This window comes from Salvia miltiorrhiza, chromosome 7, assembly GCF_028751815.1.
Source record: "Salvia miltiorrhiza cultivar Shanhuang (shh) chromosome 7, IMPLAD_Smil_shh, whole genome shotgun sequence".
Classification (NCBI taxonomy): Eukaryota; Viridiplantae; Streptophyta; class Magnoliopsida; order Lamiales; family Lamiaceae; genus Salvia; species Salvia miltiorrhiza.
Window position 1 is genome coordinate 45,662,064 of NC_080393.1, and position 71,899 is coordinate 45,733,962.

Below are 71,899 nucleotides of genomic sequence, written 5' to 3' on the forward strand. Positions count from 1 at the left end.
TTAGGTTTAATTTCTTGTTATCTGTATACAACATGAGCGAACGCCCTGCAATTGAGAGTACGACTTAGGTTAGCTTATTCCACTGCAGTTGACCTCGTACGATTGCGAGTCAATTCATTAGGTGTTTTGAGTTGAGTCAAATTTTGGTGTCGTTGCCGGGGAAGGCTTTAATCGTTTAATTGTGTTGCGTTATTTTCTGTGTTTCTTTTATTTATTTCTTTTGATTCGGCTATTTTTGTCCCTCTGGTGCATTTGATCTGTTTGTTAGTGTTGTGTATGCAGGATCATCGAAGTCTGAAAAGAAAATTGGTGCCTACGTCCACAACATCAATCATGCAGTACATGGAAGATTTGGCCCGACCTGTCATTGAGGCCACGAGTTCAACTATAGTTCTTCCTACTGCAATCAGGAACTATAACTTGAAGCCAATGATTCAAGCAACTTCCCAGCTTTTATGGGCTGCCTAATGAAGATGCCCTGAAGTTCATCTAGGATTTCTGCACCCAGGTACAGACATTTCCGCTTTTGGAGATCACAGAAGATCAGCTGAAGCTTAAGTGCTTCCAGTATGGACTGAAGAATAGGGCAAGGACATGGTTTTTATCTCTGCTGCCAAACTCCATCACTACTTGGGGAGAGGCATGTGAGAAATTTATGTTGAAGTATTATCACATTCATAAGACGCAGGAGATTCGTGCACAGAATATGAATTTCATCCAAGGAGCTGATGAGCCTTTCCATGGTGCGTGGGAAATATTTCAAGAGCTGCTCCAACAATGCCCACAGTATCAGCTGCCTCCTGTCATGTTGAGCCAGTTGTTCTATGACGGACTAGTTCAGACAGCTCAATTTATGGTGGACACCATAAATTGAGTTGTCTGCCCGTCGTAGAACGGGCTGCCTAATGAAGATGCCCTGAAGTTCATCTAGGATTTTTGCACCCAGGTACAGACATTTCCGCTTTTGGAGATCACAGAAGATCAGCTAAAGCTTAAGTGCTTCCAGTATGGACTGAAGGATAGGGCAAGGACATGGTTTTTATATCTGCTGCCAAACTCCATCACTACTTGGGGAGAGGCATGTGAGAAATTTATGTTGAAGTATTATCACATTCATAAGACGCGGCAGATTCGTGCACAGAATATGAATTTCATCTAAGGAGCTGATGAGTCTTTCCTTGATGCGTGGGAAAGATTTCAAGAGCTGCTCCAACAATGCCCACAGTATCAGCTGCCTCCTGTCATGTTGAGCCAGTTGTTCTATGACGGACTAGTTCAGACAGCTCAATTTATGGTGGACACCACTGCAGGCGGAAACATAGCCAAGAAGACAGCTGTAGAGCTTAACCAGATTTTTCGGGCTCTAGCTGAGAGTTCCCAACAGAAGTCTACCGGTGTACGACGGGTAGAGGCAAGTGTAGTAGCACCTAATTATGAGCTATAAAAGTAGATGGTCGAGATGATGAGAGAGCTGCAGCAGCTCAAGATGAGCAAGGTGGAAACTTCTCCTATCCGAGAGCAGAATACAGTAAGTTGTGGGATCTGTGGTGATTTTGGCCATGGAGCCAACAAAAGTCATAAGATGGGAGAGCGTACTTATGAAAGAGGAGTAAAAGTTTGTGTTGCACAAGGTTAATCAGGGTGGCAGCACCAAAATCATAGGCAAGGATATGGGCAGAATTCTCATTTCCGCTAATTCTAGCAGCTGATGGGATTTCAGAACCAGCAGCAGCTCCCCATATCTCCTCAGCTGTACAATCAGGGCTTCATGCAGCAGAATAAATTTGAGCCTCAACAGCAGCAGTACCAACACTCGGGACCCTCATTGGATGATACAATGCAGACATTTATGCAAGCTAGCAACCAGGCGATGGAGGCTCAAAGTGCTATCATCAAGCACCTCGAGACCACAATCTGTCAACTATCGGGGGCTTTAAATCAGCTGCAACAACAGCAACCCACTGGGAAGTCCCCCGCTCAGGGTCAATAGCTACATCAAGCTCATGTTGTAGAAATTATCAAAGAAGATGCCCCAGGAACCAAAGCAGTTGATGCTCTACCTCACAGAGTGGAGCGTGAAGTCGACAAGCTTATTTCCTTTCGTAGTAGGATCAGAGAAGGTTTTAAGTAGAGGAACTCAAGGAAAGACACCATTAGAAAATGGAAAAGAAAAATTGTGGATGCAATCAAGGCTCTCCAATGCTCCAGTGAGCCTCTGCTGATGAACATGCATTTTTTACCTCTTGGTATGTCATATTTGATGGTTAGTTATGAGGTTTTTGTGTGTTTGATGGTTTATTTTGAACTTATATTGGTTTTTGGTCAAGAACTTGTCACTCGCTTGTGTTTGAACGTATTTTCAGAAATAAAGAAGAAGAACATGGAAGATTTGGCTGAAATACAAGTTGTAGTTCATCTCGAGAGATGTTCGTGAGCGCAAACGGTTCGTAAATCAGAGTTCGGACGAGGGAGAACGAGCCAAAACAAAATCACTGCGCAAGGCCGCGCGAGGTCGCGCGGTCCAGCGCGCGGCCGCGCGACCCAGCCGCGCGACGAAGGCAGAAACTCTGGACAGCGCGCGCGGGCGCGCGAGCAGGCTGCGCTAGGTCATGCGGTCTCGGCGCGCGGCCGCGCGAGACGCCATTTTCTCGCCCAGTTTCCGAATTTTTCACTTAAAGCGCAATTTTGGAGTATTTTTGGAGCTGGAAGACCTAGGGCATATAAATACCATCCAATAACTTATTCCCCAATGATCTTTTATCATATTTTACTTTTCCTGAGAGCTGAGAGAGACGTAGAACGGAGCGAGAGCAAGAACTGAAGATTCTCAATTCTACTGCGGTTTTTCTTGTGGATGTTTATTTGTTTTATTGAGAATTGTATTCTAGTTCATATGTCTATGTGTGGCTAGAATCCCTTTCTTTCCCAGGGTTTAGGGAGTAAACATGGTTTGAATTTCTGACTGTTTGATTCAATTAATTGGATTGTTATTCTTTTCTATGTTCTTGTTTTAATTGTTTGATTTATTGATTGGCCACCAATTTAGCATAATCATAGGTTTTAATTTGAGATCGGGAGATGATAATTATTACCTGAACTAAGAACATAGAACACATTTATTTTAATTCTAAAGGGAATTGATAACTGTGAGGGCGTTAATCCTATGAACTTTTAGGAGTTACATGTTAGAAGTGCGATCCAGGGATGGTAGCCTTGCATGTAATCAACGGTTTGTATGCCACGGGAGTGGGTATGGACTAGCTTAGAGATTGCCTTAGGAATCGTCTTATTAATTGAATTGAACATGTTAGTTAGGAGAATCTGTTGAAACCTTTGCCTTGGGAAATCTTGTCTTATTTGTTTCTCTGTTTCACAGCTTGATTTATTTTCTTTCCAGTGTTTATTTATTTATTTAGTTTAAAAACAAAATTCTCAATTTCGTTTGTCCAGATAGAGTAGAATAATTTAGGATAGGAATTGATAATAATTAGTCTCTGTGGAATACGACCTTGCTTGCTACTGTACACAATTGCACCCGTACAATTGCGACGTGTTAAAATAAAATAGCGAACATCTGCCACCCGTCATTGTTGATCCAACCCAACCATCACTGAAGCAAGAAGATCCAGGTAGCTTTATTTTTTGTATTGGTTTGGGTGGGCTTGAAGATGTCTCAGGTTAACTTGATTTGGGTGCGGCTGTCAATTTGATGCCGCTAGGTATTTTTGAGAAGTTGGGCAGGAAAGAAAAAAGAGTTGAACTGCACTGATATGAAAATAGAGCTAGTTGACAGCTCTATTAGCAGCCCACAAGGACTTGTGGAGGATGTTGAAGTCACAGTGAGAGGAATTAGAGTATTAGTGGACTTTGTGGTGCTTGATGCGGGCAAAGGGATTAGAGGAGAGAATGGACATCTCGTTTTGCTTGGCCGACCTTCTATGGCCACCACACATACTCGCATTGACGTGGGAACTGGAACATTGAGTATGATCGGTAACATTCTCAGTTTTTGATGATAAATCTACTACTCATAATCTTTCATTGTAGAATTGTTCCCATGTTGAGATTTTGATGTTGTGGATGAGGATCGTATTGTGAAGGAATTTCTTAATAAGTTGTAAGATGAGGACGACATTGTGCAAGAATTCATTGCTAACTTGCAAGATGAGAAGGAAATTGAACAAGAGTTTCTGAACATGCTGCAACATGAGGATGATTTAATGCAAGATTTGCAGTGTGCACTACATATAGAGAAGAAAGAAGATAGAAGTTTTGAACATGATCTCCAGCGATATGTTGAAGGGAGATCATTTAATGCTATGAGCATTGGATGCTTATCAAGAAGACCTACAGCTGTAACTCGAGAAGATGTGTTTACACAAGCTCTAAGGCAGCTGAAGCTTCAATCGGACTTTGGTTAAGGATTTCTTTTAGTCGGGCAGGAGACACTAAAACTAGCGCTGCATGGGACGCAACCCATGTTCTTATTAGTTTCATTTTGTTTCTGTGTTCCTTTTGCTTTGTTTGAGTTTGTTTTGGTTGTGCCCTTGGTGTTTGGTGCAGGTTCTGTGCTTTTGGAATTAACATTTTGTGTGGATATAAGGCATGCATGGCATTGTGGGACTCCACGGGCTCACCACCTTGATTGATATTTCAGGGAAGTCCTTATCTTACGCTCTTACTTTTGTGAGCACTATGGGCGAGTTATTTGTATGCTTATTTGGTAGGACGAATAATCCCCTTGCACTAGGTCAATGCTTGAAATTGAGCTTTTCTGTATTAATCTTTTGAAGATGTGGTTTCTCAATGTGATATTCGGGTTTGTGCCGTTGGTGGTCATTCTTGTTTTTCTCTTATGCATATCTCTTGTTTGGTGTGATGGATTATAAGTTTTTATTGCAACACATTTGTAAGCAATTGAGATGTGATTTGTCCGGTAAATGCTAGAGGGAGTATTTTCAGTGTGATTGCCTACGATCTTATCTCGATGTTATGAAGTTGTTGTTATTGTTGAAACGTTTGACAGCTCTGAGTCTCTGCTCCTCTAGTATTACTATGAGCATGAGAAACCACATGAGAAGACTTTGGATTACCTCCAAAAGGTTTGATCTCACGAGTGTCAGACCCAATAATTGTTTAGAGTGTTTAGGTTTAATTTCTTGTTATCAATGTGCAACACGAGCGAACGCCCTGCTTAGCCTTTCTTGAGAGTACGACTTGGGCTAGCTTATTCCACCTGTAATTGACCTCGTACGATTACGAGTCAATTCATTAAGTGTTTTGAGTTGAGTCAAATTTTGAAAAAAAAAATCTTCTGTGATCTCCAAAGTAGAAATAATCACTCAACTCAAAGTGAAAGAAGAAGAAATGCTATGAAGATCGAAGCAGCCAAAAGTCTTGAGAGGTAATCTCAGCTGAAGAAGAAGTCCATGCTTAAAGAAGAAGTCTAAGCTGAAGAAGAAGTCCCAGCTGAAGAGAAAGTCTCAGCTAATGCTGAGCCCTAGCTTAAGAGGAGAACCAACTAATTCAAGATATCCAATTGAAGAAGAAGATTCAGTAGAAGAAAATATCCAACAGATATAGGAATATTTAAGTTAATTAACATTCAATTTGCCCAAGGATTGTGTCTTGAACTATGTAAATTCACCAATCATTGATAAAATCATAGCATGCTTTTATTAATTTAAATACTACACAGAAGGGATTTAGAAATGCTTAAAGAATTTGCAGGAATTCATTAATTAATCACTGAACAGGGCATCAAACTTTGGCGCTCTATTTGATGGCACAAACGATCTCTTATCGTATTCTGCCCATAAATATAACTTCCTTTTTTTTTAAAAGAGCTTTATGTTGTTGTTTGTGTTGCTTCAATCAGAGTTCTATAGAAGAAGTTATGTTCATTCTATGGAGACTGCCAGAAATTAATTTCCTGCGAAAAATCAGACTCTAGCTCTGATCTTCTGGACTGTTATCCCGCTCAATCTCCAACATTGGATGGACGAAGATCTTCAAAGATTCCTCGGAGAAAAGTCCCACTCAACAAGTGCCGCTCATCTATCACAGAAATTACGTATTCTGAGAGCATATATGTACTTATAATTATAAATAATACAGTCGATTAGGCAGAAGCAATCCAAACCATAAATTTTAGGAAGTTGAACCATGTGCACAATCTTAAGGAATACAAAACTCTCATTGAGTGGTATTTTAGTAAATATGGTCAACTGACTGATGAACAAAGAGAAGTTAAGAATGCTTCCCAACGACAAGAGAGACTGATGAAGGCAAATAATTGAGAGCCCAAAAATTTTTTAGGCCCATAACTTTTACTGTTTTGCAAATGTAGGACAAATTTTTTCGGGCTTGCAATTATAAGACAAATTTTCAAACATTGAGCATAAGTAGGACAAATTGAGCCCGAAAAATCAATTTGTCCTGTAATTGCAAGCCCAAAAATTTTTGTCCTACATTTGCAAAATGACCAACAGGCCTAAAAAAATGAAAGAGAAGATAGAATTTTATTTTTAAATTTTTATCTTTAAATAAATATAAGTTTTACAATTCAAATCAAATATTTACATAAAATATGTCAAATTAAAGTTCTTATTATGATCATTAATTTGATATGCATATTACATATTTTATAATTAGTCGAATTTTACAATTTTAGAAAGAAATAAAATAAAATAATTAAAAGATAAAAAAAATTACTCCCTCCATCCCAAGAATAATGGTTTGTTTTCTTTTTTGGGTTCTCCCAAAAATTACTCACCGCTCCTCCACTATTTCTCGGCGACAGAGGGAGGCATAGGTCGGAATCGCCTTTATCTCCTTAATTCAACACTTCTTAATCTCCGTGCCCAAAAGAAACAAACCATTATTTATGGGACGGAGGGAGTAAAAAATATAGTTTATAAATAAACCTTAAATTTTATTATAAGTCCAAATTTCCCACTCAAATTGAAATCTTGTCTTTTTAAGGGTTATTTTATTTCCTATTTTGTTCCACTATATTTTCTTTTCTTGCGTGGCAAAAAATTTAATATCTTGCCACTTTAAAATTGCCGCTCAAAATATTTAATATGCATATCAAATTAAATATCACAATAAGAGCTTTAATTTGATATATTTTACGTAAATATTTGATTTGAAATGTAAAAGTTATATTTGTTTAAAGATTAAAATTTTTAAAAAATTCTTTCTTCTCTCCTTTTTTTTTAGGACCGTAACTTTGGTCATTTTGCAAATGTAGGAGAAAAATTTTTGGACTTGCAATTGCAGGACAAATTGATTTTTCGTGCTCAATTTGTCCTACTTATGCTCAATTTTTGAAAATTTGTCCTACATTTGCAAAACAGTCAAAGTTATGGCCTAAAAAAACTTTGGGCTCAATAATTGAAGCTTTTCATTTCTTTTGTTTTTGTAATACACTTATATATATTTTGTTGGTTTGTATATTGTAGTATAAAAAGTATTAAGTCATTTTTTTATTCACCCTGAAGATATTCACTTTTTTTATCCAAGATCTATCTTTTTCAATTTATCTTTCCAGGTGATCGCACTAACCACTTTATTGGTCGAGCTAACTTGTTTAACTTGAAAAAAGTATCCAGCAAATGGGGATGCCGGCTTCTGTGAAAGCCAACTTATCCATAGTACGTCTTTGTAATAGAGTGATTAGATAATGTCGGTACTGATAGCATGTTCTAATATCTTAGTACATATTGTGCTTAGTTATAATGCTTTGATACGTTTGTTGTTGGGAAATAAATGAAATATCCTTGTCCTAGTTTTGATGATACCAAAATCATTTCAAAAGCTTATCTTGTTTACAATTCTCTTGGACTAAAGTCTTTCAGTCCTCACAAGCCTTGACTGAAACTGCAAAGACTGAAGATCAGCAGGACAAAGAACAAAAGACTGAAGGTCGAAGATAGCACAACTGAAGCATACTTTGCTGGCAAACAAAAGGAGGCATCCTGACTAAAGTCATCAGTCACCAATCGAAGATATTCATGTAAAGCAACATCAGCATTGAACTGAAGACTAAGTCAAGTACCAGTCAACATTCTGTATCTGACTGAAGAAAAGAGTACCAGACATGCCGCATTAAATGCTCAAGTACAACAGCACTAAATGCCGAAGATTTGAAGATCGTCCTTGCAAGTGCCAGAACTTCCCTTTGCGTGTAAAGATGCAGAAACATCATACTCCGAGGATAAGAAAATTCAACTATCTGTCAAATAGAGTATCCGAAGATTGTCACCTCAGCCCAAGAAGCGACATCCTCTCACAACGGCAGAAATCCTGAAGACCATCTCTCCAACAGATCTATTCAAGACTTCGCCTATATATAGAGCTCGAGGAACAACTGCAATATTCACCAATTCGAAGACATACGCTGAAGCTCTGTCGAATTAGAGAGCCAACATTTCCTTAGATAAATATATTTCAAATCGAAGAAGAGAGTAATCATCGTTGTAAAATCAGTCTAGCTGATTACCTAAACTCTCATAATAGACTAGGCACTTCCTGTTTTATCATAAGCCTTAGAATGGATTACTTGAGAGCCTGTTCTCAGTAGTCTTAGTTGGAAGAGTCCAAACCCCTTTTCAACCGAGAGAAAAGTGAGTTTTAGTGGTTGTTGTTTAGTGCCAGTAAACTAAACAATTAGGTCCCTTGGCACCCGGTAAGCCAAGTGGTTGTTGTTTAGTATCAGAAAACTAAACAAGACGGTTACCTTGGCACCAGTTAAGCCAAGAAGGAGTTCAGATTAAAAGTTATGTTTTCAATTACCTTAGCATTAGCTGATAGGACACGACAGTGTCAGGGCGTGCTAAGTGTTAAATCCAATTCAGAGTGGATTGGTAGGTTTGCTGTGCACCATTAAGCATAAGCCCAGAGTGTTTGTCAGACAAATAATCTGGATGTGGATGTAGGAAAGATGTTTCCAAACCACGTTAAAATCCTTGTGTTCTTTATCTGCTTTCAGTTATTCCTTTGTTTGTACTAAACTATTTTCAACTGAACTGGATTAACTGAATAGTGTAACTAAGGATTTTATAAGTGACGAACCTTTCTAAAGGCTATTCGCATTAAGTTTGAATTCCGTTGCTGAGTTATTAATCCTACTGACGACTCATCAGATAGTCAGAGAGATTAATAACTCTACTCTGTTTTACAAACTAGACTGAAGTCTTACTTGGATATCAGTTAAGTCCAGTGCTCGATTGATGTCACTTTACTGAAGTATTTTCAATATCAGTCTACAACCTATTTTCGAACTGAAATTTGGTTAAGTTTGTTTTGTTTGCGAAAAATAGCCCACAGGTGAATTCCCCCCCCCTCCCCATCCATACACCTGTCAGGCAACCCTCTGGGACCCCAACATTTGTATCTGTCAACATTTTTACTCTAATACTTAGTATCTCTTATTTTTCAGTTTGTTTAAATTGCTCTGGTACTTTGAATAGTTTGCATAGTCGTTTTGACATCATCCAAAAGTGGGAAAATATTGAAGATTTTTCATATTTTGATTACATACCATAACCCCCTAATGATGATGGTCTACTAATGTAACCTTGTAGAAAGCAACTAACATGTAAGGGAGTGTGAATCTTTTCTTTATAGGATATTAGTTGATAAATGAGCAGTAGTTAGAGTCTACACGAGTGAAGGACTCAAACAAAATACCTCATACAGTTCTCCTGGTTTGTTCGATCACTATTGTGACACCGCCAACGTCGTCTATCAAAATATTTATTTTTCACCCTAGCCAATTTTTAAATTCGAAATCCGCCCTTGGTCGTCGACTGGTGGACGATTTCTCATAGATTCTACGTGTTCTTCATTGAAAAAATTCTCAAACTTAGAAATCGAATAGCCTGATCTCCAGACTATGTTCTTCATTATAACAGGCTACTCATAGTTGGAACCAATCTTGTATAGCTCCCTTTACCCTAGACATTTGGAGTTGCTGTAAGAAATATAAGCAAGTAAGGTGCAAAAAAGGAATCCTAAGGTTAAGTAGATTCACATTTTTATTAAGTCGTGGACGTAGAAGGGTTTCTTCAAAATGTGTAAAACTTCATGTGTTCTTTCAGTTACATTTTTTTGAACTGTCATCACCAAGCACACGACACATCAACTGACACGTGAATCACATTCAGCATAACTTTATCAGTTGATTTGAATTAACCTGACTAATTACAAGCTGACAGATATGATCTTAATTAGCTTCTTAAAATGCGAGTAACTTAAGACCATAAATTTTCGCACGTGCATCATTGATCAGTCCAACAGATAAGCTCCCAAGTTATCAATAGGTTTGCTAACTCATCACACTATGTAGAATACCTATCTGGACAAAGTTATCTCACTTTCATGTGTGTTGATCTAGTCATCTAAAAGCATACTTCTTCAGCAGTAAGTTCAGTTGTACGTAGTTAAGTTTACAAGCAAGCAAAAGTTTGCAAACGATCCATTTCAAAGAAAATGTTTGCAACTGGTCTATTCTCCTTCCCCTACACTTGTACATACTAGCCTAGGACCAACAATGGTTGAAGGAGAAGTACGTTACCTGCAACCATCTCTTGCGAGTATAGAAAAAAATGAATAATTAGATAAGTTCATTTTCAATATAGTTTGTCCTATTGCTAGTTACTTGAGCATAGAATGCATGGGTTTATGAAAAATGGGCATGTTTCATATAAATTTAATGAAAACGAGCATTCTTAATGTTCATTCATTTTTTTATTACACCTACGTATTATATTAAGCCCATTCAAAATTAGTCAAATTCGAAATGATTTAAAAATTAAAATATAGTTATTATGCATGTAAAGGATTTGTTTAGTAAGCAAGATAAGGCCATGATAGGGAACACATCAATGCTTAACCAAGTGTTTGATATCCTAGATGGGTAATAAGATGGCCAAGAGAAGTGTTCCGCCCAAGGTAAAATTATTTTTCTCAACACATAAGAAATCAGACGTAAGGGGTCCAATAGCTAACAAGTGTTTGAACAGTAACTCAAATAGAGAATTTGATGACCATTTTACCCTCTTACTTCTTTTTCTTCATCGTGAATTCGACATTTTTTATTTTTGTGTGCGTCTCTATTTTGCGATTGTTTGTGTATTAGGTGAGGGAATGGGGTCGGGTGTTAATTCAGTGTAGGGGGAAAAAAAAGTGGGAAAATGGTTGGGTTTTGATTCAGTGAAAGGAGAAAACGATGTTGGGTTTTTATCTAGGCGTGCGGCACCACGATTGGAGGGATCTAGGTTGCGGCGTAGGGAAAAAGTGCGCGTGGGCACGAGGGGAGGGGGTGGTGGTGGCGGTGCAACATCGCGTCATATGGAGGGGGCATGCGGGTTGCGGCTTTGGTCGGGAGGAGTGGGCCATCTAGATTGCGTCTTTGGTCGTGCAGGTCCCCGAGAGAGGGGGGTTCGGGTACTTTCACTCTCTCCAATAAAAGATTAATCGATTGGTCAATCAAAAATAAGGATCGGAAGAAGAAAAACCCCACTAATTTCCTAAGATTACTCAATTATACAACCACTTTCTCCAGTAAAAGATTAATCAATTGTTCAAGCACTTAGGTTAGAATATAAGTGTTCTAATTAATTTAATATAAAAGGTTAGAACGACAATTTACTTAATCTAAATTTTAATTTTAGCTTGAGTGAAAAAAAATAGCTACCAAATAACTAATTCGCAGTATTCTATATTTTACATCTTATCTACCAAACACTATGTTATGTTCCTAATCTCACCTATATATGATACATATCTTGAATTTTATTTTTCTTAGCTTATCACAATATAGCTACCAAACATGTTCAAAGTGTAGGACACGAGTGAAGGAGTCAAGCAAAATACCTCATACAATTCTCCTAGTTCGTTCAATCACTACTGTAACACTGACAGCGTCGTCTATCAAAATATTTATTTTTCACCCTATCCGATTTTCAAATTCAGGAATCCGCCCTTGGTCGTGGACCGGTGGGCGAACTAAGAACATGGGTTCCTGGGCGACCATTGAAGGCTCAACCCAAAATTGGCAGAAACAGGGGAATTCGATTGTTTAATCAAAATAAAGCATCGAGAAAGTATAGACTAGTTGTATGGGATTAAAAAAAATAGAATTATCCAGACCACTTCCAACTAGCTTCAACGGATCTGTGATTTGCAAACAACATCAACATGTAATCATGACTATTACTGCATAAACAAATATATAAACTTCAATCATCACGCAAGAAACAGACAAATCTTGCATGGGGCGCTGTAATCGGGTGGACTTATTAATCATAAACAAATGGGATTATCACTGTAGATGTCAATGCATTAAATTTTGTACTAAACCAGTCGGATTTCAAATTGACAAAGACATTCTTATATTTTTGGGGCCCCAATTTGTAATGGGGTTGGTGTTCTCTTGAGTTTTCAATGGAAATCATGCCTTTTGAATTTCAACATGAAAACGACCCCATATATCTCTGGACCATCAAAGAAAAAGAAAAAAAAAAAAGAAGAAATTATTATGCAAGTTGTGGCAGTGGATGCCTCTTGAGCTTGACCATTACTTTATTGTTTTCCCTTTCTCATCTGTCATCACTCGTTTGGTACAAGCTATAAAGCACGAATCTTCCTTGAATTTGGCATCAAACGAGGAGGTGGCCTAACAAATGTGGGCGTATATATATCTGCCAAGTCATTGGATTCGTTGCAGCATTTGTGGATTCCTTTTGATCCCAGCATGAAGAGTAGAAGAGGAAAGCGGTCTGAGGTAAGAGATGAGAAGCCTTCAACGTGTTTGTGGGATTGTCTAATAGAAATGAATGCAGCTGTTGTTTGATGATGAACTTTTTCTTTTTTTTTATCTCAGCCGTTTTGGCCCTCCATTATGATGAAAAAATGGCTGAATATAAAGCCGAAGGTTTATGATTTCAGTGAAGATGAAGTTGACACAGAGAGCGAAGATGATGGTATGGGATCACCTTCATATCTATCAATCATGTTTCTTGCTTCGTCAGACTCCTTTTGGTATCTAATATGTATGGCTGTTGTTTTGCCAGCTTGCTCGTGTAAAGATGAAGCTATTATGCTCGATGATCATGTCGATACGACGAGGGGATGTCAATCTGCTTGCTCAACCAAAACTACAGGAGGTATAAGTGAATCTTTTATGCTCTGGTTATCCATCATGGTGATTGGAGCTACCTGGTTCTGTTTCTGCTTAAAGAGTAGTCATAAATTTAATCCGAGCGTTTACTTTGTGTGCTAGGATGGATTGATTGATAAAACATAAGATTGAGTATTTGAAGAATAAGATGGTCAAACAAGCTCAAAATTAATGAATCCATCAAAGTAAATGGTAGATTAGCTCGGATCATTTTTATCTATCCATCTTATCACTGAAAGTAAACGCCCCCCCTTTGTGTTTCCCAGGGTCAGTTTACGGTGGACATAGCTGAGTTTGAGATAATTTTTGAAGACTATATGTTGTTTCGAAGTATGATCTTAGTTATTCATCGTGTTAGGTCTTGAAAACACTGGGAAACTTATCGTTTTCAAAAGTATAGCATTTGCTTGATCAAGTATTGGACTAATATCTTATTTCTGTTACCAACCATTCCAATTTCTGGGATGTGAAAATTTCTCAAAGAATATCCTGCCTTCTTGATATAATCCAGGTAAACCACCAACAGGATTCTCAATGAAACACCGGAGAGGAAAATCAGAAACTCTGCGGCTTCAGTATATAAATACAAAAGATGTGAGGTTTGGCTCAGTAAGAAATCATAAATTTCTAGCTTTGCCTGTGGCAATTTACTTCTCCATCTACAACTCCACTGTTTTATTTGTTCCATCTCTGTGGTAAGAAAATGATTCCACATGTGCAGGGTAAATATAGGTACTTGGAATGTTGCTGGAAGAATTCCAGATGATGATCTTGATATTGATGAATGGCTTTGTATGCAAGAGCCAGCTGACATGTACATTTTCGGGTAAGCCTAGCAGCAAAGTTTTGAAATCTTTTGGAAGATTGATAGCTATACGTGCATCGTGTTCGTATAAACTGCTAATGGAACTTGTTGAGTTAGTGCATCAATTTTGAACTATACTTTGTTTCAGAAAGGAAGATTGGTGCAAAGTTTGAAACAAGTACTATAGAAATTACTCGAAGCAGTTAATATTTTTCACCATGTTATAACTTCATACACATAAAACTAAACTTTAAATGATTTAGACATTCTGGTGATAATATATATCAAGTTTAGATTTGTTTGCAAAGTAACTTAATTGCTTCTGATTCCTAAACTTTTATATTTTCTGAGGAAATTTGTCATATGGATAGCCGTGCCATGTTTGTTATTGCTCTCCATTTTCCAGACTTTAAGGCGTACAATTCAACTGCAATATTCCTTCATCTGGAGAAAATCTTCTCTGAATTTCACTCTGTGACTTGACCAAAATACTTAAGATTCCCAGTAATATATACGAAGGAAACTGTGACTTTCTCCTATGTTTCTATTCTAGAAATCAATAAAGACACAGCTTTATGTTGTGATTTAAGGAAATTGAGTTTCCAGTTACAGAGCCCAAATTCTGAAGCTTTTCTTCTTTTTCTAAATGGAGTGTTTATGTATCACTCAATAATCCTTTTCTCCTGTTATGGTTATGGATCATCAAGAATTTGCGTTTACATGTGCCAATTGCTTTTGTATCTCTTCTGAATTTAGGATAAGATTTTCTTATGATAGTTCCTAATTATCATGCATCACAGCTTCCAGGAAGTGGTTCCCTTAAGTGCAGGCAATGTACTTGTTGCCGAAAGTAGAAGGCCGATCTCCAAATGGGAGGCTATCATCCGCAGAACATTGAACAGGTCAGTGGAACCCGAAACCAAGCATAAAAGCTACAGCGCACCGCCCTCTCCTGTTTTCAGGACTTCCTCTGCTTCTGATACATTGGCTGAGGAGGAAGATGCTCCTACACTTGACATATTTGTGGATAATTCTGGAGGCGCCACCATGGACAGTGACTCGAAGGTCAGCGGGAAGAACATTCAGTCGAAGAGAATCTCTGATATTATCTGGGACAACAGATTGGACTGGCCAGAACAATCACTTGATGCTACATCTCATCAAGCTTTATCTTCTAGCTCTCATTTACGAAGGGTGCTCAGTAGTTCAGCAAGAATAGGATGGATGAATAATGGTCTTACCTCCAGCCCTCAAAGATTAAAGAGAATGCACCGGAGCTTTGGAAATCTACAGACGATCCACATGGATCAACAAGATGAGTTCGATGAAGTTGTGGATTATCTGTCAGAAGAGTTGGATGAAATTCCTGGAGAGGAAGAAGATTGTTTTGCAGAAATGTCAGATTTCAGAAATGAGAATGCAATGTCAAGCACTCCAAGAAAGTCACAGTCAGTGTATGTACGGATCGTGAGTAAACAGATGGTTGGAATATATGTGTCAGTGTGGGTGCGGAGAAGGCTAAGGCGACACATAAACCACTTGAAGGTCTCCCCAGTTGGAGTGGGGCTTATGGGCTACATGGGCAACAAGGTTTGCTCATTCCTCTGTTTTAACTTCTTATATCTTTTCTTCCCTCGTTTTTTTTTTTTTTTTTAAGTTTTGTCTCACAAAATAAGCACGATGCAGAACTGTCTGCATTGTTTAAACAACTCCATCCCCTAAAATGTGAAAATTATACCTCAGATATAACATATCAGTTATTGTTATATGGAGAATTCTGACCGCACTGTTTCCTTTTCGCCTTTCACAGGGATCCGTTTCGATAAGTATGTCACTCTTCCATAGTCGTCTATGCTTCGTCTGCTCTCATCTAACCTCTGGTGAAAAGTATGGCGCTGAGCAAAGGCGTAACTCTGATGTTCTTGAAATCATAAGGCGGACTCATTTCTCAACCCTCTTCGACATTGATCAGCCACAGACAATCCCGTCTCATGAGTAAGAGCATTGTCTACTTAGAGATTCTGTTGCAGTTTTTTAGGTTTATAATCTTCTTCTGTATATTTATACTCATGCAAATTCGTTTCATATATTGGAATATGTTTATGTTGATACTTTTGGTCAATAGAAAGCTCAACATTGCTTCCATAAAATGATCCTTGTATTTTATGTGCTCTTCATTATGAATTAGTGACTAATTACCCAATCCCTCAATGAACAGCAAGATATTCTGGTTTGGGGACTTGAATTATCGGATCAATATGTCGGATTCAGAAGTGAGAAAGCTTGTCGAAAAAAAGCAGTGGGCTGTGCTTCTCAACCACGATCAGGTATAGATAGTAGGCCTACACTATCATTATTATTAGAACTTTATGTTTCAACTGGTAATAATAAATGGAAATTAAGCACAGTAATAATCTTAATATGTTTGCAGTTAAGCAAGGAACTTCGAAATGGACATGTGTTTGATGGGTGGAAAGAGGGGATCATCAACTTTGCCCCAACTTACAAGTATGAGATCAACTCTGATAGATATGTTGGTCAAAATCCTAAAGCAGAAAAGAAGAGATCTCCAGCATGGTAAGTGATGCTTTCTTCAAGCCAAACATTTTTGAAACTTTGAAACTCAAGATAATATTAATGAAATCTAAATAATTAATCAGTCAGTATTCAGATTTGCTTTGAAGGTTGAATCATTTCCTTTAATGAAAGAAAATTGTCTAAGGTACAAGAAATCTACAAAGCATGGAACCTTGCAGGAATCATAAAAGAATGTGGTTAGATTCAGCTCTCTATATGACCAAACGTTTAGGAGATGATAGTTACGCCAACCTACTCGATTCTAGGCTAGAATTTTTCAGTCCTAACCTTCCTTTTCTTGCGGATATCCGGACCAACACTAATGTGTTGGCGAGCTATTTGGTTTGGACCGATCGGGCTATTTTATTCAGACAGAAAAGTTATATGCAGCATGTAACATGTTAACAAGAAAGTTGATATGTAATTTGCAGGTGCGACCGTATACTTTGGTTTGGTAAAGGCATTAAGCAGCTGTGTTACGAGCGATCAGAGATGAGGCTATCAGATCATCCGAGCTGTGAGTTCTTCGTTCTTGGTCGAAGTTGAGATATTTGATCAGCGGAAGCTCAAAAAGGCACTCAACTATTCAAGTGCAGTGGTACATCCAGAGTTTTTCCTCAGCCAAGCTCAAGAATATTAACCTTGAGATTCATAGCTAGCTCTACAAGTGTTTGTGATGTTTTTCAGTTGTTCTGATTTGGCTCTACTTGAGCATCTATGCCTTGTTTAAAGACATTATATCATATACCAATTTTCCCTGACCAATTACAACATGCACTATGTATTTAACTTCTTCTATGACTTGAACATTTTCTTTTATTATTTTGGCAGTTTTATTCTATTTTGGTAGATAACTAATTTTAAGTGATAAGTGATAACACGTACTAGAAATAGGTATTTGATCAGTTTATTATGTCTATCTTTTTTTTCTTTTCTTTTTGAGTAATTTTCTTTTTTTCAAAAGATATATGAGGGGTGCAACTCAAAAACAAGATGCAAGATTCAAAAGTTATAAAACAAACATTATCAGGTTTCATATAAATAAATTAAAAAATTAAATAAAATAAGACACAAAGAAACATTTTCACAACAAATCATGACAATGAGATGAATTACAAATTCAATCTCCCAAACAAGAGTAAGAAGTGAAATAAATTTGGAATTCAAAAATCAAAACTTGCTTTGATTATCTCCACTAAATTTCCATCACTTGCCAACAAAACTCAATTCTGTGATTTCAAATATTCCAAACAACACAAATCCATAAAGCTTTCTATCTGAAATTATTTTCTTCCTTGCAAATGGCATCACCAAAAATTCAAATGAACCATACCTCTCTCGCCGCAATGCGAACTTGCCAATATCCAAATTTCAAGTCAATCTCGATGTATAGACTCGCCCTGGACAACTTGTCAAATAGATCAAAGACATTTGGAATAGGGTACTTGTTTTTTATAGTAACCTTATTCAATGCTCGATAATCTATGCAAAATCTCAATGACTCATCCTGCTTTCATTGGAAATAACACTAGCGACCCAGTACGATGCTTTGGACGAGACCCGCTAGCAACAAATCATCCAACTAATTCCTCAACTCTGCCAACTCAAAGAGCGGCATACAGTATGGGGCTTCTGCGGGACCGATCTCGTGCCCGTCTACAACTCAATCTGGTGATATGTTGCCCTCTCCGGTGGCACTTTTTTAGGTAATTCAGGGGCATCACGTCATTGAATTCTTGCAACAAATCTGCAACAACATCATAGACTTCATTGGACACTCTGCATCACATATCGTTATTTAGTTACAATTATATATTAGTTTCTTTAATTTATTTAGTTATTTATGCTTAAGTTATTTAGGGCTAGAATAAAGTGATGGGTCATGCTTTTGTGTGGGCTCCAAGATATTTCTTGGGCCTCAGGTCTTTAAATAAGTTAATAGTGAGTTATGGTTAGGATTATCGTTGCAGTATTATTCTGGACAGCTTCTACTGAAGACCTCGCAAGAGGAATTTAGGACAGCGTTCTCACTATAGGCCTTGCAGGACAAGGGTTACTCTCTGTTTTTCCCTGTTCAATATTTATTTCAATTTATTTCTTCCAATTCTCTTGTTCCTTGTTTATCTCAATCCCTTCACTCTATTAATTGGTCTGACATGCCATGGTTACTACAATGTGCTGCACCGAGTCTCGACTGGAATATTTAGAGAAGGTGGTGGTAGAGTTGCAGACATCGCTGAACTCCCTCACCAAAGTCCGTCAACACTAATTGTTCTGTCGTGGAAGCCCAACTTGCAGCCATCTTGGACATCGTCTCTTCCACTAGAAAATAACCCCTCGTTGCATATGAAACCAGCGACTCTTCTCTGGAAAAAAGTCATTCGTTGCCAACAACACCAACCCCGACACCGTTGTCGAAGACGCACCTACCCCTTACTGGTTCACAAAGCACACTATTCCGCTTCAAAAATCTGACTTACCCATGTTCGATGGATCTGATCCGGTGGGCTGGATCGCTCAAGCCAACCAATATTTTTCTCGTCCATCGCATTCCTCCGGCCACGAAGCTACAACTTGCCTATTATCGGCATGTCTGGAGTAGTTATATCCTGGTTACAACTACTCTTGCGTTGTAACCACAACCCGGCGTGGCCACAATTCACCCAAGCATTATTGGCGCGTTTCGGCAATGCCTCCACACTCAACACCTAGGAGGCCTTGTTTTCATTACGTCAAGCAGGATATCTGAAGGATCCCATTGTTGTTTTCGAAAGCCGCATGGCCCAACTTTGCTCATCGAGATTGGAAGGAATTGAGTCACTTGATTAAGGAGTTTCTCAATACCAAAAACTTATACAGAATATATACAGCCTCTCTAGGGATCACAGTGCAACAATGGGATTACGAATTTCCTAATCACAATAGCTTGAAGATAGGACAAATTTGGGATGTCTTTTGAAGTACTTACAGCCTTGAGCACAATGTTGTTTTGAAGAGCGAACGAATTGATACAGATCATTATTTAGTTATAATTATATATTATTTCTTTAATTTTATTTTTTTTAAGAAGTCCTTAATTTATTTCGTTATGTATGCTTAAGTTATTTAGGGCTAGAATAAAGTAATGAGTCAGGCTTTTGTGTGGGCTCCAAGATATTTCTTGGGCCTCAAGTTTCTGTAGGTCTTTAAATAAGTTAATAGTGAGTTAGGGTTAGTTAGGATTATTGTTGTAGTATTATTCTAGATAGCTTCTGTTGTAGGCCTCACAAGTACTCTCTGTTTTTTCCTTGTTCAATATTTATTCAATTCTCTTATTCCCTGTTTATCTGAATCCCTTCACTCTATCACTCTGGGCTTGATCACGATTCTCGACCACCGCGGCAAGGTAAGTAGGCATACCATGCTTCAAGGTAAGAAGGGCTAAGATCAACCCAAAGGACTTTCTTTCGGCTAAGTACTCGCCTTTCACAAACATAGGACAATGTTCGCCAAGGATCACAACAACCGTTGTCATCAACGAGTACGATCCCTTCTAAGTGGAATCACAAGGATAATATCGAAATCGTCTAAAGAAACTGCCATCAACGAGTACGATCCCTTCTAAGTGTTAATTTGTAAATCCACATCTAACATACCTTGAATTGTGGGCGCTAGACTCGCTCTCTTTCTAGTTCTCAACAACAAAAGTATTCAACTTTCCTTTATTTGGGCAATTTCGCATCTGGTAGTCGTTGTTGCAAAGAAAGAAACTGTGCTTCTTCTCTCTACCCACTTGTTGGTTAGAATCTTTCGAGCCACCATAGCGTATCCTCGAACTTCTTCTTCCCTTATTAGTCGGGTTTGCCCTTCTTTTCCTTGCTTTTTCCTTACTGACATCCTTTTTTTATTATCCGGACTTGGTAGATCCAACGGTCTTATAGTCCACCAAAGTATCAGTCGTTGCAATCTCGATTTGTAAATCAACTGCGCTTGAGCCCAAGATTGTAAACCAAGGAAGTTGAATAACTTGTCTTCCTCAAACATATCACGCACGTCCGACATCAAGGAACTAAATTCCTTCAAATAATCATATATGAATTGTCCCATTATGCTTGAGTTTTCGTAAAGCATCCCTTGTAATCTATGAAGTATTGCAAGGCAGACTTTGATCCTTCAACTCCTTCTTCAAGGCATCCTACTTTTCAATAGCATTACGATTTGAACTCGCATCATCGGACAATCGGGACCTTCAACATCGGAGACATGGGCCGCCTTGAAATGTGTCTCCATGTCCCATAAAAAGTTTTCGAGTTCCTTGGCACTCTGGGCACCATCAAACGGCTTCGGGTTAGGCACTTTAACCTTGGATGCATGTCTTTCATCCACGGACCGCAGTGCCCACTTCACAACCATCAATTTATCAAGAAGGTTCTCAATCTTTATGTCAATAACATCCGTCAAATTAGAGATTTCTTCCTTACATGAAACAATACGAGAATCTACAAAGGAAGAAGTTCCCTCAGTGGACTTTCGGACCTTTTCCATTGTGAACGGTTTCAATCACCATCTCAGCATCACGTATGCATTTATACATGACCACTTGGGATGATATCTCTGGGGACGACCCCAACAAGCTTTCCAGCCTTGCTATCCGTTCTTCTAGAGCCAAATATTCAAGAGTTTGAACCATCTTTCGCAGCAAGAATGGCATCGAACCAATGTAACTTGACTGTGATACCAAATATCGCACAATCATTGAATTTCGGTGAGTATCAGTGAATTCGTACAAACCAATAAGATCACAAACATTCACGGCGAAAAATCAAAGTAATAATCATAATTCACTCCCAACCTTCGTGTTAATCACAATTCGTACAAAGGAATAACTTAGCTTGCACACACGAATCTCTTGTGTGAATCTCAGCCAAAATTATTCTATGTGGTGGACAATCCTCCATCACTAGGATAACCGAATAAACTGTCAGACATGGACAACGAGCTAATCAGGAGCATCCAAGACGTGGGCGGCTATCCCAGCCAAAACCGTCCACTAACTTAGCCACAGCCCACTAGCAACGTGCACAACCGCTCGGAACTCAACTCATCACGTGGCTGTTAGGTGGCGCTTCGCACCAAACTGACGTGTCGGGTAGGAACTCGCGCGCTTGCCGTGTACGCCCATCGCTCGGCGCATGCTTCAATTTCTTTTATAAGTATTTCAGTTTTATGCAAATTTCCAATTGAGCTTTGCCACGTTTAATAGGCTGCCAGTTTTCTTGCACCAATTGATGAAAGTTAGGGTGATACATCCAAAAATTAAAGAATTTAAATAGACGGGGGAAGTTTTGAGTTTGATTAAATATATAAATTATGGCGGTTGAATGATCTGAGTTCCCTTGTGAGGAAGTTTATTCTGCTTAATAGTCCTTCTGCTTAATTTTTTAGTAGCATTTTGTGTTGGTAGAAGCACCCTGTCGAAGGAGTGTCACTAAGGCCCCCCGGGTGCACAAGCTGATAGCAAAGTCATGGTATTCTCTTTTGGTTGGTATTGTTCTCTGCCAGCCATTTCCGAAGGCTCTTTGATGCTATTGAAATCTTCTGCAACTAAGAGAGGATTTCCCTACAAACTTAAAGTGACAGTTTTCCACGACTTCCAATATACAAAATGCAATGCAGAATTCTTGTTTTGTTTTCATGCAAGTGAATTTCATAGCCATTTGATGATGCAATAACAACTAAAGGGTTTCAAATGACCCCTATTCACAAAATTATGCTCATAATTCATTAATTTATCAAGTTTGGTAGAATTCACTTTAGTTTCCAAAATTCCTAAAATGTCAATTTTTTGGTTGCATATCAACTCTAGAACAGCTGCATGTTTATGGGGTTTACGCAGTCCCCTAATGACACTTATTTAAATAAACTTATTATCTCATCCCTTACCACCTTTTTTGGGTGAAGGTCGTTTTTTCTTGTTCTTCAATGATTCAGTAGATCAATCTTCTTTGAGTTTTAAATATCAAATACGCCCATAACATAGAGGCTCTTATCACGTCTAGCACCTTATGGTCGAGATCGGTTCAACTAAACCCCCGAACTCCTTAATTTTGTGCAATTAGCCCCTCCGACTTAACGGTCATTTAACACTGTTAATTATTTTAATTTTTTTTCGTTGGTGATGGGACCCACGACTTCTTCTTCACCAAGCTCATCAAAAACACGCTTGGCGGCCGTCGACGGAGCTGCTCGATTTATCGCTCGGATTCCATGGATCATTATTATTCAAGCAGAAGCAACAGCATCAGCAACACCAGCACCGCCACATCCTCCTCCGCCAGATATAAGCCCTAATTGTCGTCGTGCATCCAGTTCCACTTCCCACCCTAGCCCCTCGTCGCGCTTGCATTTCCGCAGCAACCGCTGCCGATCACAAGAATTCTGCCAAAAAATCATCGATTTGGAACGTCCTCCGCCACTAGAGATCGTTTTCCACAATCTCAAAGCCCGCAACAGAAACTCTGGTAGTCGACGCAGCACTAGCAACAACTCCAGCGGCGAGGGGGGGCTGGAAAGAGTGAGAGAGAGAGAGAGAGAGGGAGGGCTGGAGATGCCTCAATCCGTCGCCAAGCTTGTTTCCAGCGAGTTTCCGACAAGCTTGGCGAAGAAGAAGGCGTGGGTCTCACTACCAACAAAATAAAAAAAATTAAAATAGCTAACGGAGGTTTGAACCGACCTCGGCCACAGGGTGTTAGACGTGATAAGGATGTCCATCTTCTGGTAGAGCAAGACTATATTGATTAGATCCTAAAACAAATTGGTAAATTAAGCTTGAGAACAAATTGGTAAATTCCAGCAAGACTGTTGATTAGATCCACTTCAAATAGTTCATCCTCTTCAATGCGGCCTGCTGAGTCCATTTTCAAGGGGCCCAAAAGTTGAATAGCACAGTTTGATTTATAAGAGATCTAAGAGCATCCAAAATGAAGAGTTAAACGTGGACTCTTAAATGTGACCCTCCACAACCTTTGGCTCTTAAAATTGTATTTTTATTTTGTATTTAATTTTAATGTTGTTTTTAATTAAAATTAACATTAAATCTAACAACTCGAATTTCATTAAATTTAAAAATTAACCCTACATTGATTGACAATTAAAATTGCAATACAATTAAATAAACTCTTAGATTATTTAATTTTTTTTATTAAAAAAAACATAAAATAAACCTAGAATCTATGGGAGATTATTGCATTTCCTGATTTCTTCCACCTTCCTCAAGGAAACATCAACTCGAATTCCTACTCATCAAGATGTTGTCGACGATGTTGCGTTGAGTTTGGTCCCATGACTTTTGACTTTCTCTCTCTTCGCCGCCTTTTGGCCTTGGGGCCTTGTGGATGTGGCTAAAAGTCGTTGTACCACGACCGTCCGAGCCCTTGGAGCGTTTGTCGCAGTATATATGGATTAAATGATTGACGATGCTCGGCAATGAACATTTTTTCTGCTTGATCGATGATTTGCTCATTACTCATGATGATTTGCTCATCACTTCATGTCCTTTAGGACGCGTTGAAAGTGTGACTTGATTTACTTGATGTCGCGTGAAATGATGGTGCCTTTGCGCCATTGAGAATTTTATTTTTTTGAGAATGGCACCTTAATACAGCTCCTCTCTGATCGACCCTTATTACGGACGTTTTGTGTACTCGATATACAAACGATATATGAGTATCATTTCTGCCAGAGTAATATGCCTCTTTGTTTGGTGGTCATTGACATAGATAGATGTTATCTCCTCCACCTCAGGCTCGTCCTCCGCCGCAAATTAGGTATTCAAATTGATTTGTTCAATGTCCATCGTTTGAAAATGCATTTGATTCTTGAGTGAATGACGAGAATGCATTTGATTCACCGGGAGATGGAATGGATTTTAGGGGTGTTGATTCCAATATTTCTCCAATCTCTCTTGTTTGAGCCCGGAGCGCTGCAGCTGAGAGGGCTCACGAGCCCCTGGTGCGGCAACGGGAGAGGGCGCAGATTCAAAGGGCTCAAGCCAATTTTCGAGCATCTGTACTGATAGTAGCACACACATCCAGACAATATCAAGATGTTCGAAACCCATTTTAAATCAAGATGTTCCAATTCTTATCCAGACAACATCCAATCTCACTTCGAAAAAAGCATTTGCACCAGAAATACAATGGAACTCGAAACCCATCTTCCTCAGAACACCGTCGTAATCTTTCCAGAAATGCCAATCCAAAATCCATCCAATCAAGATGGAACATTGATGTTGAATCATACAATCTTGCTCTTCCAACAATAACACGTTCGATCACAAACATAAATTGATTGATAGTACTGCAAAACTGATATTGGGCCTTCTGGTGGTCGTAGATTCTAACATAACTCGACAGAAACTCATAAAAATCTTTTTTGTAGCAATTTATCAGAAATCTATATAAAAAGTAAAAAAAAAAAAAGAGTTTATTCCCTCTCTTTTTCTCTCTTCTTCCACCAAAATTTTCACTATTTTTTTCTTTTTACTTTTTTATATCGTAACTTTTTTCTAAATGTCACCAAATTTGATCATAAAAAAATAATTGATGTGCATCAATATAGTATAAAAATAATCAAAAATAAATTTAAAATGGATAAATTATGAAAAGTTTTAAATATATTTTCTTTCTCTTCATTAAAAATATATAACTTTTAATTTATGTTAAAAATATTTATTATGATGAATTGGTGCAAATTTTCATTATCGACTAATTTTTAAATTTATTTAATAATTATAATTATCATTATAATTATATTTAAATTTAAATTGTATACATATTTTGTGTTTATTTAAATTATTATTAAAACATATTTTGTGTTTATTTATATTTTGATTTTTTTATTATTTATATCTATTTATTTCAATTTATTTTTTTTCTATTTATTTCAATATTCATCGTGCATCGCACTAATAGGCGTATACTAGTGTTATATAAAAGAGGCGTTTATCTACCTACAATTTTTCTCTCCTCTCAAATTTTCCCTTGAAAATTTCTCTCTTTTTTTCATTTTTCTATTTTAATTATTTTTCAAAAAATTATTAATTCATGAAAAAATATTCAATATTCAATTAAAAACTATGAAAATATCTTTAATTCGATATAATAATAATAAAAATATATATATTTAAAATGAATAAGCTATGATTATTTAAATTATCAAAAATAATTTTTGTTTACTCTCATTTATTTTTGATATTTAACATCATTCTTGATGAGTACAAAAATAAACTAGAAATTCTAACAGTGCTAGATTGCATTTGGTTCACCTATGTTCCCATTGAATCGAGAGAAATATAACGAGTGACACAATTAGTTGTATTGACCAACATAATTAAATTATCAACGAGCATTTATAATTTCGTGCACAGATCAAAACTAATTCAGAAAAACAAACACAATAAGTTGCACGGTAGCTTTAAATTTTTAAAATGAATCTAAATCACTTACTTTTGTGTTTTGAAAAAAAAATCATTATTAACAAACGGACCGAATTTCAACATTTGGAAATAATTGTTTCTTAGCTTGGTTCTGAATCAAAATAGAGATGTGTGCATTTGTGTCGTGGGGGATTCCAATTCGATGAGAATGAGCTCGGAAAGGGAGGGAAGGGGCAGCTTTTACTCAGCAAGGGATATTCAGAATTTCGATATAACTTCATTTAGAGGCAAGGTCGAAAGTTTACTTGGTACCAACAACCTCAGGGGCAATGCAAAACCAAATTGATCAGATTTTTGGTGAACGAGGAATGGTTTCCATCATAATCGAATTGTTCGATTATGATGGAAACAAAAGAAGTGGACTGCGGTCCAAAACCATTCCGCTTCATCAATACTTGGACAAACCACCATGAGTTTGAGAAAGTTGTAGAAAACTCTTGGTACAAGAGCGGGCTGTCGGGATGAAGGAAAATTTGAAAAGATTGACGGAAGATCTTAAAAGGTGGAACAAATCCAATTTTGGGGTGATCGAGGAGAATATCAACAATCTGAAATCTGAAGAAATTAATAAATGGGACGCCGTTGATGATACGTTGGGTCTGGATGAAGAAGAAGTGGTGAAGAGGAATGAGGCAGCGTCAAATTTGTTTCTCCAACTAAAGAACAGAGATTGCCTTTTGTCTTAGAAAGCAAGAAACAACTAGTTGAAGGATGGAGATCTAAATAGCGGTTTTTTCCACAAGGTGATCAAAGGTCGAAGGCTCAAAAATATCTCCGATTTATTAGTTAATGAGAGATGGATCGAAGAGCCTGTTGAAGTGAAAAGAGCTGTCAGAGCACACTTTATTGCACAATTCTCTAGCAGACTTCGAGAAAGACCAAGCCTCCTGGAAGACTTCTCTCCGAAAAAATACCCCAGGAATTGCGAGTTCAACTTGACTCTCAGTTCGGGATGAAATCAAGGCTGCTGTTTAGAATGAAATCAGTTTACCAGGTGGTTTAATTTTCTCTTTATGAAGAAGTGTTGGAATATCATCAAGGGTTGTGTGAAGTTTTGAAAGATTTCCATGCCAATAGTAAGATGGCGAGAGGTTGCAATCCCTCATTTATTGTGTAAGAAAGAGACGGCTTCGGAGATGAAAGATTACAGACCAATATCTCTTATCAATTGTCTCTATAAAGTGATTGCCAAAGTCCTTGCCTCGAGACTTAAACAAGTGATGCATCTCATCATTTCCGAATGTCAAAGCGCGTTTGTGGAGGGTATGTATATTCTTGATGGTGTTATCGCGATGAATGAGATTATCGAGGATGCCAAAAAAAAGAAAGAAGGGAATCACCCTGTTTAAAGTTGATTTTGCAAAAGCTTATGTTAGAGAATATGAACTTCAGCCCAAAATCAAGACTTTGCAAAAACTTATGTTAGTTCAGGTACTGCCAACGTTTTGGTGAATCCCATGTCGCCCTTCCTTTTCCTCATTGTGGCTGAGGGCTTGAACCTGCTGATCGAAAGAGCAATCCTTAAGAATCTCCTCGAACCGGCTACAATTGGAAGGGCATCTATCCAAAAATCTCACCTACAATTGGAAGAGCATCTATGCTTGTGACCTCGGAAAAGAAAGAAAATGTTTGGGCATTCAAATGCATCCTCAAACTTTTTGAGTTGTTATCAGGACTAAAGGTAAATTTCGATAAAAGCATTTTATTTGGTATGGGGATCGCAAGAACTGATGTTGATAATTGGGCGTTGCTTCTTAATTGCCAAGCCAGCGAACTACCAAATAATTGGGATTAAAAACGGCACACGCTTGTCCAGGGTGGCAGACTGGAATTACATTGTGGAAAAAATTACAAGAAAAATAGATTCGTGGAAAAATAAGAAAATGTCTTTTGTCGGGAGGGTCACGTTAATTCGATCAGTCCTTACTTCAATTCCAATCTGCCAACTTTCCTACTCCATCTTCTTACCCAAGAGTACTCTTTCCAAAGTTCGAAAGGTGATGTGTAATTTTCTTTGGGGAAGAGGGGCAGAGGCAAGAAAAATCCATTGGCTAAAGTGGGAAAGTTGTGTGCCGATCAGAGTGCCGGGGGACTCGGCTTCAAAGATCTACAAAAGTTTAATAAGGCGTTAATGGCAAAGTGGATATGGCGTTATCTTACAGAGAAAGAAAGCTTCTGGGCCCATGGTTTGGGCTGTTAAAAGAGACATTGTTTGGGGCGATGATGGTTTTTGTTTAAAAGGGGGAAGGGGTCAGGAACCGAGCTGGTGGAATAAGGTGTTAGGGTTGAGTCGAGGGGAGAATGGGACATGGTTAAAGATAATATCCAAGCTCAGATTGGCAAGGGAGATTATTTTTCTTTCTGGCACCATCGTTGTTTGAAGGAGGAGGGGCGAAGGATCAGGTGGCTAGCCTCATGTCCCTTATCAATAATCACAATTTAGTGGAAGGGAAACCGGACGGATGGAGATGGAAATCAATGCCGGATGGAAAGTTCACAGTCAAAGCAGCGTACAAAGCCATTAACAGTGCTACAAGTGTCTATCAAAGCAAACAATTGGGAGTACTCCATTATTTGGAAAGCCCCAGCAACGCATAAGTCAAAAACTACCGCTTGGAGAATCATGAATGGAAGATTTGCTACGTGGGAAAACCTTTTGAAGAGACAGGTTCCAATCCCGATCACAGAGAGAAACTGCACCCTTTGCAGATTGAAAATCAAACACATCAATTACTTCTCTTGTCAAAAGGCCACCAAAATCTGGTACAAGTTACTTCTTTGGATCAACAAGCAATCCCAGCCAATGCAAAAGACCACCTTTTTGCCTTCACAAATCTTGGGGGTAAGAAGGAGGTTAACTTCCTCTCTGGCGTGTGGACTTGTGCTACTTGGTGCATTCGGAAAGGTAGGAATGAAATCAAGTTTAGCCATGGGTGGGTTAAAGAGAAGTTAGTGGCAGAGATCAAATCTAGTTTGTGGGGATGGCAGCAGGTTCAAGCCGAACTCTCTTCCTCCTAATTTTTAACTTGGATAGCAGATGCAAGTGGCATTATCAAATTTACTCTTGACTTGACTGGCTAATTACTAAATTCTGCTCAGGAATCATGAAATACTCTTCTCATAGATTATAAATAATCTCTGAAGTCTGACATGTGAATTTATTTCATAAATCATCACAGCAAAATGAAAGAATTGAAAAATACAAAAATAAGAAAACCATGTAAAAAAGGAGCAGCTCTCATAATAGAAAAAGATTATCCACATGATAATTATCAGAATAGCGTATATCGCCTAATAATTAGGCAGATAATCACAGAGCCAGTGAAAAAATCAACAATTTTGTAAAAATAAAAATAAAAATTTTATGTAACAATAAGATCTGTAACGATAAGATAAAAGAGGAGATCAGAGGTTTGGAAAGGGTATCAGTCAGGGTTAGTTCAGAAACACGGACCAAATAATATATTCATCATATCTCCTCCACAATTTCGAAAAAAGGGAAGAAAAAGAACAAAGTAGAAAAATAGGGAAATATATCCAAGTGAATTAGGGTAAGAGAAATCATCAGAGACTTAAATACTAGGAATCATGGGAAACATTCCGATCATATTGTTGCAGTTATTTTGCTCATCATATGATTTTGACAATGAAAAAAATCAAATATTAGGCGGCAGCTGGAAGCAACGAAGAAGATGAGGGTATAATGAGAGGGACAGAGGGAGAGTTGTTTCAAACCCTAGATAGATTTTTAATCTGTAAAGCTGCATAAATGTTAATTGGAAAAAAAATTTAAAAAAAATTAAAACGCTTTGAAAAAAAATTAAACTCTAAACCCATAGCAAATGGTCACTGTTCAAAATAAGCTGCCAAAGCTTATACGAATAGTTTCCAATACACCATGCAGAAAATCTGAAGAATATACTATGACTTGTTAAAAGAAAATGTCTCTTCAAAAGAATCTTGTTCACAATCCAGGCAATCCAAAAGAAATTCTAGCATACAGATAATGATTTTACTGAGAGTCCATTTTTAAAAGAAATGTCATGTGAATAGACAAAAGAATCAGATTGAAATAGAGTGACTAGATGATTAAGCACACTTTGGTTTAAACAAGTTAATAGGTTGTCACCTCATAATTCTTGCAACAATACAAAGCAGAAAATACACATATTCATAAATATAGTGGTAGAACCTTCCAGTATACCAACTACTATTGCTTTGCATCAAACTTTCAAAAAACTGGTTTTATTTTGTATTACAAGCATAAATAAATGCTTTTTGTATTCCAGTTCAAGCCTATAATCATATATCTAGATGCTAATGTTGACCCAATTAGATAAGATATCACACAGTTGCAAAATTCTTGGAGATTAGCAACGGCCACCTCTAATACTCTGCTTGCTGCCTCATTTCCTATGACTGATGAATCAATGCCTAGCGTTTGTTAACTATTAAGTTCATAACTAAACAGGCGTAATATTTTGTTAACTATTAAGTTCATAACTAAACAGGCGTAATATTACAAATTCACATACCGCACCGCACCAACAAAGGATATTTACCACAACACTAGAATTAATTGTAATTAGTTTTTGAGGGGCACGAAATCTTCACATTTGTTCTTGAAATTTTATTCGAAACAACTTTTTATTTATTAGAGATAAAATCTCTCTAATAAAGATCAGAGCATGCAAGTTGTTTCGCACTAAGTTCTAAAATTACAATTTAAAGATAATGTAAAAAGTGAAAAATATCTTCATAACGTAAAAAAGGAAGCAATAATCCATATACATATAAATGAAAAAAAGTAATTTAAAATAATTTCAAAATTTCTGATGGGCATCAGTTCTCCAAGGTGAGTTTAGCATCACAACGAAGTATCAGTCGCAAATTACCCATTTGACAATAAATTCATCCTCTGCCCCGCAAATAACAAAAAAAAAATTATAAATTACAATTACAATAATAGAATTTGAAATCTAAACAAATTTTTAGAAGCGATCAGAACCTGTCGGGATTCACTTCTAACATCACAAAAATCAGTGGATTGACAGACATGAATTTCATCGTCATCTCGCTAAAATCACCGTAAATTTGAGAAGAAGATTTAAAACAATAAACAAATATATAAGTCAAGAATAGAAAAATGGGAGGAGAGCTCAGAACTTCTTAGAGGGTTGTGCACCGTCACTGACGACAAGCGCCTCCGGTCACAAATTTTGGATTCATCACTGCTACGAAAACAAAATTGGTTGAAATTGAAAAACAAAACATGAATATAAGAAAAAATTAAAAGTAGAAAGTGGGAGGTAAAAGATGGAGTGCAGAAGGAATGGGGGAAGATATATTTATAGTGTTTTGGGGTTGAAGAGGAGAAACCCTAGAGGCATTGAAAAGCGGCTGCATTGCATTTGTGATGACGCCGTCACTCAACCCTAACAATACTCGATTTCCATGTGATCCATTAGATTTATTAGATCATACGGTCAATATCAATTCCTTTTAATGTCATCCGTTTTTTTTATTAAGGCTATTTGTGTAATTTTATTTTTTTTAATTCACCGTCTCTCATAGTTTTAGGTTGACCGAATCTCATTGTTTTTTGGATTTAATTATGAAGATATTCATCATTAATTTTATAGTATTATTTATTAATTATATATATTAAATTTTTTTTCTGTTTTTGATATATTTATTGATTTTTTTTGAACTTGTAGTATGTTTCGAATTGAATTTTTTTATATGATTTTATTGTATGTGTTTAACGAGTTGCAGTGTTTGTTTCTGTTTTCTCGTTTTGGTAGATTCCCATATTCACAGTTTATTTTATTTGGTTTGTTATTGTGTTTATTTATTTATTTTTATTTTTTATTCGACAGAAATTGATTATGGTATTTGAAAGATATGTTTAGTGCTAGCGGCTAGGGTTTACTGGCGGCTAGTTGACCCATTAGGTTCAGAATTGTTTTGTTATTACATATATGTTTAAATTGGAATTTTTGTATTACTGTTTTATTAAATTTTGTGCATTTTTAACTACCTATCTTACACATTTTCTTACACAATTGTACTTGTGTAAGAACTTTTACAAAAAACCAAGCATGTCTATCATGCCTATCACCATCACTTTTTGCTTTTGGGTAGTGTGGGTAGTTTTGTAAGATAGATTATAAGAGTGGGTAGATTCTCATATTCACAGTTTATTTTATTTGGTTTGTTATTGTGTTTATTTATTTATTTTTATTTTTTATTCGACAGAAATTGATTATGGTATTTGAAAGATATGTTTCATATTATGATTTTCACAATATAATATTTTTTTCATTAAACTACTTCACTTTTGAAATTTGAATTAAAGAGTATTAAATGAATTAATTTTCTGAATTAATTTATAATTCTTCTATTTATTTTTTTACGGAATTAATTTCATAAAATTAACATATCTTTCAAATGACATTCATTAAAAAAATCATTTACTTCGTTATTTTTGTATATTTATTCAAAATGTTTCATATTAATTATTTTACTTTATATATTAGTAACCTATGTTGCACAGGTGCGAGGGGGCGGGTGTGGGAGCGATACGATTCCGGCGCGGGGATACGGATTTTTAAAAATTATAGGGTGCGATTCGTGAAGGATACGTCTATTATATTTATATATTTTATTATATATAACTAATCAAATACCATATATATTTATATATTTTAGTATATATAACCAATCAAATTTATAGGGTGGAAATTTAGGATAGTTAAATTATAGAGTATAATGTATTAGTCCATCATAAAAGATTCAACACTAAAAACACAATTTTGCAGCCCATCATAAAGAATTCAACACTATGAAAACCCAGCCCATTTCAATAAAAGAAGGGGCCCAAAGCCCATTTTAATACTTAACCTAAAATAACACACACTTAAACACATTCCATCACACACACACTCAACACACATACCCGCGGCACCCTCTCATCTCATCCCTCTCTCGGCCTCCCTCTGTCTCCGCCGCCGCCGTTCAACGGCGTCGCTTTCGCCGCCGGCGAGCGGCGACTCCTTCTCTCTCTCCCTCCCTGAAGTCTCCTACTCTCTGACCCTCTCTTGTCTCTTCTCTAAACCTCTCTCTCTCTCTCTCGGAAACATGGCACATCAGCCACCACCGCGATACGCCGTTAATGCCTTCGTCCTCGCCGATGGAAACAGGACGGCAGAGCCGCCATAGCCACCGGCCACCACCGCCATGTCTGCTATGTGAAGAGAGAGAGAGAATCCCGATTCGCGAATCCGATTTTTTTTTTTAAATTTTGGGGGGATTCAACAGGTGGCGAATCCCGTGCGAATCCCACACGAATCACGCCCGCACCCGTCCCCCGCGCGAATCGGATACTGCACGGTGTTGTTTTTGCATGAATCCGTGCATCGTAGTTAGTAACAAAGATTTATTTAGATGTTCGGAATTTTTATGTAGTCTATTCGAAAAATTTTGGTTTTATTCAAAATATTTCATGTTAATTATTCTACTTTATATCAGTAAGAAAGATTCTAATATTTTATTCAGATGTTCGGAATTTTTATGTAGCTTATTCGAAAATTTTTAATGTTAAATATTTTTATGATTCTCAATCAGATAATTGTATTATTAAGAAATATAATATGAAACGAATAATCTCAATTTTTAAATGAATAGGTCATAATTTTAGATGAACATAATCTCAAATCACTCATCTTCTTCAATTTCAATTCCTTCAACACCAACAACACCACCCTTAATTCCTTCAAGAACTTATTACCGAAACTAAAAAATGACTTCAAGGAACAAATACAGATTTTATATACAAATTAACACCAAGACAAGGACTTCAATATTCATACAAAAGAATAACTAGAAATTGAAACTAAAGCATTAACACACATATATCTTTATGCAAATTGTGATTAAATAAAGAAGATCTTTATTCAAAAGAAAGAGGACTGGCAACAGAGCGGCTCGCCGTGGCAGACAGCGTCAGCTCTCAGTCCTCGACCGAGAGAGTAGCAGCGGCGGCCCGAACCCAATAATTGTGCGACTGGCGGCGCTGAGGCGAGGCGAAAGGGCGGCGGCGGTGGTTTTTAATGAACATAACACAATATTTTGATGAACAAACACAATTCTTTAATGAACAAAAACCATACAAAAAATAAAATATTTGAATCTTAGCATCCAAAAGTTCAACAAATTTGTAAACTGAGATTCTAGCCTTGAGCAGCGAGATGGGCAGCAGGCGTGGGGCTCACGCTCGGACCAGCAGCAGTGCTCAGTTAACATAGAACTATCTCACCCTAACAAGATGCAAAAGGAACAGATTAAATGGCTCATTCTCAAACACGACAAACGCTTCATCACATTTAATTCAATGTAATGAACATAGTCAATAATTCAATGAGTAAACTATAATCAATTCATTTCCTAAAAAAAAAAGCTATAATCAATTCATGATGATCACTAAAATTTTCAAATAAGCACCAATTTTCAGAAATCAGTACAGAGCTCCAATATTTAAACCCAAACAAAAAACAAAACAATGAATACATAGAAATTTAATTTTAGTGCATCATGGCTTGACCTTTTTTTAGCTTACCATATATGTCATGTTTCGAAGTTTGAGTTTTTCGTGGGGATTATTAGAAATCTCAGCAACAGAAATCTAATAAAGTATTCATCAAACAATATGGTATATAGGTGGGTAGGGGATCATTAGAAAGCAAAGAAACACCGAAAAAGCATGGATTTAATACCAAAAACTCGGGAACCATAAAAAAATTAATGTATTATTTATAAAAAAAAACTCGGGGACCATAAAAAAAATAACAAAATTTTCACAAAATTCAAAACCCAAAATTAATGAAACGAATGAAAGTTCTTACTTGTTCTAAAGCTTCACCCGAATATTTGTTGTTCAAAAAAATCGACCTTCAAAGGACCGAGAGATGCAGCAGTTTATCCGAAAGTGCAAATCGAACTATCTGCAAAAAAATGAACAATCAACAATCTCTATTAATAAGATATGTAATTACATTAGAACCCTAAGATTTACAGTTCGAAAAAAAAAAAAAAGTTTCGAACTCACCTATCCAGTTGTCGCCCTCAATTCTTCAAATCGCTTTGAATTTCTTATCGGAAACTGCAAGATTTTTTATAATGTCGTCTTTGAACCTATTGAACCGCGGCGGAGAGGAAGATGGAAGATTTGTGAGTTTGATTCGAAAACCCTATTCGATATTTCTGTAATCGTCTACAAGGTGGAGTAAAAATCGGAACAACCCGATTCACCTTATTCATGATTTTCCCAAAAACCCCTCCGTAATCTGAATTGGCCAATTTGTATATTTAAAGTGTTTTTCTATTTATTTATTTTTGTTTGGTTCGAATTTTTGCTGACCGTCGGATGTCTTAGATCTAGCGTCTTAGAATAATTCTCTATTCTTTCTTAAGGGGGGATTCTCCATGGATCCCTCACTTATATATATATATATATATATATATATATATATATATATATATATAGGGGAGGGCTAGAATAAAAACACTCTTAAGTGTATAAAATATAAATGATTTTCAGCCTTTAGATCATCAAGATCTACGGTTGATTCGTAACCCTTTTGGATGAATTCGTGGTCCTGGGTTCGAATCCCAAAGGTAGCAAAAATTTATTTTTCACAATTCGTAACCATGTTGGATGAATTCGTAACCCTGTTGGATAAAATTCGTACATTAAAAAACGTTTATATTTATATTTTAAGAAGTGTTTTTACTGTAGCCCTCCCCTATATATATATATATATATATATATATATATATATATATATATATATATAGAGAGAGAGAGAGAGAGAGAAAGGTTAAACAGAGAATGATAAATATGTAGAGAATAGAGAATTAATCTGGAGCATCCAAATCTGTCAATCCAAGGGTTCAAATTTTATGCTGATTTTATTCCATAATTATAGCGAAAAGGATATATTTGTAATTGGACAATTATATTAATATCATGAATTAAGATTAACATATCCTAAATTATCTCTTTAATTTTTGGTAATATCTTATACTGCCATATCTTCTTATTTTTATTTTAATTTCGTCCATATCTGATATTTTCAATATACCATTCACGCTAATCTCTGCAAATTATATGAAACTTTCACATTTCTTTCTCTCTCCAATTTATTCAGCCCCCTCCCCCATTCGAATATATTATTAATGTGTTCGTAATTGTTTTCGGCCTGTTCAAAAAGTTCAAATGTTAAATATTTTATATCAGTAAAAAATATTCGAATATTTTTGTTTAGATGTTCGTAATTTTATTAAGCTTGTTCGAAATGCTTTATGTTAAATATTTTATGTTAGTAAGAGAAATTCAAATAGTTTATTTAGATGTTCGTAAATTTTTAAAGCATGTTCAAACAGTTTATTTAGCCAGCGCCGCACTAATCTGTAAATGTGTAACATAATATTATTAATACATTTCGAACAGACCTTACAAATATTTGAACAGACTAACTAGCTTAAAGAACACAACAACACCTGTGAAATGAAACTCCATTTGATAACAGCATTAGTACATTTCGAACAGAAATCACAACTATTTGAACAGACACATTTATACAAAGAACACAACAACTATAAACAGCAAAATTCCCCAGACGAAAAAATGCACACCAAAAGGATTCTCCCAAAATTCCCAAATTCCAGATCTGAAAGTTTAAGGCTTGAGTTGATGGGGAAGAATCGAGGGAGTCAGGGATTGAGGGCGGCGGTTCTAATTGATGCTGCTCGGCGGATTAGGCTCGAAGAAGGAGGCGGCGATGGTGTGGCTGGTTGGGGGCTCTGGCGAGTAGTCGGGCAGGACGTCTGGGACAGCGGCGATGCTTCAAGATCTGGGTCGTTTGGTCTATTCAGGAGGAGAAGAGAGAGCGTCTCAGGGAGAATCAGAGGCGGTGGTGATGGTGGTTCATCGCGGCGGCGATGATAGTTGATGGTCGCTACTGCCAGACCGAAGGAGAAGGGGGCAGCGACGATTCTCGCCGCTCGCCGTTGAAATAGAGAGAGAGATCGGAGACGCTGCGCCCCTACAGATGCATGATTCGGAGGAAGAAATTGGAGCAAATTGAGAAATGGGAGAAATTGGAGAATAATGGAAGAAATGGGTTATTGGTGAGCGATAAATTAGGAGGAAAGTTAGGAAAGATAAGTTTTACTCAATCCCATATTACCCTTTCGTGATTGAAAAAACAAGGGAGCAATAAATTCAATTATTAAACAATTTAAAACTTCTCAAATAGGAACCGTTAGATTTGATAAAATGGAGGGACATGATTTATTCTCTATACATAGGGTCATTCTTTGTTTAACTTGACCCTATATATATATATGTATGTATGTATTGTTCAAATAAGAATGTATGTATTGTTCAAATAAGAACCACTAAATAAATTAAGGATGAGAACTATTTTAAGTCATTTGATCATCAAGATCTACGGTGAATGCATTTTGCAGTAAATTTAATAGCAAATGCATTAATTTGTATATATAGTAGATGTTCTGAATCTTCTATTCTCTGTACTTTTGGTATTGCTTAATCAATGAGATATTATAACACGTTATCAACACGAGTCTCCATCCCAATTGAATGAACACGGAAATGGACCATAAGAAAAAATTGTGTTTTTCTTGCAAGGTAATCTTACATCATGTTTCTATGAAATTTAGAAAAGAATTCGAATTCTTGAAACTTAAATTCTAATTGAAGTTCGATTGCAATTATGTTGAAAAGTCCGATTGTTGATTGATTTGTTATAGTACTCTCTCCGTCTCACTCCAATAGGCTCACTTCTTTTGAGCACGGAGATTAAGAAAATTTACTCCACACCAATTAAGTACAATTTTTTTACCCAAAAAGAAAAATGAGCCTATTAAAGTGGGACATCCCAAAAAGGAAAATATTGAAGTGGGACGAAGGGAGTATTAAATAAGTTTCCAGTTTTTTTTACTCACGGACCTCGAATCGTCTACGTAAAATATATAGGCTGCAGCAAAACAATGAAATTACCTAACTTGATAGTCGATAGATTTTAAATTATAATCCAATTTAGTTGATAGTTACATAAGATTTTAGCTGCTACGAATAACCCTGCAATTCTATTTCACTAAATTGTAGTAGTTGGTTTGTTTATCAATAATGCAAAGATTTGTTTATCAATGAATCTGTTTATCAATAATGTTCATCAAAAAAAGAATTTTGTTATGTAATATCGCGTCATTTCACGTGATTGAAAGTTCCAAGTCTTCTAAATTCAGAGTTTAATTGAAAATTTTGTTTGAATTATTTGAGTTTATTTCGGTAAATTATATATATATATATATATATATATATATATATATATATATATATATATATATATATATATATATATATATATAGTATCCAAGCTTATGGTAGTACCGTAGGATCAATTCTTGATCACACATTTATGACATGTGGCGCGTCAAGATGGTGACACGTGGCAAGGAGCTTCCAAGCATTCCAAGGCAAAATCTGAAAAGGGGTAAAATTGGAATATAATTTTTGGAATTAAAAATTAAAAAAATATACTCCCTCCGTCCACGATTTAATGCCCCACTTTGGTGTGGACACGGAGACTAAGAAAGCTGAAAAAGATGGCGTGGTTGAAATATAAAGGTAATTAACTAAAGTGATAAAGATAATTGACTAAAGTGATAAAGTTGTTGTGAGTGGGTCCACTAGTGATAAAGTGTAGTAAATATAGAATATGTAAATGATAAAGGTGTTTTAAAGTGGGTCCATTAGTGGCAAAGGGTAGTAAATATAGGGTAGTGGCAAGTAGGGCATTAAATTGTGGACGGTGGGAGTATATTTTTTTAGATTTTCTCAAAATAGATATATTTTTTATATATAAAGTCTTACACAAAGATGCATAAAATTTTCACATGAAATGCATAACTTTGAACAGAAAAATGCATTTGATTTTTACAGTTTTGGGATTTTCACCACCCCACCCCATACCAACCCCTCAACCACCCCCCAACCCTCCCCATTACCACCCCTCAAAAATAGGCATGTTTCACATGCATATAAAATCAAACAAAAATGCATAAAGTTTTCACATAAAAATGCATTAAATTATACAAAAAATGCATTTCATTTTAATAAATCTGGTATTTTTGCCACCCCAGCCCTGCCCCACCCCCACACCCCCACCCCCACCCCCAATTTTTTTTTTCAAAAACTGATTTTCTGACTGTTGACCCACCCTACCCAAGCCAATTTTTTTTTTCAAAAACTGATTTTCTGACCGCTGACCCCCCCTCCGCACCCCCAACCCCCACCCACACATGCCCTCCCCCAATTTTTTTTTTAATTTTTTTAAAAACTGATTTTCTGATTGCTGAGCTGCTAACCCACCCACACCCTCTCCCCCCCATTTTTTTTTAATTTTTTCAAAAACTGATTTTCTGACGCTGACCCCACCCCCCCCACCCATTCTCCAGCCAAAAAAAATTATTTTTTTTTCAAAAAATGTAATGCATTTTTGTGTGAAAGTATATGCCATTTTTGTGTGAAAGTATATGCATTTCAAAAATTCAGCTTTTGAAAAAAAAAATTGGGGGGGCGGGGTGGGTGGGTGGGGGGTGGGTCAGTGGTCAGAAAATTAGTTTTTTAAAAAATTAAAAATAAAAAAAATTTTGGGGTAGGGGAGGGTGGGTGGGGGTGGGGGTGGGTTAGTGGTCAGAAAATCAGTTTTTGAAAAAATTAAAAATAAAAAAAATTGGGGGGGAGGGGGTGGGGTTGGGTTCAGGGGTGGGGTGGGGTGGGGTTGGGGGTGTGGTGAAATCTTATGCTTTTTTATATGAAACCGTATGCATCTTAATTTGAACATTTTTGCATCTAAAATATGAATATTTTGATAATATAAAAAATATATATTTTTTTAATATACGAAAATATTTTTCGATTTTACCCTTGCCCAGATTTTTGTCTTGAATTGCCTTGGAAGCTTCTTGCCACGTGTCACATTCTCAATGCACCTCTTATCCAAATCGTGTGGTCAAGAATTGATCCTACGGATCTACCATAAGGGTTAATTGCATCAAAATACCTGACCTTATTCCAAAATTTAATTTTTTGACAATCTTTTTAATTGTTGCAAAAATTTCAACGAGCTTTCAATTTATTGCAATGTCCGTCCGGAGTAATTTTCAGCCAAATTAATTAAATCCGAGTTGGCAGCCGGAATGCCAACGTGGCATCAAAAATGCCAAATCACACCCCCCTTCCCCTCCCACGTCACCCTCTCTCTCTTCCCCCTCTTCCCCTCCCAAATGAACGACCGCCTGACCGACCAGATGAACAGCCGCCGGTTGTCCTCCAGCTCCGCTATCAGCGCCATCATCTTCGCCGTCCCTGGATTCCCCAACTCCCGCCCCTTTCGCGTCTCTGAGATTTCCCCAACGAGTGGTCGAGATTCCTCACTCTCCCCAAAATCTACCCCATTTTCCCCTCCCCCTTTCCCTCTCCCCATAAAGAAATCCGCCCAGAGGAACGGCCGCCGGCTGTCCTCCAGACCCGCCAACAGCGCCATCAGCTTCGCCCTCCCCGGATTCCCCACCTCCTGCCCCTTCTGCGTCTCTGTGATTCCCCTTCGAGTGGTTGTGCGCCACCGCGGCAGAGATCGAGCCGCTAGGGTTGGAAATCTTCTCCAATTACACCAAACGCCCCGTCTAGATTTGCAGCTGGAATTTCAGGCGGCGGCGGCGAGTTCGCCTCAGCCAAGAGAACTAGAGCGCCACTACCTAAAATTTGGTGAGAGAGAGAGAAAGAGAAAGGGGGAATCGAGTGGAGTAGAGAAAGATAGGGGAGGGGGGGCTGCTGCTACCAGCTCCGCCATCGCCGGTAAATGAGATAGAGATGGGGAAGGTTGTAAGCAGTGGCTTCGCCGCTGTAAATCGAAGCAGAGGGCGGCGGTTGACCTTGGCGGTTGATGCGGTCGCCGGAGGGAGTCCTGGTGCCGCAGAGGTTCAGAGATCGAGGGTGTGGGTCCAGTGTGTGTATTCGAGAGGGTGGCGTGGGAGGGGGAGGGAGGGGTGTGATTTGGCATTACTGATGCGACGTTTGCATTCCGACTGCCAACTCAGATTTAATTTGACCAAAAAATTACTCCGGACGGACATTACAACAAACTGAAAGCTCAATGAAATTTTTGCAACAATTAAAAAGATTGTCAAAAAACCAAATTTTGGAATAAGATAAGGCATTTTGATGCAATTAAGCCTTACTAAAATCTAGATCAATTTTCGACATAGCATGTAGGGTTTTCATCATTTAAAGATAAAATTATTCTTCTAAATATTTTGGAATGTTATCCATTCCGACTTAGAAGTTGGTTGAGCCTAAAAGTCAAAACCTCCTCATTAAACAATCACTCCATTAACTAAACCAGCCCCATAATAAAGGCTTGAGCTGTAATTTACTACCAAAAGTCTGAACACTAAAAATGGAATTTACTCTAGCCACAAAAAATGTCACTCAAACTCATTTTTCCATTTATGAATTTACAAGTATAAATACCAACAAGTTGCTGAATATTTTTACCAAATTTCGAATAATATAAAGAGCAACTCCACGATAAAAAATTACTCATAAATTCGAGATTCATCAATCAAATATTGATGTTCCTAAACCTGTAGACAGCTAAGAAAAAAGAAACAAAAAAAGGAAAAAATCAGTCTGCATGTTACTAACAACTGATTTTGTATCAGAAAATTAAATAAAGAAATGCAAAGACCTGTAGATGAGGAGCATAAGCCTACACGAATTTCAATTTTGCTATCGCATGAATCATAAGCTATTCTGAGAGACATCTAAGACTGGCATTATTGCTTAAACTTCTATGAATGTTAAATGTCGTCTTGTGGAGTTAAGGTGCGGGCGAACTGGTAAAGAATGTTTGTTCAATGGAAAGGGTTCGTCACCATCAGGAAGTAAATAGATATTTTATCACTGGAAAATGCTACTCACAGAGCAATCGTCATGAACTCGCCATATTGTTTCACCCAAGAGGTTAGCAACTGAAAGAACTGTCAATTGAGGGAAATAGTTTTTTTCCAACACTGGAACCGTATTTGTAATAATAACCTCTTGGAACAGGCCACTCGACAACCTCTCAATTGCAGGGGGGCTGTAAGAGAACATCAGTAAATATATGGTTAAAGAGTTTAATCAAATCCGTACATGGAAAGAAGGCAGCAAATGACACATGAACTGGAAATGCCTCCTGTTATCGAAACAAAACTCTGATAACCGTTTAAACATTATCATCATAGAGACAACATTTCCTTATAACGAAACCTTGAACCTTAGAAGTCACACTTTGAAATCCAGAAATGTGTTTTTGAGAAATTCCATCTTCTTTAGGACACACAGTGACACAGCATCACATTTTGAGTCAAGTTACACCAATACTTATTATTAGGCAATATAGAAAAAATGAAGTATTACGAAGCATTATTTCTCACTTCTAAGATGAAAGTTGTGAACAATTCAAAATTACGTTACAGATTAAGGAGGGGTTACAATTTCTAGATTGTATCACTGCATGAAGATCCCAACGTATTATTGGATGTCACCATCATACAGTGACATTGGCAGGATGTACTAAACACATCATGTATGACAGATTTAAGAGTACAAATTGCATACTAAAAGAGGCAATTTCTTCCAATACAGTTTATGAACTCTAGATCGAGATAATTTTTGTTCAAACAACTAAAAGTTGTTTTACTGTTTCTGATTCAGAAAGTGTTCAGTTCAAAGGAGTACTAAGGTAAGGAAAAGAAACCTCAAAATTTTCACAAAAAGAAACCTCATAATTTTCTGAAAACCTGTCAAGTCTGTTTAAGTGTGAGCAATTTTTCCCTCATGTACTTTTCCTCCCAATGATATGACGCGAGAATACATTTTCGAAATATTTTTTAGCTTGAGAAACGGGATTGAAAGCCCATAACTATATAAAGTGACTTCGTTATAGGTTAATACATACAAAGTTTTAATTCTTGTGATAGTTCAAAAAATAAAAGGTTATGCAGATTTGGAAAAACAGGGTCTATTTACCACCCATAACATAATGACAAAAATCTTTTTTCATGTGAAAGCATGCAAAAACTTCGATTAGTTGATAGTTTTCTGATTGTACTGTTGCTACATTGTTTAAAGGTATGCATTTAAAAGTGGGGTTGCCTGCTCCTCAAAGGAAAAAGGACTTCAGGGTTGAAGGATAAACAGCACTATAATAGCTGCAGCTGGAGTATCAAAGGGTTCATTACCCTGCATGAATTTGTTTACACTAAGAACAAATAAACTACTTTCTAGAATGAACTATGTTTTGTTTAATTTGCTAAATAAACAACTATATACCAGATTATCAAATCTACACAGCACTCTCTACTAAGATGATTAAAAATCACCATTATTAATTATTGACACAAGTTGCTCCATTATAAGGAAATTATTAATTTATATACTAGAGCAGTACAAGCAAATTTCTTTTGTGTCATCAAAGGATCCACGATATTACATAAAATGGTGAAAAGAGAGGCACAGAGAACAAATGCTTATACCTGAAAACCGCATGAGTGCTACATGCATAGACTTCCCGAGCACCTACCTCATGCAGCAACTCTGCACCTTTGGCAATAGTTCCTTAAGAGCCACAGAATACAAAGAAAATTAAAAAATTAGCTTTTGTGTATTGAAGAGAGAGAGAGAGAGAGAGAGTATCAGAAGCTGAATATTACAAGTCCAGCTGCATCAGCAAACAAAATTACTTAACAAAGAGAGTGCTAACTAAAAGAAGACAGACACTTGTAAGATAGAACTAGGTCACCCAACTTTTTAAACTTATTTCAGTTATGAATTGTAGGCAACGCAGCAATCAGTCAGCAATGTGAAGACAAGAGGTCACCGACAAGATATATGATATCCTTTTCGCTTGAACAATTCATGGTCTGCTCAGGATTGAAGTTCTAAATGGTCTTGTTACGTTTCATGATAAATTATGATGGAATGAATGCCTCCAGTATCACTTAGTTAATATTTATCAGGGTTGACGCAGATCCATTATCATTGTTTCAATAAAAGAGAAGTTTCGTCGACAGGTGTGGCTTGATATCGAATACCATCATCATTTGATGTTTTTATTCGTAGTTATCTTTTATTTCCTCATTCATTTAGTTGATGTTTTTATTCTTAGTTATCTTTTAATTCCTCATTCATTTAGTTATTTAGGGTTAAGTTATTTACATTGGAATAAATAGATGGATCGGGCTCCAAGTTATTTACTTGGCTTCAAATTTTAGGTCTTCAATTATATTTTTGAGATAGGGTTTATTCATTGAGGATTTTACGTTGTTTTGGGGAAAATTTCTGTTGTAGGGCCTCATTTGAGGATTTATTCAATTACATTAACAGCCCAAGTGCTGGGGTTAGGTTTGCCTGCAATTCTTGTAATTGTTTTCTGCTACTTTAGTCTCTGGCCCCAAGTGCTTGAGCAGAACGGAATAACGTAATTGAATAAATCCTCAAACGAGGCCCTATAGTAGAAGATGTCCCCAAAACAACGTAATACCCTAAATGAATAAACCCTAACTCACAAAACCCTATTAAAGACCTAAAAATTGAAGCTCAAGTAAATAACTCGGAGCAAACGCAAAAGCTTCATCCATCTCTTTATTCTAACCCAAAATATAAGGAATTAAAAGATAACTAAGAATAAAAACATCAAATAATGAACGGTATCCATAACAATTGACAAAGTTTGTTTGAGAATTTACAGTGTTTGAATCCTAGTCCTAAACAAGAAGGGTCAAGCAAAATGATGTCAAGGGATACACTTCAAACCAAGTCTCCCAAAGTAGGCAAGACCAGGGTTCAACAAGACCTTAATTGTGCTCAATCATTTTTAGTATTTAAAGATTGTTTTAAATGGTTTAGACTCCCAAAACTTTAATAGCCACCCAATAATACTAGTCTAGCTCCGCTTTGATTCAGCTCAATTCTTACTCTTTAGGAATTAGGACCAAGATAATGTGCAAAGAACAATAAAAGCATCAACCTTCTGTCCACTCAAATTTTCTTCAAAGCAAGTTTGAACCAAAGAATGTTGTTGGAAAACCAAAACACCGATAAAATTAAAGCTCATTTGCTTTCTCTCTTCCCAAACCAGTCTAGTACTCAAGTGTTCCATAATGTACTACATTAGTTGAAAAAAGAAAATGATAGTTATAAGTGGGTTCAGTGGGCACCATTATCCTAGGGACTCCGATGAACTGTTTTCAATTAACTGCTAGCACAGCTTGTTGCTACTGTATCACAACTCTATGAGCTTAAGCCACTCTGAGAGTTCTATCTGCCGAAGTGGTCCTACAGAGAAAAGAGTGCAATTTGTCGCATCTTCAATGTGAGTGGTTGTATTGTCCCACATTCGTTGAGAAAGAGAATTATACGATTAACTCTCCTAAGTTGGGTTAACCATTTCGAAAAGGTGATGACGTGCGCCACATTACTTTTGCCCAACCTTTGTGAGCTTCCGATGTTACCAGTGTCATTAGGAGAACATGTTTATAATGCATCATCTTGTTTAACCAACATTCCCCTACGCTTGCCTCAATGGATCACCTCATAGTTTGAAATTATACAGAATGAGGGTCATGATACAAAAGTTGGTTGTGCAGTTGTTAATTATTAAATATCCCATTCAAAAGTGGTTCTATAGATCCCCTAAGAATCTAACTTCAGAATGAGTTCACATTTACCAGTGAAAGGTTTGATTATAATTTCAGCTCAGATTTATTTCGATTTCATATTACGTCATGGCATGTTAAATAGTATATACTGTAAAATGATCATTTTCAGTTTATCTTCAAATTCAGAAAGAATTTCACTATTTTAAAAAGAACAAAACAAAAAGGGCGACTTATTATATAATCATGGATCAAGGATAAAGAGTTGGGAACAGCATTCCAGCATAGAACAACAACAAATCTAAATGACAGCGTTTGTAAAGCTCATATAGCATCTGAGAGTAAAACATGTTGATCCTTACCATTTCCATATATTAGCATGGTGCTTAATGATTTTAACTAATTATAAACTTGATTACATTCGTAGGTTTTAAAAGCCTATATGTTATGCAATATTTTAGAGGATAGATATAAAGTATCCATATTAACCTATTTACCTGCTGTATCTATCATGTCATCTACCATCACTGCAACTTTTCCTTTAACATCACCTATCAGATTCATTACCTGTAAATAAAATGTAACGGAACCAAGAAACAGAAAACAAATTACAATAAAGAAAAGAGTAATTGAAAGAAATCTTTTGCAATTATGAGAAAAAGATAATCTATGGGTCAAAGTATATTAGACAGGTAGTTCATGAACAGTTGGTTCTTCCACCTTCAATGGAATCATCAAAAGTGTACGGTTTTCTGTAAATAACTTGTGATGTCACACTCTTCTAATGGAAGTAGAAGACCAAAATCTAATGAATGTAAGCCATGACAATAGATGAAAATTCTGTTGGTAGTCGAAGATCATGAAGACACTTGGTCAATTAATCATCATGGCATGTTTGCAAATGCAACATCCTTTCATGAAGTGTCAGCTATTAGACAAAGAACAGTTCTGAAAACGAGAAGTGTGTCGTGTGAGAAAAGAACAATGGCATATTTTAACCAACAACCCCCCCCCCCCCCCTCCAAAAGGCAGTTTGGGTTTGAGGAATCATCCTAAAGAAATTAATGCTCAAATTGCCGCCAAAACATCTGAAAAAAGACCCATTTAAGATTGACTGCAAAATTCTTATTTAAACATACCTTATACGAGAAAAAGGTAGGATTTTGGGATTTTACACCATAGAGGGTATCCTGGAAACCAATGACTTGTAATTGCACTAAACATGAAAGGAAATTCAAGGAACTATCCAAGGACATCATATTTGAATACCGAATTAGATTAACGATATGAATTAAGCTGCTGGTAATGCATGAATACTCATTCAAACCTGGGTTTGAATCCTAGAGGGGGCGAAAATTTCACCAATTAATTGAATTGCGGTTATTCATGCATTTCTAGTAGCTTACTCAACACTTTATACTAGCTTATTTGTTCTTCTCATTTCTCACGAAAATAATCATTCTCACTATAACCTAACCCTATATATATATATATATATATATATATAGAGAGAGAGAGAGAGAGAGAATTACTAGGGATGAAAAAATCAGTGGACACTCCAAACTGTCAGAGATTAATATATGTCAATGATCAATGTTGTTCAATAAGCATTAGCCCAGAAAATGAAAAATGAATGAAAATGACCCATCTGACAACATAGAACATTGGAATTTTTGTAGAGTCAAATATATCAAAATGGCAAGATGCATAGCCAAGGTGTTAGATTAAAGACGACAACATGCATAGTACATTTTCATCAAGCATGGATGATATGTAACATGCTCCTACATAAAGTTACTCAAAATCCTTCTGCCTAAAAAACTGGTAGTTCATCTTAAAAAAATAATAAATAAATAAAATTGGTAGTTAAACCTTAAGTCAGAACTGTTAATAGATCTATTTTATTTAGGTTGTGCCACATAGAGTAGCCTTATGTCCTCAATTTAATTTAAAGAGAACAAACAAGATAAGATGTAGAAACCCATCGGGTTTATCTTGTACAGAAATATGAATTTGAGAAAATGTGAAAAGACAGCTAAGCAACAAAAGGTTAATACCTCAGCAACATTATGCCCCTGACGCCTTTTGTCCACAATAGCCAAAGGTGCATCAGATAACTTCTTGGCAAAAGCTCGTGCTCGTGCAACTCCTCCAACATCAGGAGATACCACTACTAAGTCACCAGAGCATATCTTCTTGCTGGCAAGATAATCAAGTATGACAGGCTTTTGCATAATAACCCATAGCCAAAAACAAAACAATGTGAGTACAAATAGAAAACAAGCACTAAACGGGATATCTTTAATTAAATACCTGGCAGTATACGTGATCCACTGGAATATCGAAGTAACCCATGGACTGCCCAGAGTGGATATCACAGGCAAGAACACGATCTGCACCTGCTTCTGTGATAAGATTGGCTACTAATTTTGCAGCAATAGATTCACGCCCTTGGGTCTATTGACATCATGAGAAAAAGTAAATTAGCAGTGCAAATATTTAGTAACATTTCCTCTAGTTGTCTTCATCCATACGTCTCTTAAGAATTTATTTGGTGAACATGTGACATGTAAGTATTCATCAAACCATCAAAGTGTAAGAAACTCATTAAAATGTGGTATATATTTGAAAATTCCACCTTTCTATCAGCTCGAGCATATCCAAAGTATGGGATCACTGCAGTGATATTTTTGGCTGAAGCTCTTCGGCAAGCATCTATCATTATTAGAAGCTCCATAAGATTTTCATTAGCTGGAGGACAGGTGGGCTGGACCAGGTACACATCACAGCCACGGACACTCTCTTGCAACTGAACATAAATCTCTCCATCGGCAAATCTCTTAATGAGGATATTTCCAAGGTTGAGGCCCATATACCTAGCAATTTCCTAAGTGAGAACCAATTCATCAAATTTAGTTAAGAAGTAGAATAAGGAATAGAGAAGGCAGAGCATAATAAAAGAGAAACTACAACAGTTGCATCATAATCAAGCACTATCAAATGTAGTGTGACACTCTTCCTCAGGTTCATTTCCTCTCTCCCTTCCTACTTGACGATATATGATAGTAGTAGCAAACCCAAGAAAATCTTTCTATGCATTCAAACTATTAAGAGAATTGACAGTGTTAAAATCTCAAGGAATCAAGTATTAGTGTTTACTGAAACTAAAATCGAGGTATCCCTTGTACTGGGAGTACACCAGAAAATGGAAGGAGTTAAAAATCCCATACAATGTTGAATCCAAAAGAGTAAAAAGTTCAAAATATGAGATAAATAAGCCCATACACACACATGTAAGCACAACAAGTTCAATTCACGTCTATTAACAAGCTAAATTTTTCGGCAATACGCCATTTAAACTCTTTGATCATATAGAAAAAAGACGCTTTGCACAGATAAGTACAAGAAATAATATGAAATGAGTTAGAATTGCAAAGGTCAGAGAATTAATAGAAACCAGGCAACTAAAATAACTCACTCACAAAAGCAAAAAATAAAAAGATAGAGCTGCAATGTATAACTAGGCCACTGAAAAGGAAAAAAGGAAAATATATACTCCCTCCGTCCCACTCTAAATGTCCCATTTGCCATTTTGGGCTGTCCCACTCCAAATGACCCATTCCCTTTTTGGCAAAACACTCTCTCTCTATACCTAATATTTAAATAATTTCCACCAACCCACTTTATCTACTTTATACCCACTTTATCTACTTTTTACACATTTCTTAATCTCCGTGCCCAAAAGAAAGGAGACATTTGAAGCGGGACGGAGGGAGTAATAAATAACTAGGCCCTTGTGATGCTCACTCATACAATTTCACTTTCCTACATGTCGTGTCCCTACATTCAAGTCATGCCTCCCCACACACCATGATCGACTCATGCAAAACTTATTGCCATTGTAGACAAGTTTAAAATGCAACTCTCCACACCCCACAGTAACTAAATGCAAATGTTTCAACAAGTATGTTTGCAATCAAACACAGTTGCTTCACCAGTTAAATACAATAGAACAGAGAGTATATCTAATCAACCAATGCATTACTTTCCATCTTTCAAAACATGCGACAGGTTCTCCTATTTACACAATTGAAATTTAAACATAGGCAAACAAGACCACAAGTCCATAAATTAAAGAATTGTAAAACATCAAAATCATTTAAATGAGCCAAACGAGAGGGGATTCACCTGAGAAAGCGTAAAATTGGCGGTACCGGAGAATATCTTGATCCTGTTATTACTATTTTTGTTCACCACATTCTCCAATCGTCTCGATTGCAAGTACTTGGGCAGTAACTGATCGTTGAGAACAGGAACACAAGGCTTCCCGTTCACCGGCTCTATCAACTCACATCTCTATCAACGCAAAGGCAAAAAAGTGCACGCATAATCAGACAAAATACACACACACCAATTCGCACAAAAATCAATAGCGGCGCTACAAAGTCTCAAATTCGTGAACGTTATGTACTCCAAAACAATGAAAGGAAAAAAAAAAAAAAAATCAAAACTGGATGCCTGTTCAGTCCAATCTGAACAAGCTCAAACAATCAGTTGGCATGGAACAGAGAGAGAGATATCGAGAAGAAAATACAGAAAACACACACAGAGACAGTAAGCAAATGAAAAAGAGAAAGCAAGGGAAGGGAGAGAATGTTACGACGGCATTGGACGCAGAGAAGCGTGCGGTGGGGGTGGGAAAGGCGAAGCGCGAGAAAAGAGAAGAAGCGGCGGAAGAAGAGGTTGGCGGAGGCAAGAGCAAAGACGCCATGAAAGGAGGGGAGAGGAGGTGTGTGTATTTGTGAAATGTTTGTATGGCGCCTCTTTATTTATTTTTGGTAGAGGGAAGCTCTTGCGGATTTCGTTGCGGTGGGTGACGACTCACCACCGCTCCTCAAATTCCCACTAAACTTCTCATTAATAAAACACTCCTTTTTCTTTTTCTTTTTTACTTTTCTTTTCGTTTTTTAGTTGTTTTTCTACATGCTTCTGCATAACCAACTAGTAAATTTTTTCTCTCAAAAAAAAAAAAAACTAGTAAATTTATTTATTTATATTTTTTTAGGAAAACTAAATTGATTTATTTTCTTTATCTTTTAGAAGAGAAAATTAAAAAGTACTACATGATTGCAATTTGGGTCGATTTGCTCAAAGTTAAGTGATTTCATTAAAGTTCAATAATACTAACGTAATCAATAACAAATCTACATTAGTTTATATCGATTTGCTCAAATTAGACTTCATATTTATCTAATCAAAATGAGTAGATTCATCCATTTAAAGTAGATTTGTTAAGTATGTGCAAGTAATTTTTCTTTTTTCTTTTTTGAGAGGGATGCAATGTAATATATAACAAATTAAATAATTTCAGTTTGACATATTTTGGATTCCAGAAATCGCAATTAGGGGTGGTAAAATAGTTCCGGTTATCAAGTTATAACCGTACCGAACTAGAAAATCGATTAATCGGTTAACCGATAGCCAAAATTTTTCAGTTTGATTCGGTTATCGGTGTTGGAATTGTCTATTAGCCGGTTAATCGGTTTAACTGGTAACCTTCCAACGAGAACAGCCTTTTCCATGCGACCTACGACTCTACAGCTTGAGAGAAATTGAAGGCAGCGTCTTACCCATCCCTCCCACTCCCACCACGGCCATGTCACTAGCACCTCTTCCCACCGTCCTCCACCGGCGCGGCGTCACCCTTTCGGTTTCGTCACCCCTTCGCCCTTGGCCCCTCAAAAGGCCTATCCTCTTCACCGGCGCGACCTGCCGGTAGCCGGCCTTCCCCCTTCAGCAACAAGCAACTCCTCCATTCTCCTCTGGCAATTCGGCACAACATAGCACATAGGTAATTCAAAATTAGGTTTTAGGATTATGTGTCGAGATGGAGATTGAAAGATGATCTCTCTTTTCTTTTCTTTTCTTTTCTTTTTTCTGTTTTTATTGGTTATTAATTGTGTTTGATAACTTTTGTAAATGATTTCAACTGTGGAAATATTGTATTGTTTTTGCGTGAAAGTGTGTTGGATCTAAATATGCTTAAATGGGATGAATTTTGGTTTGTAGCTAGTAATTTAGATAATGAGTTTCTTGTTTATGTATCAGTGTCTAGCTTCGGATAGAATGAGGTGTTGTTGGATATAAAGGATAGTAATATGGAATCAATACCAAGTTCTTATAACATTGCATCTGTTTGGTTTCTTCACTGAGATGGAGTTGATGTGAAAACTTGAATTATTAGGTCGGTATTGTTAGGACTACTTTTTAAATTCCACAATTTGAATTGCAGTCTGTTCTACTTTCTCAGTTTCGTATTCCTCAATTAACAGGTTAATTCGATTAACCGGACCGGTTAATCAATTAATCGAACCGATTCGGTTAGCATTTTCATTGTTAGCCGGTTCCGGTTAATTGAAAAATCGGTTCGATTATAACCGAACCGTACCGATTACCACCCCTAATCGCAATCAGATGCTAAACATTTATTATACATTTCATATAATCTCCGTTTGAATTCCAAATCTTTTGTGCATACTTTTAGCAACTATTTATAATTTTTTTATTCAAAACATTATTACAGTCTCTTTTCGAATTCCAAATCTTCTTATTTAGGGATATACTTTCAACTTCACTAATCACTATATAATACGATGTGAGAGTTCGACTCTATCTAATTCATGATCTACATGGATTAATGAAATTTTTTTATTTTATTTTTCTGTAATCCTACATTTATTTTATTTTATATTTTCAATAATAATTCTCTTTTTTAAAATGAAAATTTTCCATGCTACAAACGATAGAATTTTCTTTATTTTTTTCTTTCATTTCTTTCTCATTCTCATTTTTGCCTTTCTTTTTCCAAAAAACATGCATTTTGGTAGTTCATTTTCACTCCCTTTTTGAAAATTTTATCTAGAATAGCTTTTACTTCACGAATAGTAGTTCCCGTAAAAGAGAATGTTGGTTGAAAGTTGATCCCAGAGCAAGTAATTATAGCTCCTAAGACATATAAGATTTCAACAGTTAGGCATTGTTCTTTGTCATATCAGATATATCGGGAATATCAATAGTCAGAATTCCCAAAGTGGGGCAATAAGTAGTTAGTGCTAAAGCATATCCTATGACATTCTGAGTGAAAAGTTTAGAATCGATATGAGACATAAATTCAAACACATATAATGATACGAACTTAGCCACAAGTCGACAATCTAACCTTGACTTTGTATGATACTCGCACGCAGAAACGAACAAAAGGATAAACGGATGAGAATCCAACACCTTTAAAATTGAACCTCCAAGTTTCGTAGGCAAGAATTAACCCATGTGACCCAAAGAGCAACTCGTCTCAACAACGCGAGACGGATGAATGGCGCCACAAACAAAGATGGAAATCCGTTTAATAAGTCGATAAGAATTATTTGGCAAAACCGAAAGAAATTCGAAGACTCTAAAGAGAGAATAAAAACTCACAATTGTATTGATGAATAGTGCTCCCAAAATTTGTCCAAAACAAGGCCTATTGTTCGCTAATTTCTTTACACGCCGCAAGTGCACGGGTGCAATTGTGTATAGTGGCAAACAAGGTCGAATCCACAGAGACTGATTAGTACCAATTCCTATCCTAGACTATAATCTTCTATCTAGAAAACTGAAATTAAGAGTTTCTGTTTTAAAGAACAAAATAAATAAACACAAGAAAGAAATAAATCAAGCTGAGAAATATGGAGAAACAGAAATGAGAAGAATTTCCCAAGGCAAAGGTTTCAACAGATTCTCATAACTAACAAGTTCAATTCAATCATCAAGATGATTCCTAAGGCAATCTCAAAACTAGTCTATACCCACTCTCATGGCATAAAAACCGTTGATTACATGCAAGGCTACCGTCTCCTGATCACACTTCTAACATGCAACTCCTAAAAGCTCTTAGAATTAACGCTCTCACAAATATCAATTCCCTTTAGAATTAAAATAAATGTGTTATATGTTCTTACTTCAGGTAATAATTATCATCTCTCGATATCAAATTAAAACCTATGATTATGCTAAATTGGTGATCAAGCAATAAAGCAAATAATATAAATAAGAACATAAAAAGGAATAACAATCTCGATTGATTGAATCAAACAGTCAGAAATTCAAATCATGTTTACTCCCTAAACCCTGGAAAAAGGAATCCTAGCCACACATAGACATATGAACTAAAATCAAAGTCTCAATAAAACTGTAATGAGATCACGAGATCACGAGGCAGATAGCAGACCTAACACAAGAAATCCACCAAGTGCATGCGCAGATTCAAAGAGGAACAATAATAGGGTATGCTCGCTGGCACATACAATCAAGGCTGGAATTGTTACTCAAATTTGGCTTGAGAGATGTGTGACACTACTGAAGCACAATCATATAATCTTGGATGGATGGAGAACCCGACTTCGCATGGGATCAGGACTTCAATCAGTCCAGACAAAGCATTCAGTACCATCATCCACAACTAGTTCCATCTAACGAGCCAACGTTGGAAGATACCCTTCAGGCATTCACACATAATTTTGAGTCTGTAGAGGCAGTGGAGAAAGGCCAACAAAGAGCTAAGGTTGCAGACCATGTCGATTGTCTACTTACACAGATAGCTGCTAAAGTGAGAGAAATATGACTACAAGATAAGGAGAAAGAGCCAACGTGGTTCGAGGAGGAGTCAATGAGACAACCATTGCAAGCACTAGCTGCAACTGCTCTCCATGGAGACACTGAGAGTGATGATGAAGAGGTAGAGATAATATGGGCCAAGGAAGATGTTGCATGCGAGCATGAGCAACATGTAGATGATAAGCTGCATATTTCGTTGGAGAAAGCACATGAAGTCATTTACATCGAAAGAAGTTAAACGTATGACAAAGAAAAAGGACTTACAGAGTCATTGGGATTCTCATGGTTCCAACCAACGCACTATATGGTAGTGAACTTGATAATGATTTTATGCCCTCTACGTCAATTACTAAGCATTATTATTATATCATTGTTGCCGATGCTTTCTTTGTGAGTGACTTTATGCAGAAAGATAACTTGGAAATTGTTATGATTCGGTAAACCGTATGATCTCCACAATTGAAAGAACAACGAACTTAACAAATCCAACAATCGAAACAAACACATAATCTCAAATAAAAACTAAGAATGCATAATTGAAGAATGACAGAAAGCTTTTAACGTGGTTCGACCTTATAGACCTACATCAATGAGAAGACAATCACACAACTCTCACTTTTCTTTTGATGTATATTCTTTTTTCTCTCTCTCAACTACAACGAGATGAATATTACACACTGGGAGGGTTTTCGTTGTTTTCACTATTTTAAGAGTATTTTACATATTACAAGTGGAGTGGTAGAATGAATTAATCCCCTAATGCTAATGCTGAACCTTCTATTTATAGATACCTAATTGGGCCTAAGCCTAAAGCCCACGAAACAGAGAAATGAAGCCCAACTCGGTGGTAAAGTTAACTCTGAGTGATTCCTTTACCAAAGCTCATTCCTATGCACGGAGTGATTCCTCTACCAAAGCCCATTCCTCTGCCCGGAGTGATTCCTCTACCAAAGCCCATTCCTCTGCCCGGAGTGATTCCTCTACCAAAGCACATTCCTCTGCCCGGAGTGATTCCTCTACCAAAGCCCATTCCTCTGCCCGGAGTGATTCCTCTACCAAAGCCCATTCCTCTGCCCAGAGTGATTCATCTACCAAAGCCCATTCCTCTGCCCGGAGTGATTCCTTTACCAAAGCCCATTCCTCTGCATATATTACTCCTCATCACTCACTGAATGAATGAGATAACAAACTCAAATGCACGCAAGCAAAAGAGTAACTAACTCAACTCCAGATCCATCTAGAAGATGTGTGAGAAGTAGTTGATCATAACGCTATTGAGTTAGTTAAAACTAACTTATGGAACATATAATTCGTTGTGTACTCCCTCACATGCACCTGGCTGTTAAACCAACAAAATGTTGAACAATCATCTTAACTATTATTTAAATTATGAAGTCATCTTTATCATCACAATTCTCCACCTTGACTGAAATAGAAAGAACGCCACAGACTGCCTTCCAATCTTAGCTCATAACGATGACGTACCCTCATAATGATTCATTGATGTGCACAGCTGACATCACCAATTGCTTGGTGCATAGAGTCTTTGTTGATACGAAAAGCTCATTGAATGTCTTTAAGATTTCTTGGGGGCTATAAATAGTGAAGCATAGTTGAAGCCGTCCACAGAGCAACTATATGGATGAGTCTATAGTTTCTTTGGACACTTTAGAGCTACCATTAACCTTGGGCAATTCCAGCGCCCAGGAAAAAAAGATTGTGGAGTTTGTGGTGATAGACCTCCCCAAGCCTGCCTACAATGTCATTTTGAGAAGGCCCACGTTGAAACTCTTTCAAGGCTGTCGTGTCAACCCATTACTTGAAATGAAATTCCCTATTGATGGAGGCATTGGAGAAGTCTACAATAATCAAATCGCTTCTAAGGAATGTTACGTCAATGTTGTAACAGCCTAGCGACAAGGCTGGGAATCTAACGGGAAAGAGGCATAAATCTGGAACCATGTTGGTGAAGCTCAACATTTTAACCTAGATCTAAACATGCCGGAAAGAGAAATCGGAGTAACCTGTATCACAATATGAGAACTCACTTGAAAACTTGCAGATAAATCTTTAGAGTAATTTGTTGCGTGCCTATTACAATGAACTACAGGGAGTATTTATAAGACTACATTAGGGCGAAGGGTAAAAGGGTCTATACAAGTCATTCATGCGCTCCACATGCGGTGTACGAAGGGTAAAAGGCTGAGAGATTGTCTGTTGATACGGAGTTGGCCCGAGTTCGGGAAGAGTTGGCACGCGTAAACCAGGAGAAAAAGAAAGAGCTCGCGGCCGTTACTCAAGATTGGACAGAGAAACTGGCTGCTCTCAAGAAGGAGATTGTGGTGCGCGTACACCGCATGTGGAGCGCGTGAATGACTTGTATAGACCATTTTACCCTTCGCCCTAATGTAGTCTTATAAATACTCCATGTAGTTCATTGTAATAGGCACGCAACAAATTACTCTAAAGATTTATCTGCAAGTTTTCAAGCAAGTTCTCATATTGTGATACAGGTTACTCCAATTTCTCTTTCCGGCATGTTTAGATCTAGGTTAAAATGTTGAGCTTCACCACATGGCGGGTGAGCAACCAAAAGTAGAAGAACTTACAGAGTTGCACCGTAATCTTGGGAAGCAACCTAGATTACCACAAATGATCATTGCATGATCCCAGGAAATAGGGCTGGGAATCGGGTCGGGATCGGGTGCCCTACCCGAAAAAATCGGGTACCTGGTCCCGAATAAGGCAAAAAACTGAATCCCGAACCCGAACCCGATTTTTAATCGGATACCCTAATACCCGAGTCGGGTATTCGGGTACCCTAAATTACCCAGTCAAAATGGAAATTTTCAAATCTGTACATAATTTCGTTTTTTTTTGCTCAATTCTCAAACCAAGATAAAAAAGAAGCATATCTGTTTAATAAAAAAAAATGCCTGTTGGAGCTCGGAGGCGGCGCGGCTGCTGCGGGTAGGGGTGAGCATTCGGTTATATGGTTCGGTTTTTGCTAAAACCAAACCAAACCAAACCAAACCATATTTTAGTTCGGTTTAAAAAAAAACCGAACCGAACCGAATTAACCGAACAAATCGAACCGAATTAACCGAAATTTTTATAATTAAAACCGAACCGAACCGAAAAGCCGAATTAATCCGAAGAAAACCGAAATTTTCGAAAAAAAAAACCGAAAAAACCGAAATTTTCGAAAAAAAAAACCGAAAATTCCAAAAAAAAACTATAAAATTAAAAAAATATTAGAAGCTAGATTTTATAAAATTATAATTAAAATATTATATATATACACATATATATATATATATATTTATATATTATAAATATAATTCGGTTTTTCGGTTTTGTTCGGTTTTAAAAAGTCCGAACCGAACCGAACTGAAAAACCGAAATTTTATGAAAAAAAATCGAACCGAACCGAAAAACCGAAAAAACCGAACCATATTTTAAAATTTCGGTTTGGATCGGTTCGGTTATTCGGTTTCGGATTTTTTGCTCACCCCTAGCTGCGGGCGAAGTCCTAGGCGGTGGCGGAACGACGGGAACAACTGGCGAGGGTCGAGGGTCTCGAAAACGGCTGGGCGACTGAGCAAGGGTCTCGCCGTCTCGGACCTGGGGCCGACTGGCGAGGGTCGCACCGTCGCGAAAACGGCGACGACGGGCGGGCAAAGGGCGCTGGGTGGGAGGCCAGAGGGATTCTGGAACAGCAGGGCGGGAGGTGGGAGACTCACAAAGGGAAATAGGGAATTAGGGAAAGGAAGGAGACTATCAGACGAGTTGATTTCAATTTGAAACTTTAATTTTAGATTTTTTAAAATTAAATTTAATTATATAGTTTAAAATACATTTAATTAAACATTCGGGTATTTCGGGTATACCTGATACCCGATTTTTTTATACCCTAAATATTCGATCCCGAACCCGACCCCTAATTTTTCGGGTATAGGGTACCCGATACCCGTTTTTTTCTGGTCGGGTAATCGGATACCCTATACCCGAACCCTATCTTCCCACCCCTACCAGGAAAAGTGGGTTTTACAACTAAAGCTTGACGAAAGCAACAGTGATATTTGTTTTTTTTCCTTTAGCACCGCAGACAGAGATTTAGCTGAGCATAAGTTAAACGAGGATCACCATGTCAAAACTATTAAACAAAAGGTAGGACAATTTGGCGGTGAGAAAAATATGAAGCTGTAAAGAAATAAGTTTTGTCCAAAATTCTAAATGTTGGCTATAATTTATTGAAATTAAGTTGATAAACAACTATTTCTATCTATTATCTATATAACTATATTGACTATGTCAATTATCGTCCCAATATATTACTCCCCCATTACAAATGTCTCATTATTTTTTAGCACAAAAATTAAAAAATGTGTAGAAATTAGATAAAGTGAGTTGGTGGAAATTTTTTGAATATTAAGTATAGAGAGATAATATATTGCCAAAAAAAGAATGACACATTTGTAATGAAACATCTCATTATGAAAAATGAGACTTTTGTAATAAGACAGAGGGATTATTATATACTTATCATCATATTAATCTAATAATTCGAGTCAAAATTTCTAATCAATTTAAACTGAGGTGGCTTCAAGAAACAAACATTAAACTTATAAGGGCAAATTGCATGAAAATACCTCACTTTATACCATATTTCGGTTTTTTGACAAACCTTTTAATTGTAGCAAGAAATTGAACGACCTTTCAATTTATTGCAATTGGCATCCCCGGTGTTTTTCCGGCCAAATTAAATCTGAGTTGGCAGTCGGAATGCCAACGTGGCATCAGAAATGCCAAATCACACCCATCATCCCCTCCCACGTCACCCTCTCTCTCTCCACCCTGGTGCAAGGATTCGAATCCTTGAGCCGTTTCACGGCGACGACGGATGCTCGAAGAAGGTAAGATTGCAGTTCTTTGAGGTTCCAGAGGAAGCGGCGATGACCCGCGGCCGTGTACCCTGGTGTTGACACTCGTCGGTTTTCGTTCGGAGGCGGCGGTGGTGGTATTCTTCACCGCGATTCTCATCGCTTCTGAGTGGATTCGGCGGCGAAGGCGGACCCCCTTAGGGGCCGCGTTATTCCCCAAGGCGGAGGAGCTCTACGAGCATCTTGAGAAGGCCTCGAATGTGAATCAGAGCTTTGATGCAGCAAAAGGGTTTCTTTTTTGCAGAAATTTTCGCCGGCTTCTGTTTTAAGGCGACAATGGCGGATCTCCGAAAGAGAAGAGTTTTAGGCGACGGTGATTCGTGGTGAATCGGGGGCTGAAATGAACCATCCCTTGCTCTGACTAGATGTGGTGATGGCTGGACGGTGGCGTCAGCCGAGAACAGAGGTAGGCGGCGAAAATTTTGAGATAGGGAGGAGCTGCTGGTGCGGCTTGAAAGCTCGCCGAATTGTGAAATTGGCGTCGCTGATTTTTGCAGAGGAGCTCGAAATCTTTTTCTGCTCAGCCCCCTTTTTTTTTGCTCAGCCGTTTATGATGCTTCTTCGACGACGGAGGGAGAGAGCTCGAATTTGACGGCACAGTTGTTTAGGGAAGCGACGATGGCTGAGTATCGGCAGTGCGTGAGCAGTTGGGAACCATGAAACGACGACGGCGGATGCACGGTTGGCATTCCGGCTATGGGAGAGAGGGTGACGTGGGAGAGAGGGTGACGTGGGAGGGGATGATGGGTGTGATTTGGCATTTCTGATGCCACGTTGGCATTCCGACTGCCAACTCAGATTTAATTTGGCCGGAAAAACACCGGGGATGCCAATTGCAATAAATTGAAAGGTCGTTCAATTTCTTGCTACAATTAAAAGATTTGTCAAAAAACCAGAATTTGGTATAAAGTGAGGTATTTTCATGCAATTTGCCCAACTTATAATATGCCACAAACACTTTAAATACTTTCTAAATTTCTAAAATTCAATATAAATTCTCTTAAATCGCCTCAAAATTATGAATCGGGCCAATCCTGCAAACGATGCTTGAATCCCATGAATAATAGCCCAAGCCAACCTATACATCTTGTAGGGGAACACATACATCCCATTCAAGACCAAGTTTTTCTATTGCACAAAGCTGAAATGAAATTTCATTGCACACACATATAAACCCTCAAACCTGAAATGAAAATTTCATTGCAAACTAAGCTATCAAAAGCTACATCATCATTTGCAAATTTGGTAGGGAAGAAACAAAACACATTCTATTTCGTATATACATTGAATGCAAACAAACAAAACCTTATGTAGAAGGAGAAGCAGCAGCAGCCATTATCGCTCTCTGCAACTCACTCTCCACATCAATCGCAACATTACCATTCTTCTTTTCTTCCCTTTTCCCATTCTCTTCTCCTTTCCACTGCTTCATCGGAGCCGCCGCCACCGCCTTCTTCTTCCTAATGCCCCCCTCCTTAACATTCCCACCACCAAAACCGCCGCCGCCGCTCCTAGCACCCTCATTGACATTTCCACCGCCAGCGCCGCCGCTGCTCCGCCGTCTCAATTCGTCAAACTCAATCTTCATCTCTCTGTTAGCTCTTGTTAGAGCATCCACCTCCCTCTTCATCCAAAAACACATGCTCTTCATCACCTCCATTTCCCCCAATTTCGCCTCATTCTTCTCACTCTTCTCATCACCCTTCACCGCATCATCAACCCTGTGAATCCCAATTTTGTTAATCCTCAAAATCGGCATCTGATCCTCCGCGAAATTCACCCGCCATCTCAAGTTCAGTGCCACCCCCTTGGCCACGGGCATCTGCGTCGTCGCCGCCAGCTGCGTCCCCTTAAAAATCGAAGCCCTAGATTTCTTCTGCGGCGGAAGCTCCTTCACTGCGGCGGGCGTCTCCAACGGCACAAATCCGAAGGAGTTGGAATCGCATACGGCATCCGGAATGATTGATTCGGCGCTGACGGCGGGCTCCGGGTGAGAGAAGGTGGATTTCCGGAGAGAGAAAGATCCGAGCTGGGGTTTGAGGAGGAGAGAGAAAGTAGGGTTAGGGTGGGCGGGGTTGGAGGGGTCGAAGGAGAAGTGAGCGGAGATGACGAGAGGAGAGTTGTTGGGAGAGCCGAAGAGGCCCGTGCCGGATTTTAGGGTGAGAGTGAGGGGTGGGGCGGCGGCGGCGCTGGCGCTGGCGTAGGAGAGTTTGAGAGAGGGGAAAGAGGGGAAGTTGGTGGAGAGAGAGAGGGAGAGGTCGGAGGGTTGAGTGGTGGTGGTGGAGAAGTGGGAAAGGAATGGGAGGTTGAATATTGTTATGGGTATTTTGGCACGGATTAGGAGCGGCGGCGGCGGCGGCGGAGGCTGGTGGTGGCGCTCGTGGTGGTGATTGTCTTGAAGTTTGAGTGAAAGCTTCATCTTTTTCAATGGCCAATAATTTCCTGCTTCTTTTGTTTCTCCGCTATGGCTATGGCTATGGCTATGGCTATGGCTATGGGTTATTGGATTTTGATTTCGTAAGGCTATAATTTGTTTGGGAAAAGAAGGAAAATCAATTGTTTTTTCATGTAAATACACACGGGACACTCTACACACAAAAACTTTGTTGCTCTCGAGGGGGACCGCTCTATATTAATTCATCGAAATTAAAAACTAAAAATATTTTAAATAACTATAATTTATTTGTTTCAAGCCTATTTTTCTTTTTTTTCTTTTAAGATTTGTTCCAAGTCTATTATTAGTATATGTGAATTTGAGAGTAGTAATATTTTCAAACTAATGTGTATAACAATTGAAAAACTAACATTAATTATAATCTTTATTTAAGCATGAATTCAAAGGGAAATTTGTAGTTATTTTTATATGTGTAGTTATATATCAATACCTCATTCCAGTATGAGAAAATTATTATCCGTCTAATTTAATACTTACTCCGTCCCATTATTCATTCGGATGAACGGCGGATGGATCTGTGGACGGCAGACGAATTTGGCGTCGAGCCGCTACTAGGGTTTCGGTGGACGGCGGACGGATCTGGTGCCGCACCGGTGCTAGGGTTTCACTCGAAGGCGGCGACGGCTTGATGGCGGCGAGAGGGAGAGGTGGGGGTCGAGGCGGCACAGGGTTTGACAAGGCGAATGAGGCGGCGTTTGTAATACCCCGTTTCCTCGAGCTAAGTTTAGAATAATTTTTGAACTTAGATTTAAGATGATTCACGCGGATTGAGAAAAAGAATTTATTTTAATTCCAACAAAAATAATTTACAAAAGCATTTGTAAATTTAGTTATTAAATTTATCTGCATTGCATATTTATTTAATTAAGCATTCAAGCTTTTATGTGAGTATGTGAATTTTTTTTATTTGGGCCTCAAGCTTTTAATTGCTTTTAAAGGAAATAGAACCGGCCCATTCACTATCTTGATCCATCAAGCCCAACCCACCTTTGATCCTTGATATTTTCGTCCACCTCCACCGCCTCACTGTTCTCTCTCTCTTCAAATATATCTCCTCCGCAAAGTTCACAAAAATCATCTCCTCTCATTCACTCACTCCATCTCTCTCGTTTCCAATCGGACTGAGCTTCAAACGCAGCAACCATAGCTCATTCTCGATTCACACAGCAGCCCAGCAAATTCAAGCCAAGATTTTATGTTGCTTTAGAGTCGTGCCTTGTACGTGTTTGTTTTGTGGAGTTGGCTGTGTGGGTAGATGAGAGTTGAGGGTGGCGGCCGTGGCTTGCTGCGGTCGCCAAAAACAGAGGGAGGTGACGGCGCTTCGTCGTTGCCAATGAGGTGATCGGCGTGAACTGTACTGGTAGGCTGAGAAAGAGAGAGTCGGCGGATGTTCAGAGGTTAGGGGTGAAGAGATGAGTAGGGACATGAGTGCAGAGCAGATGAGAGAGAGTGCAGAGCAGAGTAGCGAAAGTGCAGAGCAGATTTGCAGGGCAGAGTAGCGAGAGTGCAGAGCTGATTTGCAGGGCTGAAGAGCAGAGCTGACTGGCAGAGCTGAATAGCAGAGCTGAAGAGCAGAGCTGATCGACAGAGCTGAAGAGCAGAGCTGACCGGCAGAGCTAACCGGCAGAACTGAAGAGCAGAGCTAACTGGCAGAGCTGAAGAGCAGAGCTAATCGGCAGAGCTGACCTGCAGAGCTGAAGAGCAGAGCTAACCGGCAAAGCTAAAGAGCAGAGTTGACTGCCAGAGCTGAAAAGATCAGAGCAGGAATGATAGAGCTGAAAGATCAGAGCTGAATGCCAGAGCTGGGAGACCAGAGCAGAATGCTAGAGCTAGAGAGCAACGCTGGTTGAAGCAGAGCAGAGTAGAGTATAGTAGAGCAGAGCAGAGTAGAGAAAGGGGGGGAGAGGTGAAGACGTAGGCTGCCCTTGTTGTTATTTTGGACTTGTGCATTTTAAGTAAACACTTATATGCTTAAGTATGAAATGAGTCATGCATTGCATCATGATTTAATTGGTTTTATAATTCCAATTACAAAAGAAAGATGAGTAAGAATATTGTTGGTGTTCTTAACTCAAGAGAAATGTTTTTAATTATTTATTCATTAAATTTTGAAAACCCGGCTAAGTGAATCATAGAATGTTAAGCACTTTACCGTGACTTGAGTTTAGATTTAAGAGACCTATTGAGAATAGATTTCTTGTAGGCTTTGAACGTTAGGAGGATTAGCACTGGTATTCCGATTCAGAGATAAGCTAAACGACAGGCTTTGCCTAAACAGGTGGGCTTGTTTTCCAAATGTATGATTGAGCTAATGAGCTTAAATGTTCGTGAAATATAAACTGTTTATCCAATAAAATATTTTTGTGCACTCTACCATGTTTAAGGCTCGCCACAACGAATCAATTGAGGTTCTCTTATAGCCTAACACGTTATTTGAGAACTGTGTACACTTGTTAGCTGACTCGGTGGGTTGATCTCCATCGGGCACTAACCAGAGGCGTTATAAGGGTGCTCGACGAGATGTGTTCCGAAGCATAGTTATGATAGGCCTATCTGGATTAATTTTCGAGGTTTATTTTACTTGGCTGGGTTACGCCCTCAGTTCAAGTCAGTGGGAGACAGAGATCTGTCGGTGACTAAATAGTCCGGGATCACAGCGAGTAACAGAATGGAGTGTGCAAACGCGCGCAAAATAATTAAGTATTATATGAAATGTTTTAACATGCTTAGAAGTTATTTCACTTCAAAACCTTCTAAGTCATGTCAGTATGATTGGATAAACTGTTCTTCAGATTATGAAATATTTCAAAAGTTGCAGCCCACTAAGTACATTAGTACTTAGCCCAAAAATCTTCAAATGTTTTTCAGGTTAATGGCTGGTGCTGACGGGATGAGCTGAGGCTAGAGTTCAACTCCTTATTTTGACTTCCGCTGTAGAACTAGCCAGTATATATCTTTTGTTTTCCTTAACTTAAGACCTTTATGTTGTGACTTTAAATAATATCTTTTATTGAGTCGAGACTTTTAATTCGCAAGTATTTCATTCCATAAATGTTGGTTATCGGAAGCATGACACTAAACTTGTGATCCTGGAGTTATTATGCTTGTTGATTGATTTGTATCACTTGAATACCTGTCTTTCTTCATCCAAAGGGGCTAAGCCCGATTGTTATCCCTTTTATTCGGATTTAACAAGGTTTTTCCCTTGTTCATTTTAAATGATGAGTCGTACCCCAGTTATAGTTATTGTTTCAAGAATTGGGGTGTGACAGAGTGGTATCAGAGCATAAGTTTGCTTTCATGTCTCTGATAACCAAAAGCTTCTAATGTTGAGTCTAGATTAGTGCTTCTAGACTTCTAAGAAAGTTGTTGAACCTCAGCTTGCCGTCACACTGCCGCAAGAAAAGGTACGATTTAAAAGTTTCAAAGATATTTAAATGTTTGAGAGTTTTCAAGAAGTGCACGCTTTCAGTAAATGATGCTATGTGAATTGCTTACCGCTTTCCATATGCTATAAGTTATGATTTGCTAATCGCTTTCATATTGTTATTTTGAGTCTCCGACTCATATAACCAGTAAGTATCGTGTTTGGGACAACTCGAGCCCTTAACGATAAGATAAGTAAGTATCGTGTTTGGGACAACTCGAGCCCTTAACGATAAGATAAGTAAGTATCGTGTTTGGGACAACCCGAGCCCTTAACGATAAGATAAGTAAGTATCGTGTTTGGGACAACCCGAGCCCTTAACGATAAGATAAGTTAGTATCGTGTTTGGGACTACCCGAGCCCTTAACGATAAGATAAGTTAATGTCGTGTTTGGAACTACCCGAGCCCTTAACTATAAGATAAGTAAGTATCGTGTTTGGGACTACCCGAGCCCTTAACGATAAGATGAGTTAAAGTCGTGTTTAGGAATAGCGAGCCTTTCACGAATACTAGATGTATGGTCGAGTTAGATTCTTTGAATCTTTCCGGCAATAGAAAAGTTTCATGTGGCATTTATCGTCAACATGTTTCAGGTTTCAAAGAGAATGAACGAATGAGAAAGTTTATGTTATCGTTTTAGGTTCACTGCATATACGATCAGAATGATGGGAACTCTTACATACTGTTTGAGTACCTCCCAAGAATGCCTTGGGAATGTTAGTCGTGATAGCTCCGCTTGATCGATTTAAGTAAGGACTGGTAAGATAGAAACATTTTAATATAGATATGTTATAACGTAGAAGCAATGAGATGAGATTAAGGATTCACTTGAGTATTCCACCAAGATAGATCAATTTCCACATAGAGTTAACATTTCTCATGGTTACACTATAGAAGCGATATACCTTGTGTATATCTATGTATGTATACTTGTATGCATGCATGCGGAATGAATCTCACTTTTGTGTTGATTTCATCCGTTAAGTCAATGAATGGAAGGCGCTCCGAGAGGACGCGCTCGCGGACGCGGCATAGGATTCATCCCTGAACAGCCTATCCCTCAAGTAGCACCAGAGCGTACTGCTGAGGAAAAGTTTCGTAAGGAAAAACCTCCAACGTTTAATGGTCTGGGCGATCCCACGGACGCCGAGATATGGGTTAGAGCAGTAGAGCGAATTTTCAGCTACATCCGTTGCGATGACGAAGATAAAGTGACTTGCGCAGCCTACCAACTGGTAGACGAAGCAGACTTCTGGTGGGAGTCGGTGAGGCGCACAATGACTGAGGATCAGTGGGAAGATTTTAAGAATTAGTGGTATAGAAGTACATACCAGGCTACTATAGACAGAAGAAACAAAACGAGTTCTAGAACCTTAGGCAAAGGGCTGGAACAGTGACTTAGTACGACATGGCTTTCCACCAACTGTCGCGATATGCTCCACTCTTAGTGGATACTAATGAGAAACGCGCCAAGAAATTCAGGAACAGACTGCGCCTCGAGATCTCGATCTCCCTAGCAAGCCAGGGAGGTCTCACTTATGCACAAACTTTGAGCAGAACTCTCACCATTGAGTCATTACTACCAAAGGAGAAAGGAAAAGCTCCGAGATAGTCTGGATTCGTACCACCTCAAGATGGTTGTAAAGGAAAAAGAAAGTGAAACGAGGGGACTGGAGGAAACCCAATCCAATGGAAAAGAGAAGGCAAATTTTCATGGCATAAGAATGGGGGGAATGGTACCAGTGATTTCAGCAATGAAGGCCACAAAGATAATGAGGAAGAAAGAGTGTCAGGCTTTCCTAGTCAGTTTGACAGGAGAACATGAAGTAGAGAAAATGATTGAAGAAGTCCCAGTGGTGCGAGTTTTCAAAGATGTCTTTTCTGAAGAATTGCCCGGTTTGCCACCAGACCAACAACTAGAATTCACGATAGATCTAGAACCTGGAGCAGCACCAGTGCCCAAGGCACCATACAGAATGGCCCCGCCGGAGTTACAAGAATTGAAAGTCCGACTACAAGAATTGCTGGACCTAGGTTTCTTACAGCCTAGCGTATCACCGTTGGGAGCACCAGTCCTATTCGTCAAGAAGAAAGATGGTTCACTAAGGATGTGTATCGATTATAGGGAACTGAACAAGCTCACGATAAAGAATAGATATCCTCTTCCTGAGGATAGACGAACCTGTTCGATCAGTTGAGAGGAGCCGGTGTGTTTTCCAAGATTGACCTAAGATCTGGTTACCACCAACTAAGGATGAAAAGAGAAGACATCCCAAAGACAGCGTTTCGAATGCGTTACGAACATTACGAGTTCACAGTGATGCCTTTCGATTTAACGAATGCCCCAGCCGTTTCCATGGATTTGATGGACAGAGTGTTCCATCAATATCTCGATAGTTCGTCTAAGTGTTTATCGACGATATCCTCGTATACTCTAAGACCGAAGAACAATATGAAGAGCACTTACGCATCGTACTCAAAATCCTGCGCAATGAGAGATGGTTTACCAAATTCAACAAGTGTGAATTTTGGTTAAAGGAAGTTATGTTTCTCGGTCACATAGTGTCGACTGAAGGAATCAAAGTAGACCCCGCCAAGGTCGAAGCTGTCAAGGAATGAAAGGCACCATCAAACGTCAATGAGATCAGAAGTTTCCTCGATCTAGCAGGTTACTACATAAGGTTCATAGAAGGATTCTCGAAATTGGCTAGGCCAATGACTCAACTTTTGAGAAAATGGACTAAATACGTTTGGTCTGAAGCGTGCGAACAAAGTTTTAAGGAGCTCGAGACAAGGCTAACTACTGCACCAGTGTTAGCAATACCAGAAGAGAATGAAGAATTCGTGATGTACACTTATGCCTCGAAACTAGGATTAGGTTGCGTGTTGATGCAAAATCAGAAAGTGATAGCATACACGTCTCGTCAATTGAAGCCCCATGAGCTGAACTACCTGACTCATGATTTAGAACTAGCAGCCGTCGTGCACGCTCTGAAGATTTGGAGACACTACCTCTATGGAGTTAAGTATGAGATCTTTACAGATCATAAGAGTTTAAAGTACTTCTTCGAGCAAAAGGATTTGAACATGAGACAACGAAGATGGCTCGAATTAGTAAAGGATTACGATAACACCATTAGTTACCATCGGGGAAAAGCGAATGTAGTAGCTGACGCCCAGAGTCGAAAGACGAAGGCTAAGCTAGGGTATTTCATCACCCAGCAAAAGGAACTGATTCGTGACTTCACCTTACTCAGTTTAGAGATTGTTTATCCCCCAGATTCAGTATCGAGTTGTGTAGCTGCACTGACAACTAAACCTGATTTGAGAGAAAGAATTGTGCAAGCACAAAGAGAAGATTGGTTCTTGGAGAAGATGCGTCTTGCTGCAAGAACGAATGAAACGAAAGGATTCACTGAAGCAAAGAATAATGCACTTATGGTTGGTGAAAGATTGTGTGTACCGCACAATGAAGAGTTAAAGAACAAGATTATGAGCGAGGCTCATGATACTCCATACACTGCACATCCAGGCAGTATAAAGATGCACCAGAATTTAAAGAAAATTTTCTGGTGGAAAGGAATGAAAAGAGATATAACGTTGTTGTGGAGCGATGTCTCGCATGTCAACAAGTTAAACCCATCCCCGAGTGGAAGTGGGAGCACATCAACATGGACTTCGTAAGGAGCCTACCGAAGTCAGCACGTGGAAATACTGCTTTTTGGGTCATAGTGGACCGATTATCAAAGTCAGCGCACTTTCTGCCAATTCAAATGACATTTGGATTGGAGAAACTTGCAAAGTTATATGTCAAAGAGATAGTACGCCTTCACGGTGTACCTGTATCTATCACGACAGATCGTGACACCAGATTCACATCGCGTTTCTGGAAAAGTTTACAAGAAGCAATGGGCACTCAGCTGAACTTCAGCACAGCATACCACCCTCAGACTGACGGGCAGTCAGAAAGAACGATTCAGATTCTAGAAGATACGTTGCGAACGATTGTCGCAGACAAAGGTGGAAGTTGGGAGGATTTGTTACCTCTCGTAGAATTTGCTTATAACAACAGTTATCAAGCAACAAGTTGGAATGGTCCATATGAGGCCTTGTATGGCCGAAAATGTAGTTCACCACTTTACTAGGATGAAGTGGGTGAAAGAAAGCTGTTAGGTCCTGAACTGGTCCAACAGATGGTTGAGAAGGTCGACCACATCAAGCAAAGAATCAAAGAAGCTCAGGATAGACAAAAGTCTTACGCCGATAAACGCCGATCGGAGTTAGAATTCAATGTTGGGGATCGAGTTTTCCTCAAAGTTTCTCCCTTAAAAGGAGTTATACGTTTCGGAAAGAGGGGCAAGTTACGACCTCGTTATATAGGACCTCTTGAGATCCTAGATAAGTTAGGCCTTTGTAGCCTATAAGTTGGCTCTGCCACCAAGCATTGTGGATGTATACAATACGTATTGCATCTCGCAATTAAGAAAGCATGTGATTAAGCAGATAAAGTAGTCATAGCCAGGACCTAAGTTATGAAGAGAAATCAGCCCAGATACTTGATCCCAAGGTTCACGTTTTATGAGACAATAATATTGTTCTCGTAGTGAAGTGGAACCATCACAGGATGGAAAAGGCCACAAAAGAGATGAATGAAACGAACGACTAGTAGCACAAGCTAGAATACCAGATATGTAATTTCGGGGATGAATTTTTTTTAAGGAGGGAGGGATGTAATACCCCGTTTCCTCGAGCTAAGTTTAGAATAATTTTTGAACTTAGATTTAAGATGATTCACGCCGGATTGAGAAAAACAATTTATTTTAATTCCAACAAAAATGATTTACAAAAGCATTTGTAAATTTAGTTATTAAATTTATATGCATTGCATATTTATTTAATTAAGCATTCAAACTTTTATGTGAGTATGTGAATTTTTTTTATTTGGGCCTCAAGCTTTTAATTGCTTTTAAAGGAAATAGAACCGGCCCATTCACTATCTTGATCCATCAAGCCCAACCCACCTTTGATCCTTGATATTTTCGTCCACCTCCACCGCCTCACTGTTCTCTCTCTCTTCAAATATATCTCCTCCGCAAAGTTCACAAAAATCATCTCCTCTCATTCACTCACTTCATCTCTCTCGTTTCCACCCAGACTGAGCTTCAAACGCAACAACCATAGCTCATTCTCGATTCACACAGCAGCCCAACAAATTCAAGCCAAGGTTTCACCTAAAACTCCCGTGCTTCTTTACTTCACTTTTCGTTCAAGAATCTAAATTCTTGTTCATGTATCTGTGTGTTTATATGTTTATTAGCAGCATAACTTTTGAAAGAATAGATAAAGGTAGAGTCTTGATTTTATGTTGCTTTAGAGTCGTGCCTTGTACGTGTTTGTTTTGTGGTGTTGGCTGTATAGGTGGATCAGTCGAGAATAGATAAGAGTTGAGGGCGCGGCCGTGGCTTGCTGCGGTCGCCGAAAATAGAGGGAGGTGACGGCGCTTCGCCGTTGCCAAGGAGGTGATCGGCGTGAGCTGTACTGGTAGGCTGAGAAAGAGAGAGTCGGCGGATGTTCAGAGGTTAGGGGTGAAGAGATGAGTAGGGAGACGAGTGCAGAGCAGATGAGAGAGAGTGTAGAGCAGAGTAGCGAGAGTGCAGAGCTGATTTGCAGAGCAGAGTAGCGAGAGTGCAGAGCTGAAGAGCAGAGCTGATCGGCAGAGCTGAATAGCAGAGCTGATTGGCAGAGCTGACCGGCAGAGCTAACCGGCAGAGCTGAAGAGCAGAGCTAATCGGCAGAGCTGAAGAGCAGAGCTAACCGGCAGAGCTAAAGAGCAGAGCTGACTGCCAGAGCTGGAATGATAGAGCTGAAAGATCAGAGCTGAATGCCAGAGCTGGTAGAGAAATGGGGGGAGAGGCGAAGCCGTGGGCTGCCTTTGTTGTTATTTTGGACTTGTGCATTTTAAGTAAACACTTATATGCTTAAGTATGAAATGAGTCATGCATTGCATCATGTTTTAATTGGTTTTATAATTCTAATAACAAAATAAAGATGAGTAAGAATATTGTTGGTGTTCTTAACTCAAGAGAAATGTTTTCAATTATTTATTCATTAAATTTTGAAAACCCAGCTAAGTGAATCATAGAATGTTAAGCACTTTACCGTGACTTGAGTTTAGATTTAAGAGACCTATTGAGAATAGATTTCTTGTAGGCTTTGAACGTCAGGAGGATTAGCACTGGTATTCCGATTCAGAGATAAGCTAAACGACAGGCTTTGCCTAAACAGGTGGGCTTGTTTTCCAAATGTATGATTGAGCTAATGAGCTTAAATGTTCGTGAAATATAAACTGTTTATCCAATAAAATATTTTTGTGCACTCTACCATGTTTAAGGCTCGCCACAACAAATCAATTGAGGTTCTCTTATAGCCTAACACGTTATTTGAGAATTGTGTACACTTGTTAGCTGACTCGGTGGGTAGATCTCCATCGGGTACTAACCAGAGGCGTTATAAGGGTGCTCGACGGGATGTGTTCCGAAGCATAGTTATGATAGGCCTATGTGGATTAATTTTCGAGGTTT

General features: G+C 38.1%; 3 protein-coding genes, 1 long non-coding RNA gene and 7 other non-coding genes across 12 annotated transcripts; 1 reads left to right on the top strand and 10 right to left on the bottom strand.

Annotated features, from left to right (window-relative positions):
* Positions 1 to 12,400: 12,400 nt before the first annotated feature.
* Positions 12,401 to 17,393, top strand: LOC130992768 (type I inositol polyphosphate 5-phosphatase 2). The gene is given in 11 exon segments (XM_057917510.1): positions 12,401 to 12,793; positions 12,893 to 12,992; positions 13,083 to 13,175; positions 13,701 to 13,788; positions 13,911 to 14,015; positions 14,795 to 15,584; positions 15,805 to 15,989; positions 16,213 to 16,321; positions 16,426 to 16,571; positions 17,003 to 17,081; positions 17,083 to 17,393. Coding segments are annotated over 11 exon segments (1,854 nt in total). The 5' UTR covers positions 12,401 to 12,763; the 3' UTR covers positions 17,212 to 17,393.
* Positions 17,394 to 27,779: 10,386 nt separating this feature from the next.
* Positions 27,780 to 31,444, bottom strand: LOC130992769 (uncharacterized). The gene is made up of 2 exons (XR_009091390.1): positions 30,176 to 31,444; positions 27,780 to 30,061 (listed from the first exon to the last, which is right to left on the bottom strand). It is a non-coding gene; the product is annotated as an uncharacterized LOC130992769 (long non-coding RNA).
* LOC130996362 (small nucleolar RNA R64/Z200 family) lies at positions 29,135 to 29,231 on the bottom strand. The gene has a single exon (XR_009092544.1). It is a non-coding gene; the product is annotated as a small nucleolar RNA R64/Z200 family (small nucleolar RNA).
* LOC130996361 (small nucleolar RNA U54) lies at positions 29,280 to 29,366 on the bottom strand. Its single transcript, XR_009092543.1, has one exon. It is a non-coding gene; the product is annotated as a small nucleolar RNA U54 (small nucleolar RNA).
* LOC130996470 (small nucleolar RNA SNORD18) lies at positions 29,448 to 29,524 on the bottom strand. The gene has a single exon (XR_009092640.1). It is a non-coding gene; the product is annotated as a small nucleolar RNA SNORD18 (small nucleolar RNA).
* LOC130996358 (small nucleolar RNA Z199) lies at positions 29,606 to 29,687 on the bottom strand. The gene has a single exon (XR_009092540.1). It is a non-coding gene; the product is annotated as a small nucleolar RNA Z199 (small nucleolar RNA).
* LOC130996371 (small nucleolar RNA Z101) lies at positions 30,881 to 30,973 on the bottom strand. Its single transcript, XR_009092553.1, has one exon. It is a non-coding gene; the product is annotated as a small nucleolar RNA Z101 (small nucleolar RNA).
* LOC130996448 (small nucleolar RNA snoR14) lies at positions 31,044 to 31,124 on the bottom strand. The gene has a single exon (XR_009092621.1). It is a non-coding gene; the product is annotated as a small nucleolar RNA snoR14 (small nucleolar RNA).
* On the bottom strand, positions 31,202 to 31,283 carry LOC130996377 (small nucleolar RNA U61). Its single transcript, XR_009092559.1, has one exon. It is a non-coding gene; the product is annotated as a small nucleolar RNA U61 (small nucleolar RNA).
* A 10,231-nt stretch (positions 31,445 to 41,675) lies between the features above and the next one.
* Positions 41,676 to 50,751, bottom strand: LOC130992770 (ribose-phosphate pyrophosphokinase 1-like). Of its 2 annotated transcripts, XM_057917511.1 has the most exons (9): positions 50,498 to 50,750; positions 50,026 to 50,193; positions 48,476 to 48,724; positions 48,151 to 48,294; positions 47,895 to 48,062; positions 46,335 to 46,404; positions 43,717 to 43,798; positions 42,119 to 42,278; positions 41,676 to 41,791 (listed from the first exon to the last, which is right to left on the bottom strand). In XM_057917511.1, exons 1-9 carry the CDS (start codon positions 50,606 to 50,608, stop codon positions 41,756 to 41,758), a joined length of 1,188 nt encoding a protein of 395 aa, XP_057773494.1. In that variant the 5' UTR covers positions 50,609 to 50,750; the 3' UTR covers positions 41,676 to 41,755. The 2 variants fall into 2 exon arrangements, with proteins under 2 accessions (XP_057773494.1, XP_057773495.1); XM_057917512.1 differs by lacking the exons at positions 41,676 to 41,791; positions 42,119 to 42,278; positions 43,717 to 43,798; positions 46,335 to 46,404 and adding an exon at positions 46,884 to 47,027 and having other exon boundaries at positions 50,498 to 50,751.
* Positions 50,752 to 60,741: 9,990 nt separating this feature from the next.
* Positions 60,742 to 61,854, bottom strand: LOC130994281 (uncharacterized). The gene has a single exon (XM_057919327.1). It carries the CDS (start codon positions 61,852 to 61,854, stop codon positions 60,742 to 60,744), a length of 1,113 nt encoding a protein of 370 aa, XP_057775310.1.
* Positions 61,855 to 71,899: the final 10,045 nt, after the last annotated feature.

Excerpts from the sequence above, each read along its gene's own strand:
- LOC130992770 (XM_057917511.1), bottom strand. The coding sequence starts at position 50,608 with ATGGCGTCTTTGCTCTTGCCTCCGCCAACCTCTTCTTCCGCCGCTTCT. Across the intron at positions 48,295-48,475 it reads ATGCTCGAGCTGATAGAAAG|ACCCAAGGGCGTGAATCTAT; the intron begins GTGGAATTTTCA and ends TGATGTCAATAG. Across the intron at positions 48,063-48,150 it reads TGGATCACGTATACTGCCAG|CCTGTCATACTTGATTATCT; the intron begins GTATTTAATTAA and ends ATTATGCAAAAG.
- LOC130994281 (XM_057919327.1), bottom strand. The coding sequence starts at position 61,854 with ATGAAGCTTTCACTCAAACTTCAAGACAATCACCACCACGAGCGCCAC.